The following is a 72,089-nucleotide window of genomic DNA, read 5'->3' on the forward strand; positions in this document are numbered from 1 at the left end:
ACCATCACGCCGCATAAGAGTCTGAACATGGTCCAGGGTATTATATTCCACCGGGATCTTCTTCTGCAGTCCGACGATGAATTACGCGCCAACCTCGAACGACGAGGTGTTCACTTCGTCCGGCGCGTCCATCGGGGTCCGAGGGATAATCAGGTCGCCACCGGTGCCTTCATCTTGGCCTTTGAGGGTGATGTCTTACCCGAAAAGTTTAAGGTGATGGTTTACCGTTGTGATGTGAAACCATATATCCCTCCTCCGATGCGGTGTTTTAAATGCTGGAAGTTCGGGCACATGTCATCTCGCTGTACTTCCAGCATGACGTGTCGGGATTGCGGACGTCCTTCGCATCCCGATACTCCATGTGCCCCGCCTCCTATCTGTGTTAACTGCGGAGAACACCATTCCCCCTGCTCGCCGGACTGTAGGATATTGCAGAAAGAACGGAGGATAATGGAATATAAGACCTTGGACCGGCTGACCTACCCTGAGGCTAGACGGAAATATGAGAGGCTCCATCCTGTGGCAATGCCGTCAACTTACGCCGCTGCTGCAACGACGGTTCTCCCGTCGTCACGAATCGGCTCTAAGATCGGTCAGCATCCACCGGCCCCCTTGCTTGTGGGGGGCACTTCACACCCTGTTGCTCCTGCTCCATCTTCTTCAGGAGCAACTCCTTCCCAACACTCGGGGACATCAGCTCCCCCTTCCGAGCCGGAGAAGCGTAAGACTTCTTCGGCTGCTCTCGCCAGGAAGGGATCCCTTGGGGACCTCCCTTCGCAAGTTCTGACCAGCGGAAAAGCGGACGCCCGCAAGTGGTTGAAACAACCGCCAGTCCCTGGTCGTCGGGCCTCGCGGTCGTCGTCTGTCCCTGAGACTGACCCGGTGAAGCCCATGCCGCCTGAACCGCCGAAGGCGCCGCGTGACAAGCAGACAAAGAAGAAAGTCCCCAAGACCAACGGTATTGCGGTGGCACCGATCCCACCGCTTCCTACAAGCTCTGCCTCTGAGGACGAGGTGGAGATTCTGGCGTCCGCTGAGGACCTCGCTCTTGCCGGTCCCTCGGACGCAATGGATGGCATTTGTACAGATGCTCCATCGGAGGCAGTAGGTGACCCAGTGGCGTAATCTGCCTTCCCAGTCTCGTCACGCCTTTCCCAGCCATGGACAACACCATCCTCCAGTGGAACTGCAGCGGTTTCTTCCACCATCTAGCCGAGCTCCGTCGACTTATCAGCCTTCACCCTTTCTTCTGCATTGCTCTCCAGAAAACTTGGTTTCCGGCGATGCGAACCCCCGCCCTCCGTGGCTATCGGGGTTATTACAAGAACCGAGCAGCTTATGAAAGGGTGTCTGGTGGCGTCTGCATTTATGTCCTTCACACTCTGCACAGCGAGTCTGTCCCTCTCCAGACGCCTTTAGAGGCTGTCGCTGTACGCGTGTGGACGCCACAGGCTGTTACCGTCTGCAGTCTTTACATTCCACCGGATGGTGATGTCTCGCAGCATGTCCTGGCTGCACTGGTCGCCCAATTGCCGCCACCTTTCTTGCTATTGGGCGACTTCAACGCCCATAACCCTCTGTGGGGTGCGTCAGTGGCAACAGGTCGAGGCGCCATCATTGAGCATTTCTTGTCGCAGCTCGATCTCTCGCTGTTAAATGATGGTGCCTTCACACACTTCAGTGTGGCGCATGGCACCTACTCCGCCATTGACCTTTCAATCTGTAGCCATAGCCTCTTACCGTCTGTCCAATGGAGTGTGCATGACGACCTGTGTGGTAGTGACCATTTTCCGATCTTTTTGTCACTACCACAGCGCCACTCTTCTGGGCGCCTAGCAGATGGGCTATGAATAAGGCTGACTGGGACTTGTTCTCCTCCACTGCCGCTTTTGAGCCTCTCTCTACCGATGACATTGATGCGGTGGTTCAATCGGTCACCACCGGCATCGTTACTGCCGCCGAATCTGCCATTCCCCATTCCTGTGGGTCCCCTCGGCGGAAGGCTGTGCCTTGGTGGTCGCCTGAGATCGCTGAAGCGATTAAAGATCGCCGGTGGGCGCTCCAGCGTCACAAGCGACACCCCTCCCTCGACCACCTTATCGCCTTCAAACGGCTGCGTGCGCGGGCCCGCCTCCTTATCCGCCAAGGCAAGAAGGAGTGCTGGGAGCGGTATGTGTCCACCATTGGCCTCCATGTCACTCCCTCGCAGGTCTGGGCCAAGATTCGACGCGTCTACGGCTATCGGCCACCTGTCAGCGTCCCTGCGCTCTCACTGAATGGAGCAGTTTGTACTGACTCCGACGTCATTGCAAATCGCTTAGCAGAGCATTTTGCTTTGAGTTCCGCTTCTGCGAATTACCCCCAGGCCTTCCGCTCCATTAAAGAGCGGATGGAACGTCGGAGCCTTTCGTTTCGCACCAACCACCCAGAATCTTACAATGCTCCATTCAGTGAGTGGGAATTTCGCAGTGCCCTAGCTGCTTGCCCTGATACCGCTCCTGGGCTAGATGGCATCCACTGTCAAATGCTGAAACATCTTTCAGTGGACTGCCAGCGGCGCCTTCTCGATCTTTACAACCGTCTTTGGGTCGAGGGGGAGTTTCCGTCGCAATGGCGGGAAGGCATTGTCATCCCCGTTTTGAAACCTGGGAAGACCCCTCTGGAGGTGGACAGCTACCGTCCCATTAGCCTCACCAACGTTCTTTGTAAGTTGCTTGAACGGATGGTGAGCCGGCGCTTGCATTGGGTACTGGAGTCTCGGGGCCTTCTGGCTCCGTCTCAGGGTGGGTTCCGTAAAGGCCGCTCCGCCACCGACAATCTGGTGAGCCTGGAGTCGGCCATCCGTACTGCCTTTTCCCGCCGTCAGCACCTGGTCGCTGTCTTTTTCGACATGCGGAAGGCGTACGATACGACGTGGCGTCATCACATTCTTTCTACGCTCCATGGATGGGGTCTTCGGGGTCCTCTGCCGATTTTTATCCGCAATTTTCTGTCGTGTCGTACCTTCCGCGTGCAAGTCGCGGCCTCGTATAGTTCCTCCCACGTCCAGGAGAACGGTGTGCCACAGGGCTCTGTTTTAAATGTCTGTCTGTTTTTAATAGCCATTAACGGGCTTGCTGCGGCCGTGGGAAATTCTGTCTCCGCTTCCCTGTATGCTGACGACTTCTGCCTTTATTACAGCTCTACTGGCATTGCAGCTGTTGAACGTCAGCTACAGGGCGCTATCCGTAAGGCGCAGTCTTGGGCTGTAGCGCATGGGTTTCAGTTTTCGGCAGCCAAGACCTGCGTTATGCATTTCTGCCGGTGCCGAACAGTCCATCCTGAGCCGCGGCTTTATCTTGCCGACGAACTCCTTGCTGTGGTGGAGACCCACAGGTTTTTGGGGGTGGTTTTCGATGCCCGGTTGACTTGGCTGCCTGATATCCGGCAGCTGAAACAGACGTGTTGGCGGCATCTAAACGCTCTGCGATGCTTGAGCAACACCCACTGGGGCGCCGACCGTTCTACACTGTTGCGGCTCTACCAGGCGTTAATCCAGTCCCGTCTGGATTATGGGTGCCTGGCATATGGCTCAGCATCCCCATCTGCGTTGCGGGTGCTGGACCCAACCCTCCACAGCGGGATACGCCTTGCCACTGGTGCTTTCCGCACCAGCCCTGTGGACAGCTTACTCGTGGAGGCAGGTGTCCCTCCACTGCGGTTCCGGCGCCAACGTTTGCTGGCCGCTTATGCTGCCCATGTTCTAAGCTCGCCCGGGCATCCTAACTATCGTCTCCTGTTCCCACAGTCAGTCGTCCGTCTGCCGGAACGTCGGCCCCGGTCGGGTTGTCCGATCGCCATACGCGTCAAGGAGCTTCTCTCCGGGCTTGGTCCCCCTGCGGGTTCGGGGGTTAGAATAGGCCCGCGGTATTCCTGCCTGTCGTAAGAGGCGACTAAAAGGAGTCTCAAACGTTTCGGCCTTATGTGATGGTCCCCTCTCGGGTTTGACCTCCATCTATCTAAATTATTCCGAAGAGCGAGCCAATTGGGGAAGGGCACCTTACATGGTGCACTGTATCCTTCGTGCAATTAGACCTATAGCCGTCTTTCTCGTCGTTGCACTGGTGTCCCGCTCGTTTTCGATCACTTGGGCGATTACCACGCTGCACTCTGCAGTGTTTCTTTTAACTGTGACGACGATATTGGCCATTTTTGCACCTAAGATCCAGCACGGTAGCCAGTCCGTTGTGGTGGGGTCGCCATGTACCCTCTTGGTTGTAGCCCCCTGACAACACAGGGATCGCTCTACTGATGCCTGCGCCGTTCACTCCCCACGTATGCCAAGGAGTAGATGCCCATCTCCCTGGGGCATCAGGACTCCCGGCAATGGCCATCCTGCCAGGTGGCCTTTGCTGTGGCTGGGTGGCGCCCGTGGGGAGGGCCCTTGGTCGGAGTAGGTGGCATCAGGGCGGATGACCCGCAATGAAGCGTGGTACATCATCTGTCACTGGCGGCCAGCCGTCAGCAGTCTCTCAGCGTTCGAGAGCCCATTTTAAAGGTAACGTTTATGACCCCAAATCGTTCCCCTCCCTCGCCACACCATGGGAGGAACGACAGGCATTGCGTGACACTGAGACGTATTCGCCCAGATATCTTGTCTGTACCAGAGCTGATGGGGAATCTTTTCTATCCGTGAAGCCTCAGTTCTTTGTAGAGCATTTAGAGGACAAGTTTGGGGAGGTGGAGGGCTTGTCCAAGATGCGGTCCGGATCGGTGTTGATCAAAACGGCCTCCTCCGCCCAGTCGCGGGCCTTGCTCGCTTGTACTAAGCTGGGGGATGTCTCTGTCACTATCACGCTCCATAAGAGTCTGAACATGGTCCAGGGCATTATCTTTCACAGGGATCTGCTTTTACAGTCCGACGACGAGCTGCGCGCCAACTTGGAGCGCCGAGGTGTCCATTTCGTCCGGCGCGTCCACCGGGGTCCGAGGGATCGTCAAGTTGCCACCGGTGCCTTCATCTTGGCCTTCGAGGGTGACACGTTACCTGAGAAGGTCAAGGTGATGGTGTACCGTTGTGATGTCAAGCCGTATATCCCTCCCCCGATGCGGTGCTTCAAGTGTTGGAAGTTCGGACACATGTCTTCACGCTGTGCGTCCGACCTCGTCTGTCGCGATTGCGGTCGACCTTCCCATCCTGATCATCCCTGTGCGCCGCCTCCAATCTGTGTGAACTGTGGTGCGCACCATCCGCCTTGCTCGCCAGACTGTCCGATTCTGCAGAAGGAGCGGAAGATCATGGAAATAAAGACTCTCGACCGCCTGACGTACACTGAGGCGAGGCGGAAATATGATCGGCTTCATCCGGTGCGCATGACAACTTCTTATGCCGCAACTGTCACTCCTTCTAAAATTCCCTCCGCTCAATCCAGCTCTCAGAGTCGAAGTCTCACACCTGCCCCCTTGATGGTGGGGGGCACTAAACCTCCTGTTGCTCCTGCTCCATCTACTTCAGGAGCACCACCCCCCCAACCATCAGGGACATCAGTCCCCTCTTCCAAGCCGGAGAAGCGTAAGACTTCTTCGGCTACTCTCGTAAGGAAGGGGTCCCTTGGGGACCTCCCTTCCCAAGTTCCGTCCGGTACAAAGGCCGACAGCCGCAAGTGGCTTAAACAACCGCCGGTCCCTGGTCGTAGGGACACACGGTCGTCGTCTGTCCCTGACACCGACCCAGTTGCGCCCTCCCAGCCTGCGCCACCAAAGGCACAGCGCGAGAAGCAGCACAAGAAGAAACACCCCAAGGCTACCGACATTGCGGTGGCACCCATTCCACCGCTTCCTACAAGCTCTGCGTCTGAGGATGAGGTGGAGATCCTGGCGTCCGCTGAGGACCTGGATCTCGCCAGTCCCTCGGATGCAGTACATGGCTGTTGTCCAGGTGGTGACTCCGTAGCAGCAGGGGCCCCGGAGGCGTAATCTGCCTCCCCAGTCCCTTCACGCCTTTCCCATCCATGGCTAATAACATCCTCCAGTGGAACTGCAGCGGTTTCTTCCACCATCTAGCTGAGCTCCGCCACCTTATCAGCCATCATCCTTTCCTTTGCATTGCTCTGCAGGAAACTTGGTTTCCAGCAATGCGAACCCCCGCCCTCCGTGGCTATCGGGGTTATTTTAAGAACCGGGCATCTTATGCAAGGGTGTCTGGTGGCGTCTGCATATATGTCCTGAACTCTCTTCACAGCGAGTTTGTGCCTCTACAAACAGCTTTAGAGGCTGTCGCTGTTCGGGTGTGGACGCCCCAGGCCATTACCGTCTGCAGTATTTACCTTCCACCTGATGGTACTGTCGCGCAGCATGTCCTGGCTGCTCTGATAGCACAACTGCCGCCACCTTTTTTGCTGCTGGGCGATTTCAATGCCCACAACCCTCTATGGGGTGGGACTGTCTCCGATGATCGTGGTCGGGCCGTGGAGCATATGTTGGCTCAGCTCGACCTTAGCCTCTTAAACACCGGTGCTCCCACGCATTTCAGTGTGGCCCATGGCTCGTTCTCGGCCATCGATCTCTCTATTTGCAGCCCTGGACTTGTCCCATCCCTCCACTGGAGGGTGCATCCTGACCTGTGTGGTAGTGACCATTTTCCCATCTATTTGTCACTGCCACAGTGTCATTCTTCTGGGCGCTTGCCCCGCTGGGCTCTCCACAGGGCTGACTGGCCAGCTTTTACTTCCGCTGTAACCATTGCGTCTCCCCCACAGGGTGACATTGACGAGGTGGTCCGTGTTTTAACCGCGTCCATCATTTCAGCGGCGGAGGCTACCATCCCCCGTCCCTCGGCGTAAGGCTGTCCCCTGGTGGTCGCCGGAGATTGCTGAGGCTATTCGCGACCGTAGGCGGGCTCTCCAGCGTCATAGGCGGCACCCGTCTCTGGAGACCCTCATCGCCTTTAAGAGGCTCCGTGCCTTCGCCCGTCGTCTTATTGCACGGCGTAAGCAGGAGTGCTGGGAGAGGTACGTCTCCGATGATCGTGGTCGGGCCGTGGAGCATATGTTGGCTCAGCTCGACCTTAGCCTCTTAAACACCGGTGCTCCCACGCATTTCAGTGTGGCCCATGGCTCGTTCTCGGCCATCGATCTCTCTATTTGCAGCCCTGGACTTGTCCCATCCCTCCACTGGAGGGTGCATCCTGACCTGTGTGGTAGTGACCATTTTCCCATCTATTTGTCACTGCCACAGTGTCATTCTTCTGGGCGCTTGCCCCGCTGGGCTCTCCACAGGGCTGACTGGCCAGCTTTTACTTCCGCTGTAACCATTGCGTCTCCCCCACAGGGTGACATTGACGAGGTGGTCCGTGTTTTAACCGCGTCCATCATTTCAGCGGCGGAGGCTACCATCCCCCGTCCCTCGGCGTAAGGCTGTCCCCTGGTGGTCGCCGGAGATTGCTGAGGCTATTCGCGACCGTAGGCGGGCTCTCCAGCGTCATAGGCGGCACCCGTCTCTGGAGACCCTCATCGCCTTTAAGAGGCTCCGTGCCTTCGCCCGTCGTCTTATTGCACGGCGTAAGCAGGAGTGCTGGGAGAGGTACGTCTCCTCCCTGGGCTCCCGTGTCTCGTCCTCGCACGTGTGGTCCCGGATCCGGCGGATTTATGGCTCCCAGACCCCTGTGGGTGTCCCTGGGCTCTCCTTGGACGGCGCTGTCTGCACGGACGCTGCCGCCATTGCTGAACGGCTAGCCGCGCACTTTGCTCAGAGCTCTGCGACTGCTTCCTATCCCCCCGCCTTTCGCTCTCTAAAGGAGCGAGCCGAGCGGACGCCGTTCTCATTCCACACGCGTCATTCTGAAGAATACAATGCTCCTTTTAGCGAGAGGGAATTCCTCGCTGCCCTCGCGGATTGCCCTGATACAGCACCAGGCCCAGACTGCATCCACGCGCAGATGCTGAAGCATCTCTCCACGGACTGCCAGAGACACATTCTCGCGATATTTAATCGCATTTGGAGCGAAGGCGTGTTCCCGTCGCAATGGCGAGAGGGTCTTATTGTCCCCATCGTGAAGCCCAGTGCGGACCCACTGGCGGTGGACAGCTATCGTCCCATTACCCTCACCAACGTTTTGTGCAAATTGCTCGAACGTATGGTGGGGCGGCGTTTGTGTTGGGTCCTTGAGTCGCGTGGTCTCCTCGCTCCATCCCAGGGTGGCTTCCGTCGGGGCCGGTCTGCAGTGGACAATTTGGTGCGACTGGAATCTGCTGTCCGTACGGCTTTTGCCCGACGTCAGCACCTTGTTGCTGTATTTTTCGATCTGCGGAAGGCGTATGACACCACATGGAGGCATCACATCCTCGCCACGTTGCATGGGTGGGGTCTTCGTGGTCGGCTCCCGGCTTTTCTTCAAAGCTTTTTATTGCGCCGCTCTTTCCGGGTGCAAGTCGGTGCTACCTCTAGTTCCTCTTATATACAGGAAAATTGGGTCCCGCAGGGCTCGGTGTTGAGTGTCTCGTTATTTCTAGTGGCCATTAATGGTCTGGCTGCAGCAGTGGGGTCGTCGGTGTCTCCTTCTTTGTATGCTGACGACTTCTGCATCTCATTTAGCTCCACGACTACGGGAGTCGCCGAACGCAGGTTGCAAGTCGCCGTTCGCAAGGCAGCATCATGGGCTCTGGCTCATGGTTTTCAGTTCTCTGCTGCCAAGACTCGGGTTATGCACTTCTGCAGGCGTCGGACGGTCCACCCTCATCCTGAATTTTACCTCGACGGCCACCTGCTTGACGTGGTGGACACTTGCCGCTTCTTGGGACTCGTGTTTGATGCCCGGCTCACATGGGTTCCTCATGTTACTCAGCTGAAGCAAAAATGCTGGCGGCACCTCAACGCCCTCCGCTGCCTTAACCACACGTCTTGGGGTGCAGATCGCTGCACGCTACTGCAATTGTACAGAGCCCTTGTGCAGTCCCGGCTTGATTATGGGAGCCTGGCCTATGGGTCTGCGTCACCCTCAGTGTTGAAGTTGTTAGACCCCATAAACCACTGTGGGGTCCGGCTTGCAACTGGCGCTTTTCGTACGAGCCCCGTGGATAGTTTACTGGTGGAGGCCGGGGTTCCCCTGCTGCGGTTTCGCCGCCATCGACTGCTCGCCGACTATGCTGTCCACGTGCATTGCTCGCCAGGCCATCCCAATCGTCGCCTGCTTTTCCCTGCCATGGTCCTCCATCTGCCCGAATGGCGACCTAGGTCTGGGCTTTCCGTAGCTGTCCGTGTCCAGTCCCTGCTGTCAGAACTGGGGTCATTCCCTCTTCTGCCTCCCTTCCGGGTCCATACACCTACGCCTCCCTGGTGTTTGTCCCGGCCGTCTGTCCGTCTGGATTTGGCACAGGGCCCTAAGGCCTCGGTTCCGCCTGTGGCCCTCCGTCGCCGTTTTCTTGCGCTCCTCGAATCATTTCCGGGCTGTGAGCCTGTCTACACTGATGGTTCCCTGGTTGATGGTCGCACTGCCTACGCCTTTGCTCATTCTGACCATATTGAGCAACGCTCCTTGCCGGCTGGCTGCAGTATTTTTACTGCAGAGCTGGTGGCCATCTTGCGCGCTCTTGAGCACATGCGTTTCTGCTCAGGTAGGTCCGTTGTCATCTGCAGTGACTCCCTGAGCAGCCTTCAGGCCATCGACCGCTGCTATCCCTCCTCTCCTCTGGTGTCCTCCATTCAGGAGGCTGTTTCCGTATTGCCCGTTCTGGTGGTTCAGTGGACCTGGTTTGGACGCCCGGTCATGTTGGTATCCCAGGGAACGAACGTGTAGACAGGCTGGCCAAAGGGGCGATAGACGCCCCAGCTTTGGAGATCGGCCTTACGGCTCGCGACCAGCAGCTGGTGTTGCGCCGTAAGGTACTTGGGATGTGGGCTGCTGAGTGGCGTGGCATGACAGCCCCGAATAAACTGCGGGCTGTCAAGGAGACGACCGATGTGTGGCGTTCCTCCCTGCGGGCTTCTCGCAGGGACTCGGTAGTCCTGTGTCGGCTGCGCATCGGCCATACGTACCTGACGCACGGCCATCTCTTGCGTCGGGAGGATCCCCCCTTGTGTCAGTGTGGGTCCCGGCTGACGGTCGGCCACATTTTGCTGGAGTGTCCTCGGCTGCGCACACTCCGGCAATCTTTTAATCTCTCGGGCACTTTGGCTTTGGTTTTATCTGACGATGCCTCCATGGCTGATGACGTTTTAACTTTTATCCGTGGTAGTCCTTTTTATGGTTCGATTTAGGGAGGTCCTGCGCCTTTCCCTTTCTGTGTCTTTTGTCCTCGTGTCTGGTGCTGTTCTGGTAGGCCGTGTGATGGTTGACTCTTTCCCTTTTTTGATCTCGTGGTCAGTCAACCAGTCTCCGGCCCTCTTCCTTTCTTCTGTTTCTTTCTGTCTGGTGTTCCTCTGTCCTGTTCTTGTCTGTAGTGTTCGTTGCTGCATTTGTGTTCTTTTAGCGCCTGGGGGGACGTCTCCCCCCCCTTTGGTTTTTATCTGCTTCGTAGATTTTCGGCTCGCCTGATTTTGGAATGGGGGACTGATGACCTTCGCTGTTTAGTCCCCCTTAAACATCCAACAACCACCACCACCACCTGTTCTGTATCGTCTGTGATCTCTTCTGTTCCTCGTTTTTGTTCTCTGTGGGTGTTCTATGTCTTTGGAAAAAGGGACCGATGACCATGGCAGTCTGGTCCCTTTAATCCCCCAAACCAACCAACCAACCAACCGAGAGCCCATTTTAAAGGTAACGTTTATGACCCCAAATCGTTCCCCTCCCTCGCCACACCATGGGAGGAACGACAGGCATTGCGTGACACTGAGACGTATTCGCCCAGATATCTTGTCTGTACCAGAGCTGATGGGGAATCTTTTCTATCCGTGAAGCCTCAGTTCTTTGTAGAACATTTAGAGGACAAGTTCGGTGAGGTGGAGGGCTTGTCCAAGATGCGGTCTGGATCGGTGTTGATAAAAACGGCATCCTCTGCCCAGTCACGGAGGTTGCTCAATTGTGACAAGTTGGGGGATGTTTCCGTTAGCATCACGCCGCATAAGAGTCTGAACATGGTCCAGGGTATTATATTCCACCGGGATCTTCTTCTGCAGTCCGACGATGAATTACGCGCCAACCTCGAACGACGAGGTGTTCACTTCGTCCGGCGCGTCCATCGGGGTCCGAGGGATACTCAGGTCGCCACCGGTGCCTTCATCTTGGCCTTTGAGGGTGATGTCTTACCCGAAAAGGTTAAGGTGATGGTTTACCGTTGTGATGTGAAACCATATATCCCTCCTCCGATGCGGTGTTTTAAATGCTGGAAGTTCGGGCACATGTCATCACGCTGTACTTCCAGCATGACGTGTCGGGATTGCGGGCGTCCTTCGCATCCCGATACTCCATGTGCCCCGCCTCCTATCTGTGTTAACTGCGGAGAACACCATTCCCCCTGCTCACCGGACTGTAGGATATTGCAGAAAGAACGGAAGATAATGGAATATAAGACCTTGGACCGGCTGACCTACCCCGAGGCTAGACGGAAATATGAGAGGCTCCATCCTGTGGCAATGCCGTCAACTTACGCCGCTGCTGCAACGCCGGTTCTCCCGTCATCACGAATCGGCTCTACGATCGGTCAGCATCCACCGGCCCCCTTGCTTGTGGGGGGCACTTCACACCCTGTTGCTCCTGCTCCATCTTCTCCAGGAGCAACACCCTCCCAACCATCGGGGACATCAGCTCCCCCTTCCCAGCCGGAGAAGCGTAAGACTTCTTCGGCTGCTCTCGCCAGGAAGGGATCCCTTGGGGCTCTCCCTTCACCAGTTCCGACCAGTGGAAAAGCGGACGCCCGCAAGTGGTTGAAACAACCGCCAGTCCCTGGTCGTCGGGCCTCGCGGTCGTCGTCTGTCCCTGAGACTGACCCGGTGAAGCCCATGCCGCCTGAACCGCCGAAGGCGCAGCGTGACAAGCAGACAAAGAAGAAAGTCCCCAAGACCAACGGTATTGCGGTGGCACCGATCCCACCGCTTCCTACAAGCTCTGCCTCTGAGGACGAGGTGGAGATTCTGGCGTCCGCTGAGGACCTCGCTCTTGCCGGTCCCTCGGACGCAATGGATGGCATTTGTACAGATGCTCCATCGGAGGCAGCAGGTGACCCAGTGGCGTAATCTGCCTTCCCAGTCTCGTCACGCCTTTCCCAGCCATGGACAACACCATCCTCCAGTGGAACTGCAGCGGTTTCTTCCACCATCTAGCCGAGCTCCGTCAACTTATCAGCCTTCACCCTTTCTTCTGCATTGCTCTCCAGGAAACTTGGTTTCCGGCGATGCGAACCCCCGCCCTCCGTGGCTATCGGGGTTATTACAAGAACCGAGCAGCTTATGAAAGGGTGTCTGGTGGCGTCTGCATTTATGTCCTTCACACTCTGCACAGCGAGTCTGTCCCTCTCCAGACGCCTTTAGAGGCTGTCGCTGTACGCGTGTGGACGCCACAGGCTGTTACCGTCTGCAGTCTTTACATTCCACCGGATGGTGATGTCTCGCAGCATGTCCTGGCTGCACTGGTCGCCCAATTGCCGCCACCTTTCTTGCTATTGGGCGACTTCAACGCCCATAACCCTCTGTGGGGTGCGTCAGTGGCAACAGGTCGAGGCGCCATCATTGAGCATTTCTTGTCGCAGCTCGATCTCTCGCTGTTAAATGATGGTGCCTTCACACACTTCAGTGTGGCGCATGGCACCTACTCCGCCATTGACCTTTCAATCTGTAGCCATAGCCTCTTACCGTCTGTCCAATGGAGTGTGCATGACGACCTGTGTGGTAGTGACCATTTTCCGATCTTTTTGTCACTACCACCGCGCCACTCTTCTGGGCGCCCTAGCAGATGGGCTATGAATAAGGCTGACTGGGACTTGTTCTCCTCCACTGCCGCTTTTGAGCCTCTCTCTACCGATGACATTGATGCGGTGGTTCAATCGGTCACCACCGGCATCGTTACTGCCGCCGAATCTGCCATTCCCCATTCCTGTGGGTCCCCTCGGCGGAAGGCTGTGCCTTGGTGGTCGCCTGAGATCGCTGAAGCGATTAAAGATCGCCGGCGGGCGCTCCAGCGTCACAAGCGACACCCCTCCCTCGACCACCTTACCGCCTTCAAACGGCTGCGTGCGCGGGCCCGCCTCCTTATCCGCCAAGGCAAGAAGGAGTGCTGGGAGCGGTATGTGTCCACCATTGGCCTCCATGTCGCTCCCTCGCAGGTCTGGGCCAAGATTCGACGCGTCTACGGCAATCGGCCACCTGCCAGCGTCCCTGCGCTCTCACTGAATGGAGCAGTTTGTACTGACTCCGACGTCATTGCCAATCGCTTAGCAGAGCATTTTGCTATGAGTTCCGCTTCTGCAAATTACCCCCAGGCCTTCCGCTCCATTAAAGAGCGGATGGAACGTCGGAGCCTTTCGTTTCGCACCAACCACCCAGAATCTTACAATGCTCCATTTAGTGAGTGGGAATTTCGCAGTGCCCTCGCTGCTTGCCCTGATACCGCTCCTGGGCCAGATGGCATCCACTGTCAGATGCTGAAACGCCTTTCAGTGGACTGCCAGCGGCGCCTTCTCGATCTTTACAACCGTCTTTGGGTCGAGGGGGAGTTTCCGTCGCAATGGCGGGAAGGCATTGTCATCCCCGTTTTGAAGCCTGGAAAGAACCCTCTGGAGGTGGACAGCTACCGTCCCATTAGCCTCACCAACGTTCTTTGTAAGTTGCTTGAACAGATGGTGAGCCGGCGCTTGCATTGGGTACTGGAGTCTCAGGGCCTTCTGGCTCCGTCTCAGGGTGGGTTCCGTAAAGGCCGCTCCGCCACCGACAATCTGGTGAGCCTGGAGTCGGCCATCCGTACTGCCTTTTCCCGCCGTCAGCACCTGGTCGCTGTCTTTTTCGACATGCGGAAGGCGTACGATACGACGTGGCGTCGTCACATTCTTTCTACGCTTCATGGATGGGGTCTTCGGGGTCCTCTGCCGATTTTTATCCGCAATTTTCTGTCGTGTCGTACCTTCCGCGTGCAAGTCGCGGCCTCGTATAGTTCCTCCCACGTCCAGGAGAACGGGGTGCCACAGGGCTCTGTTTTAAGTGTCTGTCTGTTTTTAATAGCCATTAACGGGCTTGCTGCGGCCGTGGGAAATTCTGTCTCCGCTTCCCTGTATGCTGACGACTTCTGCCTTTATTACAGCTCTACTGGCATTGCAGCTGTTGAACGTCAGCTACAGGGCGCTATCCGTAAGGCGCAGTCTTGGGCTGTAGCGCATGGGTTTCAGTTTTCGGCAGCCAAGACCTGCGTTATGCATTTCTGCCGGCGACGTACTGTCCACCCGGAGCCGCAGCTTTCTCTTAACGGCGAACTTCTTTCGGTGGTGGAATCGCACAGGTTTTTGGGGGTGGTTTTCGCTGCCCGGTTGACTTGGCTGCCTCATATCCGGCAGCTCAAACAGACGTGTTGGCGGCATCTCAATGCACTGCGATGTTTGAGCCACACCCGCTGGGGAGCCGACCGCTCTACCCTGTTACGGCTCTACCAGGCGTTAATCCAGTCCCGTCTGGATTATGGGTGCCTGGCATATGGCTCAGCATCCCCGTCTGCGTTGCGGGTGCTGGACCCAATTCTCCACAGCGGGATACGCCTTGCCACTGGTGCTTTCCGCACCAGCCCTGTGGACAGCTTACTCGTGGAGGCAGGTGTCCCTCCACTGCGGTTCCGACGCCAACGTTTGCTAGCCGCTTATGCTGCCCATGTTCTAAGCTCGCCCGGGCATCCTAACTATCGTCTCCTGTTCCCGCCGTCAGTCGTCCGTCTGCCGGAACGTCGGCCCCGGTCGGGTTGTCCGATCGCCATACGCGTCAAGGAGCTTCTCTGCGGGCTTGGGTTTTTCCCTGTTCCGCCTCCTTTCCAGGCGCCTCTGCGTACACCCCCGTGGTGTGTTCCTCGCCCTTGCCTTCGGCTCGACTTGGCACAGGGCTCGAAGGACTCGGTCCCTCCAGAGGCCTTCCGCCGCCGCTTTTATTCCATCCTGGCCACGTATCAGGGCTCTGGCATTGTTTACACCGACGGCTCGATGGTTGCTGGTCGAGTCGGTTATGCGCTCACTCTAGGGGAACATTTCGAACAACGTTCCTTGCCGGCTGGCTGCAGCGTTTACACTGCTGAGCTGGTCGCCATCTTTCGAGCCCTAGAGTATATCCGCTCCTGCTCAGGTGAGTCCTTCGTTATCTGTAGCGATTCCCTGAGCAGTTTACGAGCACTCGACCAGTGTTTTCCTCGTTCCCGTCTGGTGATGGCTATCCATGAGTCTCTGCATACTCTTGCGCGTTCCGGCCGCTCTGCGGTCTTCGTGTGGACCCCAGGCCATGTTGGGATCCCCGGCAACGAGAATGTTGACCGGCTGGCGAAAGAGGCGACTAGTGCACCATCTCTGGACGTTGGCCTCCCGGAGACAGTGTAAGTAGGCTGTTTATGTTTTCTCTATGTAAGTAGGCTGTTTAGGTTTTTTATTGGTAACGCCACCTCTGTATGACAATCACTGGCTGTGCTGTGGGCAGTCTGTGTCTGCTTTGCATTGTTGTAATACTCGCCATTGTAGTGTTAGGCAGCTGGCTGTGAACAGCGCGTAGCGTTGCGCAGTTGGAGGTGAGCCGCCAGCAGTGGTGGATGTGGGGAGAGAGATGGCGGAGTTTTGTAATTTTTCATGAACTGATATATTTATATATGATGATATCAAGGTAAATACATTATTTGTTCTCTACTAATATCTTTCATTTGCTAACTATCCCTATCAGTAGTTAGTGCCTTCCATAGTTTGAATCTTTTATTTAGCTGGCAGTAGTGGCGCTCGCTGTATTGCAGTAGCTTGAGCAGCGAAGATTTTTGTGAGGTAAGTGATTTGTGAAAGGTATAGTTTAATGTTAGTCAGGGCCATTCTTTTGTAGGGAATTTTGAAAGTCAGATTGCGTTGCGCTAACAAAATATTGTGTGTCAGTTTAAGCACAGTCTTGTATAATTGTTCAAAGGGGAAGTTTCATATGTCGACCCTTAGCCGAGGATACCTCACTGGAATCTTCTGATTTTTTGTTGTAGTTTGTGTAATTAGTGTAGATTTTGTTTATTGCTAGCGCGTAATTGTAGAGAAAATCTCCTTTGTAGTTGCAGTCTTTCATTGTTGTACAGTAAAACAGTTGTGGCATGCATGTAGATTTGCACCAAGTATTTCGCAGCTGCGCTTGCAGTTAACTAGATATTATTTTCAGTGCTATCTTAATGTGTTCTCTTATTTTTGATCTTCAAATTGTGTTTTTCTGTGTTGTCGTGTGAAATACTGTGACAATAATGGCGTGTGAAAAACGTAATACTAGGCTCCAAAGTAAACTGAGAAATGACAGTGAAAATGAAAGCAGTGTGTTAGCGCCACCGAGTAATGAATTAACTGATGTTCAAAGTAGTAATTTGGTAATTGCGCATAGGGAAATGGAGCGGGCGGCAAACAATGGTGTAGACAGTGAAACAGGTAGTGAACAGGGAAGCGTTATCGATCAATTGGTCGGCAACAGCTCGCCTCAGGAATCGGGAATGACAGAACACAATATTGCAAATACTGTAGATTCAGGTTTTGGATCCTCACCGTTTTCTCAAATAAGTCAAGACACATTTTCAGCTTGTCAAAATGTGAATGTTGCCGGTGCAAATGCACTGCCGAAAAGAGTAGAGGAACAGATTCCAGACACTAATGCATTGTTATTACAACTAATGCAACAAATGGAACAAAATCAGAGACAAACACAGCAAAAGCTGCAAAAGTTAGACACATTGGAACAAAATCAGAGACAAACACAGCAACAGTTAGACACAGTGGAACAAAATCTCAAAAAGTTAGACACAGTGGAACAAAATCTTAAAAAGTTAGACTCATTGGAACAAACACTTGAACAAACACGTGAAGATTTAACTACTGAGTTACATAACATTGAATCGAAATGTCAAAAAGTCTGTAATGACGTAAAAACACAAATTTGTGAGCATTTTCAACCTATTTTTTCGCGGCATGAAAATGCATTACAGAATCACGAAGCAGCCATAAAAGAACTGCAAATTATTGTTCATGAAAATCATGAGACCTTGCAAGCTAAATTTGACTCAGTTGCATCTACCGATTCGGTTACGCAACTTGCAAAAACTCAGGAAAACTTTAAGGACACAGTAGATACTCTGAAACTTGGTTCAGAAAAACACACTGAAGAAATAAGTACACTATCGGAGAAAGTAGCCGAACTTTCGGATCAGGTCACTAACTTATCTACAAAGGTAGATGATGATCTGAATGACACAAGACCCGTAGCCTTCACTGACACAGAAGAGTATGAACAAATAAGAAAATTCAAACAAAATCAGAATCAAATTAATACACAACACCAAAGAGAAATCCGGGAAGTACAAGATCAGCTGACACAGGTAATACAAGAATTACGTATTTCAGAGGACACTCGCGCCCCAATAAGGGAAGAGGGACATAGAAATACGGAACAGCCGCAAAATAATAACACAGGGCATTTCGGTAATTATGAAAGAAATTGGCAAGGTACACCGAATTTTGAGATGGAACCGCCGACACGACGTAACAATGACCGATATGCTACTCGCCGACATGATGATTTTGACTATAAGCTGTTCATTACTACACGTAAATTCAAAACATTTAAGAATTCTGGCAACGACATTCATCCACAAGCATGGCTCCATCAATTCTCTCATTGTTTTCCTCCCAACTGGTCGTTGGAACACAGATTAGAATTTATGTGTGGCTACTTGGAGAATGAACCAGCTGTAAGAATGCGATCGGTAATTCACGATTGCCACAGTGAAGGAGAGTTTTACCATGCCTTCCTCTCAGCATATTGGTCTCAAGCCACACAAGATCGTGTAAAACATGGTATCATAATGATGAAACATTTCGAACAATCTGAATTCTCCAGTCTTGTGAAATATTTTGAAGACATGTTGCAAAAGAATCAGTATCTTTCAAACCCATACAGCCCCTCAGAACTCATCCGCATTTGCTTACTCAAATTGCCTGAACATTTACGACATATTATTTTAGCAGGACGTTGCAAAGAAGACATTGAAGCATTTCAGGGACTGTTACAAGAATTAGAAATTGACACTGACAATCGCGGAACGCGAAACCAGGAACACAACAATTACAGGTCACATCCGTCGCAAATCCGCGATGAAAGAAGTAATAACTGGACACGACAAGGCTATTCTCACAACACAAATCGTGACCAAAATAGACAACGCCCGTATGACAACCGTTGGCAGAGTAGTAATAACTACAGGGAAAGATCACCTCTACGTGGTAATGACTATCACAGAGACAATCAGAGAAACAGGCAATATGGGAACCAAAATAAATATTATCAAGGGAGACAGAATAACTTTAGACGCAACGGTCCAGCGCGCAGTTACGATTCAGGGAGAAATTCTCCACCACGTGACCGACAAGAAAGAAACTATCGAATCTACCGACATGACAACAGACGATATGATCGTAATGACAGACCTGAATTGCATCAGAACTGGCGAGCTTCAAACAGAGCAGGGCCCTCTCGGCAAGGCGAATTTGTTGAAGTTAGGTCTCCTAATCCCAATAACGGCGCGCCAACAAAGAGACAGACAATGACTCGCACAGCAGGCAGCCGCTTGCGCCCGCTGGCTCCGAGAAAAATAACATAAGACGCTAACCTTGAGAAATATTCCAGTATTCTTTACCGACGTATACCGCACGATAACTGGGTTGAAGTTGAAACTCTGCGTACTAGGAAGAGTAAAGGTTTACACCACATTTCTCATGTAAAACCATTTATTGACAGATAATCTGCCTTTTAACTTTGTCTTTGCCATAAAACGTTTCACTTCACGTTACTAGTATGCTTAAGAAACTGTTAACATACAACAATGTTTGAAGTACAATATCCAGTCAAGAACCAAGAGAACTTATTTAAACAGACATGACGAATGCATTGTTATAATGAACAGACGTCACAGTGTTATTGTATTTGTACATTCTTGCTTGTTAGTTGCACGATTACGTAACGACTATCAGGCTTACATACTAAGAACCTATACCAGTACTGCTAATGAGATTTTAATGCAACATTTTGGTTTACTTGAAAGTACATTCTGGGTTTAATGTACTTTCTGTGAGACACCAGACGACACAGTAGTTAGTTTATGTGACAGCTACACGATTTTTATCACGACGCTACTAATGAGTGACAATTTACAATGTTGCTTTTGCGGTGTATCTGTTTTATATCCGCACAGTTTTTCTGACTTCTTCTGGAAAGCAAAACATGTTTTAGTAGTAACTTTTATGGTATAGCTACAAGGAGACAGGGTTTTCTGTAGCACAACAATACGTTACAGTACAGTACTTTCTTCATCACAACAATAAGCGTAATAACTACGATATCTATACGCAAAGCATTTCACTTTTGTTTATCATGAGGTAAGTACATTGACTTCTGCAGAACTTAGCTTTCGGAGGACGATAACTACGACACTTCCACAGAGATTATGTTACAAGACGCACAGTTTCGCGCTACAGTACACGCATTTGAGTGATTAACCTTATACTTAAAACACTTATTTTTAAATATTTTTTGAATTACAAAGAAAGTTTTGCGTGATACATTTCATTCCATTGCTGTAATCTGTAACACCTGAGGGTATAATTACATTAATCCTCAGGGGGGTACACGCTTACTTTGTGTACCATGTGTGTGGCAACCACAAGGAACCCTAGCTAATATGGTATTTGCTTATACAACTTTACACATCGGTACCATATTTCTCTAACACAGAATTACACAGCTATCTGATTATTTGACAGAGAAACAAACATTCTTTTTACTACATCAGTGACACATGTTTACGCAATACACAGTTGGGTAACTTCACACTTATGAAACTGTATTTTGTCTGTACTTTGAGAAACGCTCATATTTTTCGGAATCATTGTGATACTATGAGAGCTTTGAATGATGTATTTGGTATGGATTCATGATATTTAAAGTACGTTTGAGGTAGATGACATTATTTAAATGAGCAGAGAATTCTTTTTAGGCTTAGAAATTATTGGAGGAAGTTACGACGATTTTGAGATTTGACTGAAGTTTTATGATATTATTACGACGATGATGTGTATTATGTTGTTGAGGAATGTTTATTATGCTACGTATTTCTCACGATGAAATATTGAAGAAGTGTCGACGAATATGTATATGTATAATGAGGTAAGGAATAATGAGTAGTGTTTAGGGACTCTGATTTATGAAAAGGATGTTGGAAACCAAGAAACGTACTTTAAGAGTTATGAAATGTGTGACTGTATCACAATGCTGACGAATATTTTTTTTGGACACTTATATTTATAGGATTTTGTTTCTACAGATTTGCAACGCTAATTCTTGACCTGTGAAATATTTTTAAATGAGACTGCAACGGTAGCAGAATCTCCTGTCGTAAATATTTCCGTACGAAAGTTAAGTGACCACCTGCACGTAATGCGTCGCGGGCACCCAGCTGTGTCAGACGCCTGGAGAAAAAGCCATTATTGCGAGCCCTTTTCAGCGGCACAGGTAGAAAAAAAAAGGGGACGTGGGACGTGTCAAACACCTGGAGAACAAGCCATTAGGGTGTGCCTTTCATCGCTAATGCGACACCCTCGTTACTTGAAAACATATGATTACTCGCACTTTGTGCTAATTACTGAAATGCTTATGAATTGATGGGAAATATTCGTACATCTGCACACCTGATTATGACAAGCGTCTTTCTATGAGAGTTGAGAGAATTTCTACTAACTTATGAAATGTCACATGACTACTGAATGATATTTTTATGCTTTGCTTTTCATAGTTGCTTATTTCATTTGATATCTGGTTTCCAGCTGTGTTGCAGCATTGCTTTTATAAAATGAAATGCATTTGCTAATGTGAACACTTTCTGTCAACAGATCTATTAAATAATTATTTTATGATCCACATTCTTTAAAAAAGGAGCACTTGGAATGGAGAGAACAATAAGAAGGAACTAGTAACTGCATTCATAATTTTCTTTTCAAGTAATAGGTAACTTTTTGGTAGAATAACTTCTTGTGGTGCACCACTTTAATTACTTAGACATTAAGATGTGATTATACATTTGCCTTATCTGCATTGTTATCTTTAGTGTAATATTTTTTTCTGCTTGAGCTATGTCATGTTTAGGTATAAGTTACTGCTGTTTGCCAGGCATAGTGTTACTGAATTTGACTTTGTATTACTCTATTAAGCTTTTCTTGTTGCTGCACATTGGCTCATATTAGTTGTAATTTTGCATTTTTTTCTGTTAATTTAGATTTACTGCTGCTTGCTTTGCAAATTGGCGTTTTTTGTCATTGCTGTTTGTGTTAATTTGTTATGTGATGCTGCATTGCCTCGTCCCTTAGTTTAGCATCTGAGCTCAGTAGATTTAAGTTAGCTTAAGAGGGGGTAGACTATATGAGAAACTGACTATGGAGAATAGGTAAAGAATGCATTGCGAAGTTATATAAAAAGGATTTGGGCCCAAATGAGTATTGTGCAATCAGAAATAATTATTTTGAAAGAAATATGAACAGAATACAGAAAGCATGCTTGGATAAGATTTTTTTGGTGGAAACAAAGAATGAAATAACAGGAAAGATATATGAAGTTTTGGGTTGGACTGCAGTACCAAATGTTACACTGAAAACGAACCCTGTCCTTTCCTATTGGTGTTATCCCACTATGTGTTTGTGTACCCTTGAGTATTTGTTTTCTTCCTGTCTCTGTGTACTGTTTCATAGAATTTTTTTCTCTTCTAATACTAAGCTATATTCACTATGAGGAGGAATACTGTTATCCTCAAATATAAGTTGCATTAATAATATGTTATTTTCTTTGTAAAGTTGTTTACAATTCTGTTCTGTTTCAATGTTCATGTGTGAAATTAATGTTTCGAAAACTATTCTCATTATTTTATGTATGTACTTATGTCACTATTTTTGTAACACTGATGTATATGTTTATTTCTATTCTTTTGTAAAGCCTGTACTACAAATGTTATCTGTATTATTATGTTTTTAATGATGTATTTTGTACCTTTGTTATTGTATTTTTATGTTATCAAATTGTAATTGTTACCAGTTCTTCCAATTAAGTTACATTTCACTGCACACGTTTCTGTTGGTCATAGTATATGGACAATATGTGAGAAGTAGGGACTGATAGTGTTTGCATGTGTGTTAATGATTCAGCAAGGGACTGGATAACAGCATTGCTCGTTCTAAGGACAATTCCAAAAACTTTGTGAGTGCACAAGTGGTGGTTTATGGACTTGCTATATTCTCCGCAAGACTCTTCGATGGTGAATGTGCACCTGCACAATCGCAATAGATGGCTGCTGGTCATCTCTACAAGGACTACAGTGGGTCTGCACCTCTGGTGGCCCACCAATACCATTATCTCTGCAAGGACTACAGTGGGTCTGCATCTATGATGACCCACAAACGCCATTATTTCTACAAGGACTGCAGTGGGTCTGCACCTCTGGTGGCCCACCAATACCACAATCTCTACCAGGACTCCAGTGGGTCCACTCTGTGATGACCTACCTACCAATATTCTTCCAAACTTCGAATGACTCTGCTGTGGGTTTGCTCTGTTGTGGCCCATAACCTGTCAGCATGTCGAGAGTCAGCACTGTCTTTCCATTGGAAGGACAACACTACTTCTTCAAGACTGCATGGAAATCCACTACTTCCGTGTGCATTTTCTTTTACTGCTCAGACTTTGAGACAAACACTGCTATTCTCCTGTTATGTACGATTAGGACTGTCTTTAGGGACTGTGAGAAAATTTGAGCTTTTGACCAACGTTGTATCAATAAGTGTGTGCATTTTATATCATTGTTACTGTAATTGTGAAAAATTTTTGTCAAATCTGTATTGGCCAGTGCCCAACACCATTTGTAAAAATTTTTGTGGGGAGCATGGGGGCTATGTAAGTAGGCTGTTTATGTTTTCTCTATGTAAGTAGGCTGTTTAGGTTTTTTATTGGTAACGCCACCTCTGTATGACAATCACTGGCTGTGCTGTGGGCAGTCTGTGTCTGCTTTGCATTGTTGTAATACTCGCCATTGTAGTGTTAGGCAGCTGGCTGTGAACAGCGCGTAGCGTTGCGCAGTTGGAGGTGAGCCGCCAGCAGTGGTGGATGTGGGGAGAGAGATGGCGGAGTTTTGTAATTTTTCATGAACTGATATATTTATATATGATGATATCAAGGTAAATACATTATTTGTTCTCTACTAATATCTTTCATTTGCTAACTATCCCTATCAGTAGTTAGTGCCTTCCATAGTTTGAATCTTTTATTTAGCTGGCAGTAGTGGCGCTCGCTGTATTGCAGTAGCTTGAGCAGCGAAGATTTTTGTGAGGTAAGTGATTTGTGAAAGGTATAGTTTAATGTTAGTCAGGGCCATTCTTTTGTAGGGAATTTTGAAAGTCAGATTGCGTTGCGCTAACAAAATATTGTGTGTCAGTTTAAGCACAGTCTTGTATAATTGTTCAAAGGGGAAGTTTCAACAGATTTGCGAGCGTTCCTACGCCGCAAAATTCTGGACCTTTGGGACACTGAATGGCGCGCCCTGCCTTCACGCAACAAACTTCGGGCCATCAAGGGGGCTACCGGTGTGTGGCGCTCCTCCTTGCGGGTCTCTCGCAAGGAGTCTGTTGTCCTCTGCCGGCTGCGCATTGGGCACACTCGGCTTACGCACGGCCACTTATTGCGCCGTGAGGACGCGCCTCTATGTCGCTGCGGCTCCGTTTTATCCGTAGTTCATGTTTTATTGGAGTGTCCGTTTTTAGCCGCGCTCAGGCAGTCGTTCGCACTGCCTGACTCGCTCCCTGCCCTTTTAACAGATGACTCGACTATGGCTGACTTAGTTTTAGGTTTTATTCGGGCAGGGGGTTTTTATTCTTTAATCTGAGTGTTTCTGTTTTTCTCTTATTGTTTTGTGTTGATTCTGGCCTTTGGCCTCCGGTTTTAAATTGTTTTTTTAATGTGTTTCTAGTGGTTGGCTTTTCCTTTTTTATTTCTCTGGTCGGCCAACCACCGTCACACTCTGTGTGCTTTTAGTTCGTTTTGTCTGGTCTTTGTCTCAGTTTCTCTTGTTACGTGTCGTCTGTGCTCTATTCTGTCACTCGTTTTTATTCTCTGTGGGTGTTTTTTGTCTTTGGAAAAAGGGACCGATGACCCTAGCAGTCTGGTCCCTTTAAATCCCCCAAACCAACCAACCAACATAACGATCGTCCTGTATCCACAAATAGTGAGATATGACGGGATGTGTCTCTTCAACTCTATCTTGACCTGACGAACACCGTTCAAAACAGGGACTTTGAAAGACAACCACTTATCGGCAACATTGCTAATGACCTTACCATAACTGTCCAAAGCAGCGTTAATGTGTTCCGCGGGTACTTCAAACGGTAGTTCGAATATTCGAATGGTGCGGACACCAAACCCCGCATGAGACGCGAGAACCTCTCCAACATTCCCATCACAATGCTTAAACTTCAAACGACCACTACAAGAGTCAATGATTTGGTCACAGATTTCGGCAGATTTAAACTTTATATAGGCAGTGCTGCTAACTATCGATAAATGGACTCCAGGAATGTCATCAAAGGATCGTTTCAAAGCTTCCTCAATCCACGATTCTAATTCAAACGATTTTGGTCTTGCATAGTTTGAATCAAACACAAACTTCAAAGTATCCCGTCGTGTTAATTGACTCATGTTGGAATCCTACACATATTCCACACAATAACACGTTACTGTGTACAGCAAGGGCGGCACTCACCACAACAGCCAGCAGCAGCGGCGACGTAAGCACCACACGTCCGCTCACCACGGCCGCCGAGGACCGACTGTCGACTGAGCTATACCCCCTTTCACGATCTTTCTGTTCCCATATATTAAGAAAAAGTATTATACTCTGCCTGGCTAAAGACGTCTAATCAAGCAAAATATTGCGCAATCATTATCTCTCAGTTATATATTAGCGTTAAACGATATAAATATCAAAAATACTAGACACTTCGCGCCTGGAGAAAGTGCGAGTCGGCGCCTTCACCTTAATGTCAGAACGCGAAAATTGCACTAGTAGCTTTTTTCAAGCAAGTTCTGTTCGTCCGTTCTCCGTAATCGTTTGGTATCTGATTAAACTGACATACTCGCCTATGGCTTTCGTAAACGAAACTTTCATTGTGACCCTGACGTGATTTGAACACGCAACCTTCTGATCTGGAGTCAGACGCGCTACCGTTGCGCCACAGAGTCGACGCTGCTTAGGTCTTGTCATGAATAGGTTCCTCGAACACTTACTGTACCGTTCAAACCTAAGAAATAATGACAGTAGGATCCACGAGACACTCGTCCCAGATGTACTTGCTCTGGCGGGGGTGTAACTCAGTGGTAGAGTGTGTGCTTCGCATGCAGAATGTCCTGGGTTCAAATCCCAGCTCCTCCAATTTTTGTTTCTCCGTGCAGCAGTACATGAAAACTTTTGCCTATCACCATATTCTATAAAATTCAGTGTACAAGATTCTTCCCCCAAGCAAGTGGATTTCGTACAGTTCGACCTCATGGCGGGAGGACGATGACCTGCAAGACCCTGGGCTGCGATCCCCCCCCATTAAGATGTTGCTCCAAAGCCTTCGGTATGGCGTGCAGGGTGCATCTCAAACATGTATTTGCAACTCACCGCGACAATCGTCATTTGTTTTTTCGAGATACTGAAAAATGAAGGGGGCACCCGGGATTGAACCGGGGACCTCTCGATCTGCAGTCGAATGCTCTACGACTTTCTTTTTTTTACCCTGACATTAAGAGTCTCATGCTCTACCGACTGAGCTAGCTTTTTCTTTTTTTTTTTTTTTTTTTATTTTACTCAGACGTGTTATCCGTTGCGCCACATTTTTTTATTTATTTTTTATTTCTAGTTTACTTGTTCCTTTTTATATATTTTTTCCTTTTTTTATTTATTTATTTTCTTTTTTTTTTGTTCCGACGGAGCTAACTTTTTTTGTATATATATATATATATATATATATATATATATATATATATATATATATATATATATATTTAACGTCTTAACCACTTTTCGTTTCTATTTTTTTGGAAAATCAACAGACTAAAACACTCGTCTTTGCTGGTCTCTCATAGCTTCTGGAGAAAATTAGAAAAAAATGGCTCCGTTGCTAACACAAGAATTGTACCCCCTGCGGGTTCGGGGGTAAGAATAGGCCCGCGGTAGTCCTGCCTGTCGTAAGAGGCGACTAAAAGGAGTCTCAAACGTTTCGGCCTTATGTGATGGTCCCCTCTCGGGTTTGACCTCCATCTATCTAAATTCTTCCGAAGAGCGAGCCAATTGGGGAAGGGCACCTTACATGGTGCACTGTATCCTTCGTGCAATTAGACCTATAGCCGTCTTTCTCGTCGTTGCAATGGTGTCCCGCTCGTTTTCGATCTCTTGGGCGATTTCCACGCTGCACTCTGCAGTGTTTCTTTTAACTGTGACGACGACCTTGGCCATTTTTGCACCTAAGATCCAGCACGGTAGCCAGTCCGTTGTGGTGGGGTCGCCATGTACCCTCTTGGTTGTAGCCCCCTGACAACACAGGGATCGCTCTACTGATGCCTGCGCCGTTCACTCCCCACGTATGCCAAGGAGTAGATGCCCATCTCCCTGGGGCATCAGGACTCCCGGCAATGGCCATCCTGCCAGGTGGCCTTTGCTGTGGCTGGGTGGCGCCCGTGGGGAGGGCCCTTGGTCGGAGTAGGTGGCATCAGGGCGGATGACCCGCAATGAAGCGTGGTACATCTTCTCTTGCTGGCGGCCAGCCGTCAGCAGTCTCTAAGCGTTCCAAAGCTCAATTCAAGGCTAACGTGTATGACCCCAAATCGTTCCCCTCCCTGGCCACACCATGGGAGGAACGAAGGGCTATGAATGAGAGCGAAAGATACTCGCCCCGATATCTCGTCTGTACCAGATCTGACGGGGAATCTTTTATGTCCGTGAAGCCTCAGTTCTTTGTCGAGCATTTAGAGGACAAGTTTGGGGAGGTGGAGGGCTTGTCCAAGATGCGGTCCGGATCGGTGTTGATAAAAACGGCATCCTCCGCCCAGTCGCGGGCCTTGCTCGCTTGTACTAAGCTGGGGGATGTCTCTGTCACTATCACGCCCCATAAGAGTCTGAACATGGTCCAGGGCATTATCTTTCACAGGGATCTGCTTTTACAGTCCGACGACGAGCTGCGCGCCAACTTGGAGCGCCGAGGTGTCCATTTCGTCCGGCGCGTCCACCGGGGTCCGAGGGATCGTCAAGTTGCCACCGGTGCCTTCATCTTGGCCTTCGAGGGTGACACGTTACCTGAGAAGGTCAAGGTGATGGTGTACCGTTGTGATGTCAAGCCGTATATCCCTCCCCCGATGCGATGCTTCAAGTGTTGGAAGTTCGGCCACATGTCTTCCCGCTGTGCGTCCGACCTCGTCTGTCGCGATTGCGGTCGACCTTCCCATCCAGATCATCCCTGTGCGCCGCCTCCAATCTGTGTGAACTGTGGTGCGCACCATCCGCCTTGCTCGCCAGACTGTCCGATTCTGCAGAAGGAGCGGAAGATCATGGAAATAAAGACTCTCGACCGCCTGACGTACACTGAGGCGAAGCGAAAATATGATCGACTTCATCCGGTGCGCATGACAGCTTCATATGCCGCAACTGTCACTCCTTCTACAATTCCATCCGCACCAGTCAGCTCCCAGAGTCGAAGTCCCACACCTGCCCCCTTGATGGTGGGGGGCACTAAACCTCCTGTTGCTCCTGCTCCATCTACTTCAGGAGCAACACCCCCCCAACCATCGGGGACATCAGTCCCCCCTTCCCAGCCGGAGAAGCGTAAGACTTCTTCGGCTCCTCTCGTAAGGAAGGGGTCCCTTGGGGACCTTCCTTCGCACGCTCCGACCGGTTCCAAAGCCGACGGCCGCAAGTGGCTCAAACAACCGCCAGTCCCTGGTCGTCGGGACACACGGTCATCGTCTGTCCCTGAGACCGCCCCAGTTGCGCCCTCCCAGCCTGCGCCACCAAAGGCACGGCGCGAGAAGCAGCAGAAGAAGAAACTCCCCAAGGCTACCGACATTGCGGTGGCACCCATTCCACCGCTTCCTACAAGCTCTGCGTCTGAGGATGAGGTGGAGATTCTGGCGTCCGCTGAGGACATGGATCTCGCCAGTCCCTCGGATGCAGTAGATGGCTGTTTTCCAGGTGGTGACTCTGTAGCAGCAGGGGCCCCGGAGGCGTAGTCTGCCTCCCCAGTCCCTTCACGCCTTTCCCATCCATGGCTAATAACATCCTCCAGTGGAACTGCAGCGGTTTCTTCCACCATCTAGCTGAGCTCCGCCACCTTATCAGCCGTCATCCTTTCCTTTGCATTAATCTGCAGGAAACTTGGTTTCCAGCAATGCGAACCCCCGCCCTCCGTGGCTATCGGGGTTATTTTAAGAACCGGGCAACTTACGAAAGGGTGTCTGGTGGCGTCTGTATTTATGTCCTGAACTCTCTTCACAGCGAGTTTGTGCCTCTACAAACAGCTTTAGAGGCTGTCGCTGTTCGGGTGTGGACGCCCCAGGCCATTACCGTCTGCAGTATTTACCTTCCACCTGATGGTACTGTCGCGCAGCATGTCCTGGCTGCTCTGATAGCACAACTGCCGCCACCTTTTTTGCTGCTGGGCGATTTCAATGCCCACAACCCTCTATGGGGTGGGAGTGTCTCCGATGATCGTGGTCGGGCCGTGGAGCATGTGTTGGCTCAGCTCGACCTTAGCCTCTTGAACACCGGTGCTCCCACGCATTTCAGTGTGGCCCACGGCTCGTTCTCGGCCATCGATCTCTCTATTTGCAGCCCTGGACTTGTCCCATCCCTCCACTGGAGGGTGCATCCTGACCTGTGTGGTGGTGACCATTTTCCCATCTATTTGTCACTGCCACAGTGTCATTCTTCTGGGCGCTTGCCCCGCTGGGCTCTCCACAGGGCTGACTGGCCAGCTTTTACTTCCGCTGTAACCATTGCGTCTCCCCCACAGGGTGACATTGACGAGGTGGTCTGTGTTTTAACCACGTCCATCATTTCAGCGGCCGAGGCTACCATCCCCCGTTCCTCTGGCCTCCCTCGGCGGAAGGCTGTCCCCTGGTGGTCGCCGGAGATTGCTGAGGCTATTCGCGACCGTAGGCGGGCTCTCCAGCGTCATAGGCGGCACCCGTCTCTGGAGACCCTCATCGCCTTTAAGAGGCTCCGTGCCTTCGCCCGTCGACTTATTGCACGGCGTAAGCAGGAGTGCTGGGAGAGGTACGTCTCCTCCCTGGGCTCCCGTGTCTCGTCCTCGCACGTGTGGTCCCGGATCCGGCGGATTTATGGCTCCCAGACCCCTGTGGGTGTCCCTGGGCTCTCCTTGGACGGCGCTGTCTGCACGGACGCTGCCGCCATTGCTGAACGGCTAGCCGCGCACTTTGCTCAGAGCTCTGCGACTGCATCCTATCCCCCCGCCTTTCGCTCTCTAAAGGAGCGAGCCGAGCGGACGCCGTTCTCATTCCACACGCGTCATTGTGAAACATACAATGCTCCTTTCAGCGAGAGGGAACTCCTCGCTGCCCTCGCCGATTGCCCTGATACAGCACCAGGACCTGACTGCATCCACGCGCAGATGCTGAAGCATCTCTCCAGGGACTGCCAGAGACACATCCTCACCATCTTTAACCGTATTTGGAGCGAGGGCGTGTTCCCGTCGCAATGGCGAGAGGGTCTTATTGTCCCCATCGTGAAGCCCGGTGCGGACCCACTGGCGGTGGACAGCTATCGTCCCATTACCCTCACCAACGTTTTGTGCAAATTGCTCGAACGTATGGTGGGGCGGCGTTTGTGTTGGGTCCTTGAGTCGCGCGGTCTCCTCGCTCCGTCCCAGGGTGGCTTCCGTCGGGGCCGGTCTGCGGTGGACAGTTTGGTGCGGCTGGAATCTGCTGTCCGTACGGCTTTTGCCCGACGTCAGCACCTTGTTGCTGTATTTTTCGATCTGCGGAAGGCGTATGACACCACATGGAGGCATCACATCCTCGCCACGTTGCATGGGTGGGGTCTTCGTGGTCGGCTCCCGGCTTTTCTCCAAAGCTTTTTATTGCGCCGCTCTTTCCGGGTGCAAGTGGGTGCCACCTCTAGTTCCTCTTATATACAGGAAAATGGGGTCCCGCAGGGCTCGGTGTTGAGCGTCTCGTTATTTCTAGTGGCCATTAATGGTCTGGCTGCAGCAGTGGGGTCGTCGGTGTCTCCTTCTTTGTATGCCGACGACTTCTGCATCTCATTTAGCTCCACGACTACGGGAGTCGCCGAACGCAGGTTGCAAGTCGCCGTTCGCAAGGCAGCATCATGGGCTCTGGCTCATGGTTTTCAGTTCTCTGCTGCCAAGACTCGGGTTATGCACTTCTGCAGGCGTCGAACGGTCCACCCTCATCCTGACCTTTACCTCGACGGCCACCTGCTTGAAGTGGTGGACACTTGCCGCTTCTTGGGACTCGTGTTTGATGCCCGGCTCACATGGGTTCCTCATGTTACTCAGCTGAAGCAAAAATGCTGGCGGCACCTCAACGCCCTCCGCTGCCTTAGCCACACGTCTTGGGGTGCAGATCGCTGCACGCTGCTGCGGTTGTACAGAGCCCTTGTGCAGTCTCGGCTTGATTATGGGAGCCTGGCCTATGGGTCTGCATCACCCTCAGTGTTGAAGTTGTTAGACCCCATACACCACTGTGGGGTCCGGCTTGCAACTGGCGCTTTTCGTACGAGCCCCGTGGATAGTCTACTGGTGGAGGCCGGGGTTCCCCCGCTGCGGTTTCGCCGCCATCGACTGCTCGCCGATTATGCTGTCAACGTGCATTGCTCGCCAGGCCATCCCAATCGTCGCCTGCTTTTCCCTGCCATGGTCCTCCATCTGCCCGAACGGCGACCTAGGTCTGGGCTTTCCGTAGCTGTCCGTGTCCAGTCCCTGCTGTCAGAACTGGGGTCATTCCCTCTTCTGCCTCCCTTCCGGGTCCGTACACCTACGCCTCCCTGGTGTTTGTCCCGGCCGTCTGTCCGTCTGGATTTGGCACAGGGCCCTAAGGACTCGGTTCCGCCTGTGGCCCTCCGTCGCCGTTTTCTTGCGCTCCTCGACTCATTTCCGGGCTGTGAGCCTGTCTACACTGATGGTTCCCTGGTTGATGGTCGCACTGCCTACGCCTTTGCTCACTCTGACCATGTTGAGCAACGCTCCTTGCCGGCTGGCTGCAGTATTTTTACTGCAGAGCTGGTGGCCATCTTGCGCGCTCTTGAGCACATGCGTTTCTGCTCAGGTAGGTCCGTTGTCATCTGCAGTGACTCCCTGAGCAGCCTTCAGGCCATCGACCGCTGCTATCCCTCCTCTCCTCTGGTGTCCTCCATTCAGGAGGCTGTCTCCGCCATCGCCCGTTCTGGTGGTTCAGTGGTCCTGGTTTGGACGCCCGGTCATGTTGGCATCCCAGGGAATGAACGTGTAGACAGGCTGGCCAAAGGGGCGATAGACGCCCCAGCTTTGGATATCGGCCTTACGGCTCGCGACCAGCAGCTGGTGTTGCGCCGTAAGGTACTTGGGATGTGGGCTGCTGAGTGGCGTGGCATGACAGCCCGGAATAAACTACGGGCTGTCAAGGGGACGACCGATGTGTGGCGTTCCTCCCTGCGGGCTTCTCGCAGGGACTCGGTAGTCCTATGTCGGCTGCGCATCGGCCATACCTACCTGACGCACGGCCATCTGTTGCGTCAGGAGGATCCCCCCTTGTGTCGGTGTGGGTCCCGGCTGACGGTCGGCCACATTTTGCTGGAGTGTCCTCGACTGCGCACACTCCGGCAATCTTTTAATCTTCCGGGCACTTTGGCTTTGGTTTTATCCGACGATGCCTCCATGGCTGATACCGTTTTAAATTTTATCCGTGGTAGTCCGTTTTATGGTTCGATTTAGGGAGGTCCTGCGCCTTTCCCTTTCTGTGTCTCTTGTCCTTGTGTCTGTTGCTGTTCTGGTGTGCCGTGAGCTGGTTGACTCTTTCCCATTTTTGATCTCGTGGTCAGTCAACCAGTCTCCGGCCATCTTCCTTTCTTCTGTTTCTTTCTGTTTCTTTCTGTCTGGTGTTCCTATGTCCTGTTCTTGTCTGTAGTGTTTGTTGCTGGATTTGTGTGCTTTTAGCGCCTGGGGGGACGTCTCCTCCCCCTTTGGTTTTTATCTGCTTCGTCGATTTCCGGCTCGCCTGATTTTGGAATGGGGGACTGATGACCTTCGCTGTTTAGTCCCCCTTAAACATCCAACAACCACCACCACCACCACAAGAATTGTTCTCAGTTTCCGGTGTACTGGAGTGGAGTCTGTGAGTGGTGGTAGATGGGGGGTGTGGGAGGCAGGTCACGAGACAGAAGCAGTGGGGCCTCTTCGCGGCACTACTGGAGTCCCGTGGCCTGGGCCCACCCCGTTAGACTCATATATCTTACCCTATACCCATTCTATTAAATATTATTTTAAGCATATTGCCGAAAATGTTGCCATGATTGGGATAGCTGCAGGTTTTCGCGAATTCGATTTCCATAAACATCTTGAATTGCAAGGGATCGTCACCACCAAGTTGATTAAATCATAGCTGGAATAGTTGCCCAGCAACCACATAACTACGTTTCGCCGGCGGATAAAATCGCACGTCGGGTCGAGACAACATAGTTGAAGGTATGTTGGCGGGTGTAGTCCTGGTAACAACGGCTATTTTTTCTCTCAGCCAGCCCCAATTTCGTGCACGTTCTCCGCAGGTATAACGGTGCAGAACTGTATCCACCAGTTGACAGCTATGGCAGAGAGTTGTATCACTGAGTCCGATTTTATGTAGCCTCTCATTGGTGCTAATCACTTCATTGATTGCTTTGTACCATGCAGTTCGAGAGGCTGAAGTAAGGACACTGGAACTGACATTACGCCATACTATATCCCAGTTGATGCCACTGTACTTCGTAACAATTGGATTCGGTCCTTCGTGTTGACGCCAGTATGCCAATATTGCTGCAGCCGCTAAATGTCGAGAATTTAAGAGGTCTTGACCGATGTAGCTGCGTGCAAAATAATAATCTCGGATGTGTTTGAGCTTGTAACTGATGGTCTGAATGTTCAGCGGGGGGTAAAGATTTTGCGGCCTGACGGCAGTGAATAATTGCGCCGTAATGCCCGAAGGGTAATTGTTAATGATAGAGACCGTCCTTGTAACATAGAGAGCTGCTGCCTTTTCCCTGATGTCGACTAAGCCCATCCCTCCGTTTAGGGGGTGGAGTGTTGTAGTTTTGGCAGATACGCGAAAAATTTCCCCGCGCCAAATAAAATTTGTTATCTTTGACATATTATTTCTAGCAATTACTGCAGGGAGCGGCAGAAGCTGCGCCATGTAATACGCCTTTGATAAAATACAGGCGTTGATAAGTTGAATACGATCAAATTGGTTGAGGCTGCGATGGTAATTATCAATTAGGGCACCATTTATTTTACGTGCTACATCCCGCCAGTTAGCCGCTATCATCTTTAGAGAGGACGCCGTCAACATGATCTCCAGAGCCTTGTGTACTCTGACTTGTGTAGCATAATCAACACGCAAATGCTGGAGGCCACAGAGGTTCAGAAATTTGCTTTTTTGTTCATTTAACTGCGCCCCTTACGCCAGACAGTATTTCCGAAGTTCAGCCGCTAATACGGTGACATCATCGACATTGCGAATCACCACACCCACATCGTCGGCATAGGCTCCGATTACACTTTTTACCCCAGAAATTGTAATCCCAGTGAGTTTCGTCTGCAACTGTTGTAACAGAGGTTCAAGGGAGAGTACAAAAAGCAACATGGAGAAGGGGCTCCCTTGTGGAACCCCTCTGTTGATTGGTATTGGTCACGTCAGTTGTGAGTTGACAGAAAGTTTTGCCTTGATTCCCACGGCCACGTTTTTAATCATGTCAATCGTGTTCCGAGTGAAACCCAGTCTTTGCATAGTCTCGAGGAGGTACGCGTGATTTACGAGATCAAAAACTTTAAAAAAATCGAGAAAGATCAGCCCACATTTCATGTTACTAGCGTTCGTTAAAGCAATGACATCTCGGTAAAAAGCAGCCGTTTGCAGAATTGTTCATCTAAAGGCACATGTCTGCTGGTGGCCAATGATTTTAGCAGTGAGTGGCATGAGTCTCACGGTAATTGCGCGAGCCACGATCTTATAATCAGAGTTTAATAACGATATTGGTCGGAAATTGGTGATAGTTTTAGGGAGAAGCACAATTTTACATTCCTTAAAGACGGGTGGGGACAGACGTTCCTTGCAAGACTTCGTTCGTGACTTGAGTAATTTTGTCCCCGATGATGTGCCAATAGTGCTTGTAAAATTCAACTGGTAAGCCACCAGGGCCAGGGGATTTCTTAAGTGGCGAACTGCAGACGACCTCCAAAACATCTGTATTACTGAAGGCTAACGAGATGGAGTCATTTTCGTCCCTTGTGACGGTAGATGAAATGGCGCTAAACAGTCCATCATAGCAGTCGTTGTGTAGAGCGGCCGATGCGTAGGTGTTGACAAAATAGTCGTGCAGAGCTTTGACAATCTCTCGGTGAGTGTCAATCGTTCTTCCATCCTCGAGTTTCAGGGCATCAATAAAAGTCCGCCTCCTGTTCTTTGTATGTTTGACGAGGTGGTACAGAGCGGCTGCTTCATCATCTCTGACCGACGTCACTTCAGATTTTATCTTAAGGCCGTCCAGTTGCATCCTCTTCTGACTGATTAATTTTGCTTTTATTTTCCGAATGTCGTCGGTTCTGGTGGTCGTCGCGTCTGCACGATCGTACAGGTCCCGTAAGATTGTGTAATAAAATTCCATCGTCTTTTTTATCTCCGCCACCCTTTCAATCCCGAAGTACATGATGACATTTCGCAGTTTCGGCTTTGCCTGCAGAGTCCACCACTCTATAGTGCTACGAAATTTGTTAGTAGCGCGCAAGCACTGCTCCCAAGCTCGACGCACCCCCTCCTCCAGCTCAACATCCGTTAACAAAGACACATTCAGGTTCCATTGACTTTTATACCATCGTGTGGGTTGTGGAAGTAATTTCAGGCACGCGATGACACCACTGTGATCGGAGAAACTGGCGGGGATCGTCTCTACTTTTAATAAATCATTCTCGAAAACGTCGGAAACATAAATCCTGTCGATTCTGCTACAGGAATTCGCGACGATGTGAGTGAAGCGTACCAACGTCGGGTACCGAATTTCCCACACATCTTTAAGTTTGTGGTCGGTCACGAGGCGCTTCAAATCAGACGAATAATTAAAATTTGGGGACTGATCTTTCCGGGATAAGACACAATTAAAATCACCACCAATGATAAGGCGTCGGGGATTTTTCCTAAATAAATAGAGTATATGTTCCCGAAAAAAAGTAGCTCGTTCTGCTGTAAAGGTATTGCCAGAAGGTGCGTACAAGTTGATGATGGTGACGCCGTAAACGGTGATCCCCACCCCTCTACCCGATTCCAATTTGTCAATCTCAGTAACTGGAATCCCTTCTCTAATTAAGATTGCGGTCCCCACGGTCGTTTCCGGGGAAAAATTCGTAATTCCGACAAACCCAGGAAGAGTAAATTGTGGCATGGACTCCTCCTGCAAAAGTGCTATATCAGTTCCTGACTCATACAGATATTGTTTTAATGCATTCAGTTTCACTTCAGATCTGATTTTATTAATATTGAGGGTCGTGATCGTATAGGCCTGTGACATAATAACTGGACGTCTGAGAGAAAGAGGGATCAACTACCTTCAATTGTCCACATCTCCATGCCATTCCATCTTAGTAGCGGCCGCGGAATTCGTGTCTGGAACGTCATTGAGCTGTTCTCTTGCGGCTTTGTTTTTACTTTTTTTCCGGACAGCATTAACATTGGGCGGCACTCGGATCCTGTGACGGACACTGTGTAGCACCGCTGCAGTCGGAGACGTGGGAGGTGTAACGCCGGAAATGCATATCCTCCTATTTCCATCTATGGTACTATAAATTTTTTCCTTGTTTTGTTACCTCAATATATGACATTTCTGTGTCTTTATATATTGTAATTGTTTTACTATTTGTATATATATGCATTTATGTCGATGTATAATTGGTTTGTTTTGTGAATATTACTTGCATTTATACGCTGGGTCTGGCCTAGGGAAAACTATACTATCGAACGAATACATCGATAGGTCGTGTGGAGAACGAAAGTGTTTAGGATCTTTGGTAGTGTTAACTCTGACGCGTGGAGCGCGGGCAGAGCAGTGGGAGTCTGGCTGGGGTGGTGCAGTGGAGCAGGTGTGTTGTGTGAAACTCCTGCGAGTTGCCGCGCTTTCGTGGTTTGGCAGCATGTAATTGCGATCGACTTGCGATGATAGTTTCTGACATGGTGTCGCGGACGGGAAGCATTAGCTGGCGCACATCAAGAGCCCGTTTCGTCTGGTGACCGTGTCGAGAAGAAGGCGCGCCAACATCCAGCTTCTGCAACAGCGACGGCCGACAGTGAGTGACTGTCGCCACCTCCTCGATCGACGGCTTCAAACCTTCAATCAACCAACAAGGAAGACTGGAAGCACGTCAAGTTTTAGAACTGTACGGCAGACCTCAGCTTTTCAAATTGTTCCATTTGCCTCGCAAAATTACAGCAACTTAGCATGAACCTTTGTTGCTCATTGTCCCAATTGCATTACCAAGCAGGGTCCCTTCCTTTTCCGAAATCAACCCGAGTGTCGTTGAAATTCGGATGCCAGCATTAAAGTACAATCATTCCATTTCACTGCTTTAATTTCAAAGTTCAGTTTAAGTATTCATAGCTGGCTACAATATTTAGATTACGCAAGCACAAATTAAGAGTGCGAGTTTAGTTACCGTATTTTAGCTTACCTGTGACTGCAGCTCAGCTTGGTACGTACTAAATTTTACTATTGTTAATTGTTCAGAATCATTTAATTCAAGTTCAAAGCTAAATCTCTTATTTCTAAATTGCGTAGATTCAAGTAGCTTTTGAAATGATTGTTGAGGTAGTCCAAGACTAACCGTATTTTACTGAATTTCGATGTGCTTAAGAAAGAAAGCTTCTTATTAATTTCAGTCACTAAATTAACTTTCCGTTTTCCGGTTTTATTAATTCTTTTGCTAAATTAAGTCAGAGTGCAGCGAAAGTTATTACTTCTGACAAACTTTCAGTTTTCACACTACACGTGTCAACCTTCAGTTGCCACGCTTCTAGTGCTAATTATATGTGTAATTACCTTTCTTTTTCAGTTACTATAGTAATTGTCCTTAGGACTGGCGACCGCAATTTCCCCCAAATCTCAAATATCTAATTACCGCTAGTTAATTGTTAACGTAAGGGCCGCACATTTACTTTACCCCTTTCAAAATTAATTTCCACCAGTTTCATTTGCATTTTTCCTTTCATTTAGATGTAACCCTTTCCTCCCTCTTTACCGACAGATTAACTTCGGTGACGATTGCTTTTCCCAAATTTCCATTAGGTACACGCGGTTTAATTTTTCACTGTCATTAAGGTCGATAAGTGAGGGGGAGGTTACAGAGGGTCTTGGGGGATGTCAAGCTTCTCTCCTGACAAATCTTGCGTCGGGAGCGGATGCGCCGAACCCCCTGGCGAGCGATCAGCTGAGCCACCACTTTCACTATCAGCTTGTTTGGCAACACTCGCTGCCCGAAACTGTTTGTTGTCACTGACAGTCCCGGGCTGCTGTGTTTCTATACCGTCGCGGAGTTGTTGACATTCGTGTTGTTCTGAGGCCAGGGCCGGAGCGGCTGCCACGCGTTGTGTACCGTCCGCGCTTGGAGATATTGTTTGTATACCATCGCAGCGAGCCTCGATGTGTGTACTTCCAGCAGACACGTGCGCCACACCTACTTGTTGACCTTCCTGAGTGTGCTGTTGCGGAAGTTCTGAGACATGAGCCTGTGGTAACTGAACGGCATCTACGGAAGTATCGGCGCTTGAAATTGCGGTAGAACAATCGTCCACAGTCGCTGCACCGGTTATAACTTTTGCGTCCGAAGCGGTTCCCCGGACGTCCGGTTCCGCGGTCTCGGGCGTACTGAATGTGTCATCATCAGAGTCACGGCTTTCACAAGTTCGACGCCTCTTATTAGTCGTGGCATCGACTTTCGCCGGTGACTTAGCACCATTATCTCTCCTAACCAGAGCCGGAAATTCTTCAGGGCGAATTTCTTTTAGCTCTCCCGAAGGTACGTCAGAACTAGGGACCTCACGCTCTATCATAGGTTTATCCGCCACTACATCTGCCAACGTAGGCCGTTTACGCTGCTGCAGCGAATTCTGTAGCACAAACATTCGCGTGGGACAGTCCTGACGCAAGTGACCACTTTCATTACAGATATGGCATGTGGGAGGTTGGCCACTGTAAGTAACGTGAGCCCTATAGTCACAAACGGTAATATGGGAGGCAATATTCTGCTTTATATGCATTTCTACAGATCGGACGCCACTGTAACATTGTAACCTGTGCTGGTTCGACCACCGTTCGTTTCGAATCTGCTTGATATCCCCGAATTTAGACAGAACCTCCTTCAGATAACAATTTTCTACTTCAGGGGTAAGTGAAAGATACGCACATTGGTATACTCTACGTCGGCATTGGAAATGAGCACAGTACTTACAGACTCGTCCCGGTGCCGAAAAACAGCTCTCCCTCCGTGTGTCGTTATAATCTTTTCCAGTAACACAGGATTCAGCAATTTTACAAAGAAACAATATTGCTCGGTATCATAATAGGCAGTGTGCACTTGATCAGAGGTAATCCCAATAACATCCACAATCCAATCATGTATTTCCAAGGAACTAGGCTGCACATAACGGGTAGACTTGTCGAAATCAAAACGGAGTGTACACTTTCCCGGAAATAACCTGGACATTGCAAACTATAGCTAGCGGTTGAACCGCTAGAATAACACAAGAACGAAAATCAAACTTGAGACCAATATACACAAAATCAGAACACTTCACGGGCAAAGAGAAAGTTAAGTAGTAATCACGACTTGTAAACACGTGTCGGAGCGGAGCACTTAATACGTCCGATTAGCACCGTGTCTCAGGCGCGACTGCGACTGAGCTATACCCCCTTTCACGATCTTTCTGTTCCCATAACTTAAGGAAAAATATTATACTCTGCCTGGCTAAAGACGTCTAATCGAGCAAAAATTGCGTAATCATTATCTCTCAGTTATATATTAGCGTTAAACGATATAAATATCAAAAATACTAGACACTTCGCGCCTGGAGAAGTGCGAGTCGGCGCCTTCACCTTAATGTCAGAACGCGAAAATTGCACTAGTAGCTTTTTTCAAGCAAGTTCTGTTCATCCGTTCTCCGTAATCGTTTGGTATCTGATTAAACTGACATACTCGCCTATGGCGATCGTAAACGAAAATTTCATTGTGAGCCCAACGTGATTTGAACACGCAACCTTCTGATCTGGAGTCAGACGCGCTACCGTTGGGCCACGGAGTCGACGCTGCTTAGGTCTTGTCATGAATAGGTTCCTCGAACACTTACTGTACCGTTCAAACCTAAGAAATAATGACAGTAGGATCCACGAGACACTCGTCCCAGATGTACTTGCTCTGGCGGGGGTGTAACTCAGTGGTAGAGTGTCTGCTTCGCATGCGGAAAGTCCTGGGTTCAAATCCCAGCTCCTCCAATTTTTGTTTCTCCGTGCAGCAGTACATGAAAACTTTTGCCTATCACCATATTCTATAAAATTCAGTGTACAAGATTCTTCCCCCAAGCAAGTGGATTTCGTACAGTTCGACCTCATGGCGGGAGGACGATGACCTGCAAGACCCTGGGCTGCGATCCCCCCCCCCCCCCCCTATTAAAATGTTGCTCCAAAGCCTTCGGTATGGCGTGCAGGGTGCATCTCAAACATGTATTTGCAACTCACCGCGACAATCGTCATTTGTTTTTTCGAGATACTGAAAAATGAAGGGGGCACCCGGGATTGAACCGGGGACCTCTCGATCTGCAGTCGAATGCTCTACGACTTCTCCATGAATGCCTTCCTTGGCGAGCTTCTTCAGCTATAGTCAAAAGAAATCAAAGTTTCCAGATTTATTGGCGTCGTACAACAGTACACAAAAGGAATTCTATTTCATCCGGATTACAAGTAGTACATTGCTTCGTCTTCTTTGTAATATAAGTGCAACGAAAAATAGAGAACTTTCTCAAATCCAAGAAGAAAAAAAAATATCTCTTCCCTCAAAAACAAATAATGAGGAATAAGAAAGAAAAGAAAACCTCAGGTTCTTCATGCGCCATAGACGAAATGCTAACGAAAATAGTATTCAGTGTTGACTTGTACGTGGGAACTTCACCGTGGAAATGTTGACAGTAATCGCGGAGTTACTTTAGAATCACGCAATTCCCTGTTTCTCAAACAGTATTGCTAACATATTCCCAAAATCCCTCTTAATGTGCGGGAACTGGTTTCTTCGCCAATATGCCGTGTCCATATAAGCAGTAAAGAGAGTAATATTGTCTTCTCCGTGTTTAGTTATGACGTAAGTGACAAAATGTCCCAGTATCCACATAACAGTATTGTTTTTCGTTTTGGTGTAATACCGTGTATCAGGCCACAGGAGGATATCAGTTGTATAAAGACTTTCAGTGCTACGTGTGAGCATCGCCAATCGTTTCCGCACCCAATGCCAGTTGAGCTGATGCCCGTAGCAAGTAAACCTGTTGTAACCTCTCCACCGAAATTTAAAAAACAGAAATAATAAATGAATGGGAGCCAAGAAGCAATATCGTCCCCACAGAAATATTTAAATAAAAAAATATAATAATAAATGGGAGCCAAGTGTAACCTCCCGCAATGAAATTTACTGACAATGACAATTAAACAAAAATTAGCAATCTGACCCAACTATAAGTTCCTCACAAAAAAATGAAAGTCCATTCAGTGATAAGAAAATCTCAGTGATAATGAAAATTCAATTAAACCGAAATATCGGTCTTTGGCCCTTGTGCAAAAATCAGAATTAATTTCTTACCTCATTGAAACTGCTTGTCAAATTTCTGCTCTTATTGTTAGCCACGGCTTGGAGGAACTGCATTGCAAATAATATTTTTTTTTTTTTAAATTTAACTGAAACTTTTCTTTAAGCGAAATAAAGGAAATCGTAATAAAAATGATTTTTTTGTTAAAAATTGCTTTGAAATCAAAATTATTATTGGGGCATTTGTTGGAAATTAATTACAATAAATAAACTTTACACTACCTGATGATTACCTTAATTAACAATATACCTCATTCAGCATCTTGACCAGAATGCCATGTCGACGCTCGCCGACTGCGTCCCGCTCGCGACCGTGACAGAACTAGACCACTACTGCCGACAGACTACATCACACAACTGCACTGGGCTGCTACTACTGACCGACTGCTCTGCGTGACGACTACTAGCGTACTGCTCGCAACACTCGCGCGGTCATGCGCAGACTAACCACGATAATAGGCTCTTTGGTCAAAGATTTTAACGTGCCTCACCATCGCTGCTACGTTACATACGTGTTTCACTGTGCCCCAGAGTGTCAACTAATCCACATTTGAGGCAGGTGTCAGTAGCACTTAAGCCAATGCGGTTGAGTTTTTCGTTGGTTGGAATAAGATTGTGGACAACTTTATACCAGGCGGAAAGCACATCGGAGGAATGAATTTTTAGAGTAATATTGGTCCACACTGCCGTCCAGACGATTCTTGGGTAGTGCATTTCAATTGTATTTGGAGCTTCGTACTTCTGCCACTGAGCAATTAAGAACACTGTCGTGAGACAAGGACTTGTGAAAACACTGTTACCTAAGTAACTCATTTCGAGGTAATAAACACCGACATGTTGCAATTGAAAGTTGAGTTTCCCGATGTCAATTGGCGGTTTCATACATTTAGGGCAAACAATGCGAAACAGCTTCGATGTGATAGTATGGGGCATCGTGGTAATTATCACAGTTGTTCGTTTTATATAGAGTGCTGTCGCCTTTCGACGGATATCATTGAGTTGCAGGCCCCCAGCTTGCACTGACTTAGACAGTGTGGTATAGGTTAACTTAAAAATATGACCGAGCCACACAAACCTGCTGGACAAACGCATGATCTTATGGGCTTGCATTTTGGGAAGAGGGAACACCTGAGCGACATAATAAGCTTTACAGAGTACGTATGTATTCAAAATCCTGATCTTCTGGAGGATATTTGTCGATCGCCAGGTGTTTTCCACTATAGCTCCCTGTATTCGATTGGCAGTAAGTTTCCAGTTTTTAGCTGCCATACGTAAGGGACACCTATCGATGATGATTCCCAGAGCAACATGTTGTTCGACTATCTGTGCCCACGGTATAGCAAGAGATTCGAAGCCCCGTAAGCTTAGAACCTTACATTTACCCTCACTGAGTTTCGCTCCAGACGCAGTGCTGTAAGTATCAATCTCAGCCCGCAATTGGGCCACTTCAGACTCATGACGTAGGATAACAGCAACATCATCGGCGTAAGCCCTCACAGTAAGATTGCTCCCCAAGACAGAAAGGCCAGTTAACGTGATACACAATCTCTTCAGAAATGGCTCGAGCGACAAAACAAAGAGCGACATCGACAAAGGACTGCCTTGCGGGACACCTCGTCGTATACTAACAGCTTGTGTCAGCTGACCGTTAACGGTGATCCTAGCAGTAATGCCTGTTGTCATATTCCGAATGACTGCCACAGCTCGTTCTTCGACTCCAATTCGTTGCAGGATGCGTTCTAAATAGTGATGAGTAACGCGGTCAAAAGCTTTGCAAAAGTCAAGAAAGAGGAAAGCACATTTGATGTTGGTTACGGCCGCTACTGAAATAACGTCTCTGTACTCCGCAACCGGAGTCATAATGGATCTCCCTGGAAGGCAAGACTGATGTGAGTGAATAACTTTCCCAAGGATGGGGGTCATTCTGCTATTAATCGCTCGGGCAATCGTTTTATAATCAAAGTTCAATAATGTGATTGGACGGAGATTATCAACTCGCTTGTGACCAGTTCTCTTCGGGACTAAAACAATTCTACCCACTTTGAAGTCGGCAGGAAGAGGACCACCACTCATGACTTCATTAACAATTTCAGTAAAAGTACCACCAAGGACATTCCAGAATTTGATATAAAATTCCTTGGGCAAACCATCAGGACCAGGCGATTTAAAGGAAGGCGACTTGGAGATCAAGGCTAAAACTTCCTCGGGAGTGAAATCCGATAAAAAGTCGACATTTTCAGCAGGAGTAATCGCCCTATCCAAATCATTGACCACTGCACTGACAGCAGGTTCATTGACAATCTCACTGGAGTACAGTCGTTGGAAATGTTGGTGAATTTCACTAATAATGGCCGCTTGAGTAGAGAGTAATTCCCCATTATCTCTTTCCAAAACATCAATGAATGCCCGGCGGCGGCGTGATAAATGCTTGAATAAATGGTACATAGATGTCATTTCGTCGGCTAAAACAGATTTAGGTTTGGATTTAACTTTCAGACCTTCCAATTGTTGACGCTTCAAGCTGACAAGTTTAGCCTTGACACGTTGAATTGATGGAAAGTTAGTGTTGGTCACAGTGGATGAATCATACAGTTGTCGCAGCACAGTGTAGTAAAACTCAAAGGTCTCCTTGCAGGCGCGTGCTTTCTGAGCACTATAATAAATGAGACTTTTTCGAAGCTTTGGTTTCGCAACAGTGGTCCACCACATCGCTTTAGTCGGATAAAAAGTGATGGAACGCAAACAAGTGTCCCACACATGCCTGATAACGTCAAATAATTCAGCGTCCGCCAGATGCGATATGTTTAACATCCACGGGGAACGAAATAATTTGGTAGGCTGTCGATTTAAGTGAACTGTTGCCGTAACAGCGCAATGGTCGGTAAAACTAGCCGGGATTACGTCAACCGCTAGGAGTCTGTCACTGATACAGTCCGATAGATAAATTCTATCCAGACGGCTGCATGAAGTAACGGTGAAAAAAGTGAATTTAACTAAAGTAGGATACTTCAGTTCCCAAGCATCTTTCATCTTAATATTCTTAACGAGCTGGTGCAGTTCTTTACAGTAGTTAAAATTAGGGGACTGATCGTTTTTACGTAGAACACAGTTGAAGTCACCTCCTATTATCAGGTTTTGAGGACTTCGCCTCAACAGATACGTAACATCCTCCTTATAAAAACGTGACCGTTCGAATTTGTTGCTGTTGCCTGACGGGGCATATAAGTTAACAAGGGTTACATCAAAAATTTTACAGCTCTCTCCTCGACCGGAATCTAAAAACTCGATCTCCCCAACTGGAATACCTTCCCGTATTAAAAGTGCGGTACCTGTACTTTCCTCAGGAGCAACGTTTGATATGGTTTTAAAACCAGAGATGAAGAGATTGAAAACAGTAACTTCCTGCAACAACACAATATCAGCGTCAGATTCGTATAGAAACTGCTGTAGGGCCGCAATTTTGAGATCAGATCGAATCTTATTGATGTTCAGGGAGACGAATTTGTACGCTTGTGCCATTATAACAGTGAGGTACGTAAAGGGTCACTAAACAACACTGGTCGCATTACAATGTCATAGAAACTTCGGAATGGGCTGCATTGTCGGGAGGATCACGAACAGTCACTTGGGTGTCGTTGGGTTTGTTTTTCTTCCGTACTGCGTTGACGTTCGGTTGAACTTTGGTCCTACTACGTGCTCTGCTAGGGAACACATCGGCAGACGGAGGTGTGGGAGGGTCCTGAGTGACTTCGCAATCCATAACGTGATGTGACGCCTCAGCCATCTGATCTGCAGAAAGAACTGACTCAGAAGGTGGCCGGCACTCAATTTCCTCCTTAAGACAAGTTTGTTTGTTGTCACTAGCACGAATTTCGTGTTTGTTTGTAGACGGACTTTGACTTCCTTCAGTTTGTACACAAGTACTGCCTTCCTCGTTATGCTTATCGGAAGCACGCGCTTGTTGTGATTCGGCCTGTGGTGACGTCGCGACTTCAGGGGGCACCCGGGATTGAACCGTGGACCTCTCGATCTGCAGTCGAATGCTCTACGACCTTTTTTTTTTTCTGGGTCTCCTTCCTCCCCTTCAACCCATCCTTTACGCTCGCCAAGTGTTGCCTTCTCGGCCCGGCTTCTCCGCCTTTAAGAATGAATGTAACTAGATGATGTGGAAACGCGCTTCTTCTGAACGACGAACGAAGTATGCCCCTTCTGTTGCCTTTGTTTGCAACATGGCTTGAATAAAAATAAATGTAAATTCCATTGAGAAGGCAGTCTCATAATTGTTGTGGAAATGTAACTGCATCTGTAAATTTCGTTCTCCGTGCGTGGAAAAACGGAAAGAAGCAAACTCATTATTCCTGATAAGTATAATTTCCTTTTTCAGAAGGTAATGGATTAAAATAGGCTTCTTCTGCTTGATGTTACACTTAATTAACATAAATGTGTCTTCTTGTGAAAAGAAAAGGAAAGAAAGACAGAAACTAAATAAATGGTGTATACCAGGTTCATCGCTGTGTTTCCCCGAAACCAAAGTAATAGAGACACATACGCTTAATTGGTCTATACTGATGATGTTCTCTGACTACTTTCTGTTGGAAATCCTCCTCCTGCTACGTGAAGTACAAACTTTAACCAAAAATCATTCGTCTAATATACGAAATGCTTGGATGTGCAATGTAAATGACGCATTTTTGTTGGTTACAGGATTGTTTTAGTTAAAAAGTTTGCGTAATTTTCTTTGTATTTTTTAGTACACGTCAACTTGTGGTGCTCGGTTGTAAGGTATACCCAGAAGTCCTCCCTATTGCTTGATTCTTTTGTTAGGACGTAATGCATCGTTTGGTCTTTCAACCAGTTAATTGCATTTCGTTTTGTTTTAGGGTAAGGTATACCGTCAGGGTTTAAAAATTCAGCAGTCGTAACGGCATTGGGCGTAGTTCTGCTGACGCTCGCTATCTTTTGTCTTATGTAGAGCCATATTTCTTTTACCCTGTCACACAGCAATCTATGCACTTCGGTATCTGGTATTTTACATAATGGACACAGCGGTGACTCGCCTAATCGAATAGAGTGAAGTTCAGAGTTCGTCGTAATTTTTCTGTTTACAGCAAAATACCAGGTCGATTTGACATACGTTGGCAAGTTCCGGCAGTGAATATTTTCCCATATTGTTTCCCAGTTATAACAAGGATACTTTTGTTCTACGTCGTTTCTGGGTTTGTCTTTCATCACGTTATTATAAAGTTCTTTTACTTTCATGATGTCTTTCCCAGGAATCCTTGCCTGTATATAGCTGTATTCTACGAAAAAGTATTTCAAGTGGTATAGTCGGTTGGGTATGTGTTGGACATTTATAGGTGCACTGACATCAGCAGAAGCTATTTCGTTTAACAAATGTGCAGCAAGGGTACCACTTGGCTCTTTCCATTGTTTGTATGTGGTAGCAAGGTATAAGGCTTGCGCTTTTTTGCTGACATCGGTAAGATTTAACCCACCACATTTCGTAGGGAGCATCAGAATGTCATATTTGACTTTGAAAATACGTCCGCGGCTCACAAAGTGTCCTAGTGCAGATGCGATGCTTTTCAACAAAGTCGCAGGTGGTGGCAGAACTTGTGCTACATAATTAACTGTGGATGTGATGTATACATTTGCCACTGTTACTTTTTGAAGTTCATCGAGTTTCCTAATACTATGTGCTTGTACAGAGGCGCGTATGCTGTTAAGTAATTTTCGATAATTCGCAGCAATAGTGTGCTTGATATTTCTTTTAAAATCTATGCCGAGACATTTCATGGTTACAAGCTCGCGTAGCAGATCCTGCGTTTGCGTTCCAATTCCACGGCCGATGTTGAAAATCCCCGACTTTGTTCTATTAAGTTTTGCACCAGATGCCTGTTCATATTTTCTTACTATTCGTAGTGCGCTCTGTACTTCAGCGCCATTCACGACTAGGAAGCCAACATCATCAGCGTATGCCTTGCACACGATCTTTTCTCCATGTATTTGTAGCCCTTGTAGATGTTTCATAAGGGAGGCAAGCAGGGGCTCGATGGCGATGGCGAAGAGTGCCATTGACATTGGACACCCTTGCCTAATGGAGCTGGTGACGTCAATCGGGCGGCTAATGTGTCCATTGATAACAAATCTGGCTGAGTTGTTTGCCCCCCTGCGGGTTCGGGGGTAAGAATAGGCCCGCGGTATTCCTGCCTGTCGTAAGAGGCGACTAAAAGGAGTCTCAAACGTTTCGGCCTTATGTGATGGTCCCCTCTTGGGTTTGACCTCCATCTATCCAAATTATTCCGAAGAGCGAGCCAATTGGGGAAGGGCACCTTACATGGTGCACTGTATCCTTCGTGCAATTAGACCTATTGCCGTCTTTCTCGTCGTTGCGATGGTGTCCCGCTCGTTTTCGATCTCATGGGCGATTACCACGCTGCACTCTGCGGTGTTTCTTTTAACTGTGACGACGACCTTGGCCATTTTTGCACCTAAGATCCAGCACGGTAGCCAGTCCGTTGTGGTGGGGTCGCCATGTACCCTCTTGGTTGTAGCCCCCTGACAACACAGGGATCGCTCTACTGATGCCTGCGCCGTTCACTCCCCACGTATGCCAAGGAGTAGATGCCCATCTCCCTGGGGCATCGGGACTCCCGGCAATGGCCATCCTGCCAGGTGGCCTTTGCTGTGGCTGGGTGGCGCCCGTGGGGAGGGCCCTTGGTCGGAGTAGGTGGCATCAGGGCGGATGACCCGCAATGAAGCGTGGTACTTCATCTGTCGCTGGCGGCCAGCCGTCAGCAGTCTCTAAGCGTTCGAGAGCCCATTTTAAAGGTAACGTTTATGACCCCAAATCGTTCCCCTCCCTCGCCACACCATGGGAGGAACGACAGGCATTGCGTGACACTGAGACGTATTCGCCCAGATATCTTGTCTGTACCAGAGCTGATGGGGAATCTTTTCTATCCGTGAAGCCTCAGTTCTTTGTAGAGCATTTAGAGGACAAGTTTGGGGAGGTGGAGGGCTTGTCCAAGATGCGGTCCGGATCGGTGTTGATCAAAACGGCATCCTCCGCCCAGTCGCGGGCCTTGCTCGCTTGTACTAAGCTGGGGGATGTCTCTGTCACTATCACGCCCCATAAGAGTCTGAACATGGTCCAGGGCATTATCTTTCACAGGGATCTGCTTTTACAGTCCGACGACGAGCTGCGCGCCAACTTGGAGCGCCGAGGTGTCCATTTCGTCCGGCGCGTCCACCGGGGTCCGAGGGATCGTCAAGTTGCCACCGGTGCCTTCATCTTGGCCTTCGAGGGTGACACGTTACCTGAGAAGGTCAAGGTGATGGTGTACCGTTGTGATGTCAAGCCGTATATCCCTCCCCCGATGCGGTGCTTCAAGTGTTGGAAGTTCGGACACATGTCTTCACGCTGTGCGTCCGACCTCGTCTGTCGCGATTGCGGTCGACCTTCCCATCCTGATCATCCCTGTGCGCCGCCTCCAATCTGTGTGAACTGTGGTGCGCACCATCCGCCTTGCTCGCCAGACTGTCCGATTCTGCAGAAGGAGCGGAAGATCATGGAAATAAAGACTCTCGACCGCCTGACGTACACTGAGGCGAGGCGGAAATATGATCGGCTTCATCCGGTGCGCATGACAACTTCTTATGCCGCAACTGTCACTCCTTCTAAAATTCCCTCCGCTCAATCCAGCTCTCAGAGTCGAAGTCTCACACCTGCCCCCTTGATGGTGGGGGGCACTAAACCTCCTGTTGCTCCTGCTCCATCTACTTCAGGAGCACCACCCCCCCAACCATCAGGGACATCAGTCCCCTCTTCCAAGCCGGAGAAGCGTAAGACTTCTTCGGCTACTCTCGTAAGGAAGGGGTCCCTTGGGGACCTCCCTTCCCAAGTTCCGTCCGGTACAAAGGCCGACAGCCGCAAGTGGCTTAAACAACCGCCGGTCCCTGGTCGTAGGGACACACGGTCGTCGTCTGTCCCTGACACCGACCCAGTTGCGCCCTCCCAGCCTGCGCCACCAAAGGCACAGCGCGAGAAGCAGCAGAAGAAGAAACTCCCCAAGGCTACCGACATTGCGGTGGCACCCATTCCACCGCTTCCTACAAGCTCTGCGTCTGAGGATGAGGTGGAAATCCTGGCGTCCGCTGAGGACCTGGATCTCGCCAGTCCCTCGGATGCAGTAGATGGCAGTTGTCCAGGTGGTGACTCCGTAGCAGCAGGGGCCCCGGAGGCGTAATCTGCCTCCCCAGTCCCTTCACGCCTTTCCCATCCATGGCTACTAACATCCTCCAGTGGAACTGCAGCGGTTTCTTCCACCATCTAGCTGAGCTCCGCCACCTTATCAGCCGTCATCCTTTCCTTTGCATTGCTCTGCAGGAAACTTGGTTTCCAGCAATGCGAACCCCCGCCCTCCATGGCTATCGGGGTTATTTTAAGAACCGGGCAGCTTATGCAAGGGTGTCTGGTGGCGTCTGCATATATGTCCTGAACTCTCTTCACAGCGAGTTTGTGCCTCTACAAACAGCTTTAGAGGCTGTCGCTGTTCGGGTGTGGACGCCCCAGGCCATTACCGTCTGCAGTATTTACCTTCCCCCTGATGGTACTGTCGCGCAGCATGTCCTGGCTGCTCTGATAGCACAACTGCCGCCACCTTTTTTGCTGCTGGGCGATTTCAATGCCCACAACCCTCTATGGGGTGGGACTGTCTCCGATGATCGTGGTCGGGCCGTGGAGCATGTGTTGGGTCAGCTCGACCTTAGCCTCTTAAACACCGGTGCTCCCACGCATTTCAGTGTGGCCCATGGCTCGTTCTCGGCCATCGATCTCTCTATTTGCAGCCCTGGACTTGTCCCATCCCTCCACTGGAGGGTGCATCCTGACCTGTGTGGTAGTGACCATTTTCCCATCTATTTGTCACTGCCACAGTGTCATTCTTCTGGGCGCTTGCCCCGCTGGGCTTTCCACAGGGCTGACTGGCCAGCTTTTACTTCCGCTGTAACCATTGCGTCTCCCCCACAGGGTGACATTGACGAGGTGGTCCGTGTTTTAACCACGTCCATCGTTTCAGCGGCCGAGGCTACCATCCCCCATTCCTCTGGCCTCCCTCGGCGGAAGGCTGTCCCCTGGTGGTCGCCGGAGATTGCTGAGGCTATTCGCGACCGTAGGCGGGCTCTCCAGCGTCATAGGCGGCACCCGTCTCTGGAGACCCTCATCGCCTTTAAGAGGCTCCGTGCCTTCGCCCGTCGACTTATTGCACGGCGTAAGCAGGAGTGCTGGGAGAGGTACGTCTCCTCCCTGGGCTCCCGTGTCTCGTCCTCGCACGTGTGGTCCCGTATCCGGCGGATTTATGGCTCCCAGACCCCTGTGGGTGTCCCTGGGCTCTCCTTGGACGGCGCTGTCTGCACGGACGCTGCCGCCATTGCTGAACGGCTAGCCGCGCACTTTGCTCAGAGCTCTGCGACTGCATCCTATCCCCCCGCCTTTCGCTCTCTAAAGGAGCGAGCCGAGCGGACGCCGTTCTCCTTCCACACGCGTCATTATGAAACATACAATGCTCCTTTCAGCGAGAGGGAACTCCTCGCTGCCCTCGCCGATTGCCCTGATACAGCACCAGGACCGGACTGCATCCATGCGCAGATGCTGAAGCATTTCTCCAGGGACTGCCAGACACACATCCTCGCCATCTTTACCCGCATTTGGAACGAGGGCGTGTTCCCGTCGCAATGGCGAGAGGGTCTTATTGTCCCCATCGTGAAGCCCGGTGCGGACCCACTGGCGGTGGACAGCTATCGTCCCATTACCCTCACCAACGTTTTGTGCAAATTGCTCGAACGTATGGTGGGGCGGCGTTTGTGTTGGGTCCTTGAGTCGCGCGGTCTCCTCGCTCCATCCCAGGGTGGCTTCCGTCGGGGCCGGTCTGCAGTGGACAATTTGGTGCGGCTGGAATCTGCTGTCCGTACGGCTTTTGCCCGACGTCAGCACCTTGTTGCTGTATTTTTCGATCTGCGGAAGGCGTATGACACCACATGGAGGCATCACATCCTCGCCACGTTGCATGGGTGGGGTCTTCGTGGTCGGCTCCCGGCTTTTCTTCAAAGCTTTTTATTGCGCCGCTCTTTCCGGGTGCAAGTCGGTGCCACCTCTAGTTCCTCTTATATACAGGAAAATGGGGTCCCGCAGGGCTCGGTGTTGAGCGTCTCGTTATTTCTAGTGGCCATTAATGGTCTGGCTGCAGCAGTGGGGTCGTCGGTGTCTCCTTCTTTGTATGCCGACGACTTCTGCATCTCATTTAGCTCCACGACTACGGGAGTCGCCGAACGCAGGTTGCAAGTCGCCGTTCGCAAGGCAGCATCATGGGCTCTGGCTCATGGTTTTCAGTTCTCTGCTGCCAAGACTCGGGTTATGCACTTCTGCAGGCGTCGGACGGTCCACCCTCATCCTGAACTTTACCTCGACGGCCACCTGCTTGACGTGGTGGACACTTGCCGCTTCTTGGGACTCGTGTTTGATGCCCGGCTCACATGGGTTCCTCATGTTACTCAGCTGAAGCAAAAATGCTGGCGGCACCTCAACGCCCTCCGCTGCCTTAGCCACACGTCTTGGGGTGCAGATCGCTGCGCGCTACTGCAATTGTACAGAGCCCTTGTGCAGTCCCGGCTTGATTATGGGAGCCTGGCCTATGGGTCTGCGTCACCCTCAGTGTTGAAGTTGTTAGACCCCATACACCACTGTGGGGTCCGGCTTGCAACTGGCGCTTTTCGTACGAGCCCCGTGGATAGTTTACTGGTGGAGGCCGGGGTTCCCCCGCTGCGGTTTCGCCGCCATCGACTGCTCGCCGACTATGCTGTCCACGTGCATTGCTCGCCAGGCCATCCCAATCGTCGCCTGCTTTTCCCTGCCATGGTCCTCCATCTGCCCGAACGGCGACCTAGGTCTGGGCTTTCCGTCGCTGTCCGAGTTCAGTCCCTGCTGTCGGACTTGGGTTCATTCCCTCTTCCGCCTCCCTTCCGGGTCCATGCACCTACGCCTCCCTGGTGTTTGTCCCGGCCGTCCGTCCGTCTGGACTTGGCACAGGGACCCAAGGACTCGGTTCCGCCTGTGGCCCTCCGTCGCCGATTTCTTGCTCTCCTCGCCTCATTTTCGGACTGTGAGACTGTCTACACTGATGGTTCCCTGGTTGATGGTCGCACTGCCTACGCCTTTGCTCACTCTGACCATGTTGAGCAACGCTCCTTGCCGGCTGGCTGCAGTATTTTTACTGCAGAGCTGGTGGCCATCTTGCGCGCTCTTGAGCACATGCGTTTCTGCTCAGGTAGGTCCGTTGTCATCTGCAGTGACTCCCTGAGCAGCCTTCAGGCCATCGACCGCTGCTATCCCTCCTCTCCTCTGGTGTCCTCCATTCAGGAGGCTGTTTCCGCCATTGCCCGTTCTGGTGGTTCAGTGGTCCTGGTTTGGACGCCCGGTCATGTTGGCATCCCAGGGAACGAACGTGTAGACAGGCTGGCCAAAGGGGCGATAGACGCCCCAGCTTTGGAGATCGGCCTTACGGCTCGCGACCAGCAGCTGGTGTTGCGCCGTAAAGTGCTTGGGATGTGGGCTGCTGAGTGGCGTGGCATGACAGCCCCGCATAAACTGCGGGCTGTCAAGGAGACGACCGATGTGTGGCGTTCCTCCCTGCGGGCTTCTCGCAGGGACTCGGTAGTCCTGTGTCGGCTGCGCATCGGCCATACGTACCTGACGCACGGCCATCTCTTGCGTCAGGAGGATCCCCCCTTGTGTCAGTGTGGGTCCCGGCTGACGGTCGGCCACATTTTGCTGGAGTGTCCTCGACTGCGCACACTCCGGCAATCTTTTAATCTCCCGGGCACTTTGGCTTTGGTTTTATCTGACGATGCCTCCATGGCTGATGACGTTTTAAATTTTATCCGTGGTAGTCCTTTTTATGGTTCGATTTAGGGAGGTCCTGCGCCTTTCCCTTTCTGTGTCTTTTGTCCTCGTGTCTGTTGCTGTTCTGGTGGGCCGTGGGATGGTTGGCTCTTTCCCTTTTTTGATCTCGTGGTCAGTCAACCAGTCTCCGGCCCTCTTCCTTTCTTCTGTTTCTTTCTGTCTGGTGTTCCTCTGTCCTGTTCTTGTCTGTAGTGTTCGTCGCTGCATTTGTGTTCTTTTAGCGCCTGGGGGGACGTCTCCTCCCCTTTGGTTTTTATCTGCTCCGTAGATTTCCGGCTCGCCTGATTTTGGAATGGGGGACTGATGACCTTCGCTGTTTAGTCCCCCTTAAACATCCAACAACCACCACCACCTGATCCGGCGGATTTATGGCTCCCAGACCCCTGTGGGTGTCCCTGGGCTCTCCTTGGACGGCGCTGTCTGCACGGACGCTGCCGCCATTGCTGAACGGCTAGCCGCGAACTTTGCTCAGAGCTCTGCGACTGCTTCCTATCCCCCCGCCTTTCGCTCTCTAAAGGAGCGAGCCGAGCGGACGCCGTTCTCATTCCACACGCGTCATTATGAAACTTACAATGCTCCTTTCAGCGAGGGGGAACTCCTCGCTGCCCTCGCCGATTGCCCTGATACAGCACCAGGACCGGACTGCATCCACGTGCAGATGCTGAAGCATCTCTCCAGGGCCTGCCAGAGACACATCCTCACCATCTTTAATCGCATTTGGAGTGAGGGCCTGTTCCCGTCGCAATGGCGAGAGGGTCTTATTGTCCCCATCGTGAAGCCCGGTGCGGACCCACTGGCGGTGGACAGCTATCGTCCCATTACCCTCACCAACGTTTTGTGCAAATTGCTCGAACGTATGGTGGGGCGGCGTTTGTGTTGGGTCCTTGAGTCGCGCGGTCTCCTCGCTCCATCTCAGGGTGGCTTCCGTCGGGGCCGGTCTGCAGTGGACAATTTGGTGCGGCTGGAATCTGCTGTCCGTACGGCTTTTGCCCGACGTCAGCACCTTGTTGCTGTATTTTTCGATCTGCGGAAGGCGTATGACACCACATGGAGGCATCACATCCTCGCCACGTTGCATGGGTGGGGTCTTCGTGGTCGGCTCCCGGCTTTTCTTCAAAGCTTTTTATTGCGCCGCTCTTTCCGGGTGCAAGTCGGTGCCACCTCTAGTTCCTCTTATATACAGGAAAATGGGGTCCCGCAGGGCTCGGTGTTGAGCGTCTCGTTATTTCTAGTGGCCATTAATGGTCTGGCTGCAGCAGTGGGGTCGTCGGTGTCTCCTTCTTTGTATGCCGACGACTTCTGCATCTCATTTAGCTCCACGACTACTGGAGTCGCCGAACGCAGGTTGCAAGTCGCCGTTCGCAAGGCAGCATCATGGGCTCTGGCTCATGGTTTTCAGTTCTCTGCTGCCAAGACTCGGGTTATGCACTTCTGCAGGCGTCGGACGGTCCACCCTCATCCTGACCTTTACCTCGACGGCCACCTGCTTGAAGTGGTGGACACTTGCCGCTTCTTGGGACTCGTGTTTGATGCCCGGCTCACATGGGTTCCTCATGTTATTCAGCTGAAGCAAAAATGCTGGCGGCACCTCAACGCCCTCCGCTGCCTTAGCCACACGTCTTGGGGTGCAGATCGCTGCATGCTACTGCAATTGTACAGAGCTCTTGTGCAGTCCCGGCTTGATTATGGGAGCCTGGCCTATGGGTCTGCGTCCCCCTCAGTGTTGAAGTTGTTAGACCCCATACATCACTGTGGGGTTCGGCTTGCTACTGGCGCTTTTCGCACCAGCCCCGTGGATAGTCTACTGGTGGAGGCCGGGGTTCCCCCGCTGCGGATTCGCCGCCATCGTCTGCTCGCCGACTATGCTGTCCACGTACATTGCTCGCCAGGCCATCCCAATCGTCGCCTGCTTTTCCCTGCCTTGGTCCACCACCTGCCCGAACGGCGCCCTCGGTCTGGGCTTTCCGTAGCTGTCCGTGTCCAGTCCCTGCTGTCAGAACTGGGGTCATTCCCTCTTCTGCCTCCCTTCCGGGTCCGTACACCTACGCCTCCCTGGTGTTTGTCGCGGCCGTCCGTCCGTCTGGATTTGGCACAGGGACCTAAGGACTCGGTTCCGCCTGTGGCCCTCCGTCGCCGTTTTCTTGCGCTCCTCGACTCATTTCCGGGCTGTGAGCCTGTCTACACTGATGGTTCCCTGGTTGATGGTCGCACTGCCTACGCTTTTGCTCACGCTGCCCATGTTGAGCAACGCTCCTTGCCGGCTGGCTGCAGTATTTTTACTGCAGAGCTGGTGGCCATCTTGCGAGCTCTTGAGCATATGCGTTCCTGCTCAGATGCGTCCGTCGTCATCTGCAGTGACTCCCTGAGCAGCCTTCAGGCCATCGACCGCTGCTATCCCTCCTCTCCTCTGGGGTCCTCCATCCAGGAGGCTGTTTCCGACATTGCCCGTTCTGGTCGCTCGGTGGTCTTGGTTTGGACGCCCGGTCATGTTGGCATCCCTGGGAAGGAACGTGTAGACAGGCTGGCCAAAGGGGCGATCGACGCCCCGGCTTTGGAGATCGGCCTTACGGCTCGCGACCAGCAGCTGGTGTTGCGCCATCAGCTGATTGGGATGTGGGCTGCTGAATGGCGTGGCATGACAGCCCTGAATAAACTGCGGGCTGTCAAGGAGACGACCGATGTGTGGCGTTCCTCCCTGCGGGCTTCTCGCAGGGACTCGGTAGTCCTGTGTCGGCTGCGCATCGGCCATACATACCTGACGCACGGCCATCTGTTGCGTCAGGAGGATCCCCCCTTGTGTCGGTGTGGGTCCCGGCTGACGGTCGGCCACATTTTGCTGGAGTGTCCTCGACTGCGCACACTCCGGCAATCTTTTAATCTCCCGGGCACTTTGGCTTTGGTTTTATCCGACGATGCCTCCATGGCTGATACCGTTTTAAATTTTATCCGTGGTAGTCCGTTTTATGGTTCGATTTAGGGAGGTCCTGCGCCTTTCCCTTTCTGTGTCTATTGTCCTTGTGTCTGTTGCTTTTCTGGTGTGCCGTGAGATGGTTGACTCTTTCCCATTTTTGATCTCGTGGTCAGTCAACCAGTCTCCGGCCATCTTTCTTTCTTCTGTTTCTTTCTGTCTGGTGTTCCTCTGTCCTGTTCTTGTCTGTAGTGTTTGTTGCTGAATTTGTGTGCTTTTAGCGCCTGGGGGGACGTCTCCTCCCCATTTGGTTTTTATCTGCTCTGTAGATTTTCGGCTCGCCTGATTTTGGAATGGGGGACTGATGACCTTCGCTGTTTAGTCCCCCTTAAACATACCAACAACCAACCAACCAACCAACCACTAACCTAACCAACAACCCAACCTATTTCCTTCGCTTTTTGTCGGAGTGTGGGAGCTGTCTCCTCTGCACCTTTGCGCGCCAGCCGGCGTTTCTTATTTTTCTTCGGATAATTGCCTCTCGACGGACTTTCTTCAGTATCCAAGTTAGTGTCGCTTTCCTGCAAGGTGTGTCGGTCTTCAGCTTCCGGTGGATCTGCTGCCTCTACAATTGCAGGTGCCTGTGTCGGTGGAACTTCAACTGTTTTCGTAGATTGGTGGGACTCTTGTAGGTCGTCAGCTATGACGGCACTGACGTCCATCGGAATTTCAGTGTTTGGAGAATTTGTATTTTCACACGATTCAGGGGCTGAGGAGACAGTCGGCCGTGCACGTCACACGGCGACGTATGTTCCAGGCAGTGTTGTCATCGCCGGTGGCCTGGCGGCCTCGCCGGCCGGCAGCTGTGCAACGCGCCGTTGTATACATTCTGCGCGAACGTGCCCAGGCTTGTTACAGGCTGCGCAGGTTCGCGGTTGGTCGTCATAAATTACAATCCCTCTATATCCGCAGACATTGATGTATGACGGGATCTGCTTTTGTAACTCTACACGAAGCTGCCGTACGCCATTTAGTACTGGGAATTAATGCGCGCTTGACCATTTCTCGGCAAAGTTGCTGAGCACTTTTCCGAAGGGTGAAATTACAGCATTAATTTGGTCTGTTGTAATCTCAAAAGGTAACTCGAAGATTCGAATTGTGCGAATGCCAAAACCAGCATGTGCAACGGTGACTTCACCAACGTTTCCATCTGAGTGCTAAAATTTCATGACACCTCCGGAAGCCGGCCGAAGTGGCCGTGCGGTTAAAGGCGCTGCAGTCTGGAACCGCAAGACCGCTACGGTCGCAGGTTCGAATGCTGCCTCGGGCATGAATGTTTGTGATGTCCTTAGGTTAGTTAGGTTTAAATAGTTCTAAGTTCTAGGGGACTAATGACCTCAGCAGTTGAGTCCCATAGTGCTCAGAGCCATTTGAACCATTTTTGACACCTCCGGAAGACTCAACTATTTTCTCGCACAACGCGGAACTACGCATTTTAACAAACACGACACAAGCTACAATCGACAGGTGGATCCCAATTACATCATTATAGGAGATCTTCACATCTTCTTCTAACCAATTTTCTACTTCAAACGACTTGGGTCTGGCATATCGAGGATCAAAGATAAGTTTCAACTTATCTTTTCGACTTGGTTGAGCCATCACCGCATGCTACTCATTATTTCTCGAAGCGTTCTATAAACAGAGTTTTAAGCCGCAGCAAGCGCAAGACATACCACGCGGAAGCGCAGACGGCGCAGCGCACACCACACTACTTCCACGCCGTCCGCCGGCGAACTGACGACTGAGCTATACCCCCTTTCACGATCTTTCTATTCCCATAACTTAAGGAAAAATGTTATACTCTGCCTGGCTAAAGACGTCTAATCGAGCAAAATATTGCGTAATCATTATCTCTCAGTTATACAGGGTGATTCAAAAAGAATACCACAACTTTAGGAATTTAAAACTCTGCAACGACAAAAGGCAGAGCTGAGCACTATCTGTCGGCGAATTAAGGGAGCTATAAAGTTTCATTTAGTTGTACATTTGTTCGCTTGAGGCGCTGTTGACTAGGCGTCAGCGTCAGTTGATGCTAAGATGGCGACCGCTCAACAGAAAGCTTTTTGTGTTATTGAGTACGGCAGAAGTGAATCGACGACAGTTGTTCAGCGTGCATTTAGAACGAAGTGTGGTGTTAAACCTCCTGATAGGTGGTGTATTAAACGTTGGTATAAACAGGTTACAGAGAATGGGTGTTTGTGCAAAGGGAAAAGTTCTGGACGGCCGAGAACGAGTGATGAAAATGTAGCACGCATCCAGCAAGCATTTGTTCGCAGCCCAGGAAAATCGACTCGCAGAGCTAGCAGAGAGCTGCAAATTCCACAATCAACTGTATGGAGAGTCCTAAGAAAAGGTTAGTTATGAAACCTTATCGTCTGAAATTGGTTCAAGCACTGTCTGCAGCTGATAAGATGAAAAGAATCGATTTCTGTGATTTTATCCTTGCTCAAATGGAAACAGATGAATCTTTCACTTCAAAGATTGTGTTTAGTGATGAAGCAACTTTCCACACTAACGGGAAAGCCAACCGTCACAATGTCTGTATATGGGGCACTGAGAATCCGCGGGAAATAACTCAGTATGAACGTGACTCGCCTAAGGTGAACGTTTTCTGTGCCATTTCAGCCAATAAAGTTTTTGGTCCCTTTTTCTTCGAAGGTGCTACTGTAACTGGACTTTTTTTTTTCTCTGCTGCTACTCTTTGTAATAACCCGCCATCTTTATACATAAGACGGGTCCTTTCTAGCCAATGGGCTGGTCTCTTAGCCGACACACAGAGCGCTACAACCATACTCTGTGTGTCGTTGCCCGTGTCCCACCAACGTGGAGGTGGACCACTATGCCCTCTTTCTAAGTATAGATTGCAGCCATAAATACTTATTACAAAATAAATATACATAGATTTAACAAATTATAATTCTAAAGTTTAAAGTTAGTGTAAGTTAAGATGTTGTATGAAATTAAGTTGTGGTTAAAGATTATGTCTTAAACATGCAAGAGTATATTGATAAAATTTTGTATAAGTTAACTATACATACAGTTACTGTTCATTTGTCAAGAATGCAGACTTTCAATTGAGACAGACTTATTTTGTGTTCATATTAATTTGCTTCTTCTATATGACCAATCAAACTTTACCAATATTTGATTATAGGAATATAAAACTTAGGATTAAAGAGATCATATGTAGCTTGTTGTTTTACATGCATTTAACACGTTAAAACCTTACCTATCTAGGATGTGATAACATAAAACTTGCCATTGACATAAATATTAACATTTAAATTGTTGTCAGTCACTAGCTTACATTTCTCAAAAACAAGTTAAAAGCTTAAAATATTACTACTACGTAAATTCGTAAAACTTACAGTTAGTCAGTCATAAAACTTGCAATTAGTACATCATATCTGTAGTTTCTATTTATGCCGTCAGAGCATTATAACTTTACAATCCTTGGTATGCACATCGTGTCAGCTCTCATCCGTGCTGTCTCCCTCTGTTTCCTCGCTTTCACTGTCGTCCTGGAGTGTCTGTCGTTGCTGTGGCCGAATCTGCGCAGGTAGGCGTTGTCTGTCTCTTCTGTACTCTTCCTTAAGGGCTCTCGAGACTCTGTCTGCCATTTCACTGATTAGCTTCCATTTATCAGGGTCCCGCAGCGCTTGCTTCACATCGTCTTGTAGCAGTTGTAATGCCTCACCAGGTTCATGTCTATTGCACTGGAGAACAACATGCTCTGGTGTACCCACGTGTCCGCATATGCAATTGGCATCTCTGTCCCGATGTATACGATTAAAGTACGTTGGGTACGGTCCGTGACCCGTAAGGAAGTGCATCATGCCTACGCCTGGATCAGCATGTCTCATTTTCAGGCGCTCTTCAATATTAGGAAAAAACTCATATACGCGCCTGCTCTTTTCACTGGTGTCCCACTGCCTTTGCCACTCCATCAGTCTCCATCGCTTTAAGTCGTATCTGGTTGGGACATCCTCGTCAGTTATCTCCTGAACTTTGTGATTCTGCCCTCGTCTCAGCCAATACGCTGCTGCTCTGTACCTTATTGTTATATCTATAGGATACGTGCCAAGCACTACACACAGAGCTTCAGTAGATGTTGTTCCAAAAGCGCCAGATAGCCGCAGGAGTACATTCCTCTGACCACTTCTGGCGGCTGTCACATATGTCGATAGACGTAATCTGTGTGCCCATGTGCTAGAGGCAAAACTCACTATCGACTCATATATTGCATAGTAATACGTCTTAATCATTCTTAGTGCCATCCTATACTCTGCGGTATTTACTCTGGCGAGTTTATGTAGAATAGCTACTGCCTTGTCGGTCGTCAGCTTTATATGCTGCATAAATGATAGTCTTTCGTCTAGCTGGACTCCAAGGTATCTAGTTACCTTCTTCCTGGCAATGTTATTATTACCCAATCTTATCACTGGATTCCGCTGTAAGTTTCCTTTCATCAACATATATGACGTCTTTGCTGGGGCTATTGTTAACTTATATTTCTGGCACCAATTGTTCATTTCAAGCAGGGTGTCATTTGCCTTGGTTTCCAATTCGGCTCTTGAGTTCGCCGTGACTAAAACTGTTAGATCGTCAGCATAGCCCACGATTCCTTCTGTATTGACACTTTCTTCCATGAGACTGAGAAGTGGCTCAATTGTGATATCCCAGAATAGGGGCCCTAGGATCGATCCTTGTGGGCATCCTTTTGTTATCTTTTTAACTGCCTTCCTGTTACCTTCTTCCCATTGGACGACCCTATCTCGGCAGTAATCTTTCAAGCTGTGGTACAGGGTTCCCGGGAGCTGCAGCTCTCTTAACCGCAAGAATAATCCAGGCTACCACATGTTGTCAAATGCTCCTTGTATATCTATCGATATTGCTACTGCATATTTCCTGTCAGTATCATTAATAATTCGAAGCACTTGATTGATGGCGTCATCTATTGACTTATTCTTGCGAAAACCATACTGATGCTCACTGAGCCCCTGAAGCTCTCTGTAGGCTTGCAGACGATCACATAATAGTCTTTCTTGAACTTTCGCCAAGGTGTTTAATAAACATATAGGCCTGTATGACCTCGGATTTGTAGGGTCTTTATCGGCTGCCTTTTTTATTATCACCGTATTTGCTGTTTTCCACGAAGCCGGTATTTTCCCTTCTAATAATGCATCGTTTAGAACCTTTGTCAAGAAAGGCGTTATCTGTACTGCTACTTGGTGTAATGTCTCCGGATATATACTGTCTGGGCCCGGTGCTTTCCGACTTTTCATACTGAGAATTGCCCTTTGTACTTCTTCATTCGCGAAAGGGGGAGTTACTGCTTCTGTCAGATAGACATCATTAAAACATCGTCGCATATTCGCGTGTTCTAGGTTATCTGACGTCAAGTCATCGTCTGGTAAAAGTTTAAAAAGCAGATATTCGGCAGTGCTCCTCCATCCTCTCGTCATGTTCCCATTTTCTTGTTTCAGTGTAGACAGTATGGTGGGCGATTTAATCTTCTCCGTCAAAAGCTTATATGGCGTGCCCCAAATATTTTGTCCCAATGCTGTTTCCTTGCGGCGATTAATTTTTCTTTATATTTTGCCTTCGCATCACGATAGTCAGCCAGTCTGATTTCTTTATCTTGTGCGGTGATCGCCTTTTGATAAAATTTGCGTTTCTTCCTACTATCTTTTCGAAGTAGGGATAATTCATTTGTCCATGGCGTTCGTGTTTTGGGCCTGCAGTTGTGCTTTGGAATGCTTTCTTCCTGTGCCCTCACTAACAGTTGCGTGAGGACGTGAATTCTGTAGTCCACACTATCACGTTTTGAAGCAAGATCAGCTGATTCTACTATTTGTCTCAGTTTAAGCTAGTTTGCTCTCTTCGGATTGAACTGCTTTCCTTCTCGATTTCTTGTCTCTAGAGTGCCATGTAACTCTATCACTACCCCATTATGGTCACTATGTACAAGCCCTGGTCGCACTTCCCACCTATGGCAGTGTGGTAAGGCTTTGTCGTTTACTATCTATCTCGCTCTGTGACCTACCATTGTCGAACGTTGGTGGTTCTCCCTCTTTGTTTAGAACGTATAGGTTGTGCTCAGCGAGGATTTCATTGATGATTCTTCCTCTATCATCTGTAGTGTTTGCATGCCAAACGGTTGACTTTGCGTTAATATCAGCTGCGATGAGCAATTTTCCTCCTCTTGCATATTCGGCCACTATCTTAATCCAATCTGCATATGGTTCTATGTCATGGGAATATTTGGCGTACAAGGATGCTATTATCCACGTATCATTTCCTCTTTTCAGTTCTACTGTTGTTGCATGAGTATTACTTAACTGAGTAATTTTAGTAATAGTTATATCTGCTGGTTTTACAACCAATGCTGCCATCGGTGGTGTATCTCCTGTTATCACTCTACTATTACTTGGGATACATATCAATTTGCCATTTCTTGAGTACGGTTCCTGCAAACATGCTATATCAATTCGTGTCTCCTCCATTGCCTTAGGAAGCTCGTTACTCACCATGATGCTATTCTTCATATTTAACTGTAGTATCCTCATTTTATTTACGTTTCCTTCTCTATTCATATTGGATTTTAGCAATCAGTCTGTCGTGCAGCATCTTGTATGTTGGGCAGTCTGAGCTTCCTCCTTTGTTACAAACTTTGTTTCTTCTTTTACACGGAATGCATCCTATTGGAGGTTCCCTTGACAAGCAATCAACTTTTTTATGTCCCTTCTTCCCACACTTGGCACAGGTTATTTGTTCATCATCACAGTACTTAGTTGTGTGGCCTAGCCCACAGCATTTAAAACATTTACTTACTGCATCGTAGTCCTCAATATACAGTGCCAAAAAATTTATAAAGACTCGTTGTTGATTAAAAAGAATTGTTCTTATCTTTGGTGTAACTTCCAGCACTATGCTAGTTGTGCTCCTCCCCTTCTGCCCTGCTTTAAATTTGATCTTCACCCCTTCAGAAAATTATTCTTCGCTAATATTTCCTTCCATGTTTAGTTTATAAAGCTGTAATAAAAATTCACTCTCCGTAACTGTAGTTGGGACACCTTGAGTTATAAGTAATGGTCTTCGTTTTTTAGTTTCTTCACACCTAATATGTTGTATCGTTCCTGCCCTTGCCTGTAACTTTTTACAGTCTTCTTCGGATGCCGTTTCAACTATCACCACTGTCGGTGTGGTTCTTATAGCCATAATTTTCAATTTTTCTTGTTGAGGATCTATTTCTCTCGTCAATGCGTCCCGAACATCTTTGGTGTTTTGATTGTTTGTAGGTCTAAAAAATAGTGTTGTAGCCTGCTTTTCCTTGGCTTTTTCCATCTTCGCAACCGATTTACGTTGTTTTGGGTTACCTACTGCAACCACAGATGCGAAAGTCTGTGTCGTTTTTATCCCAACGCCTTGAAGGTGGCTGTTTTCCTCTCGTGCTTTTCGCAATTCATCCTCTAGATTTTGTATTTTCTGTTTTGCATCTGGTATCGTTTCGCGCAGCAGTTTATCCACCTGTTGTCTCAACCTGTCATTTTCCTCTTTTAACATATTTATTTGGCCTGTTGGAGGGCCTCGGTGGACTGCGAATCCTGTAGTGCTCTAGTTGTAGTGAGCACTTCTACTCGTTGTCGAAGTCGGGTATTTTCTGTATTAACACATCTATCTCTCCTTCTAGTCTCGATTGTGTCAGTACTAATGCCCAGATTCTATTTCTCACGAGTTGGGAAACGTTGGTGGAAACCTTCTTACTTTTCAATTCGGCCGCAAAATCACTAAGTATTTCTTCTACTGCGGTAATTTTCTCGGCGTTTGATGCACTTTTCGGTGTATCAAAAGTTGCCATTTTGTTTCCATGTGCTTCTTCACTCTTTTTCGATCTACATGGTGGTGTACCTTGCTTTTTTACATCTTGTCCGTGTAGAGAGCCGCTCCGTTGGTGCCTCTTTACGTCCACTGTCCCGTAGATCTGCGCACGTTCAATACGCGCGCCTAGTGCGATTTCTCCCGCGTAAATTTCCTCGTGTCCAGTAACGACACGTTGCGAGTTGTTATCAGTACGTCTTCAATTAAAATACTCTCCCTCCATGTCGGTTTGGTCACTCAATAAAATATTTCTGCCAAGATGACGTTGTTATGATTCCAGCAAATCAACTTGCACACTAGAAACCGACCAATCAAAACTGGACTACAGTATCTGGAGATGTTAGAGAATTGGCTGTTCCCTCAGCTCGAACAAGAAGCACAACAATTCATATTTCAGCAGGATGGAGCGCCAACACATTGGCACTTATCTGTCGGTAACTACCTGAACGTCAACTACCCGAGGCGATGGATCGGCCGCAAGGCAGCCCGTGACAGAGCACTTCATCACTGGCCTCCAAGAAGCCCTGATCTTACCCCCTGCGATTTTTTCTTATGGGGGTGTGTTAAGGATATGGTGTTTCGGCCACCTCTCCCAACCCACCATTGATGATTTGAAACGAGAAATAACAGCAGCTATCCAAACTGTTACGCCTGATATGCTACAGAGAGTGTGGAACGAGTTGGAGTATCGGGTTGATATTGCTCGTGTGTCTGGAGGGGGCCATATTGAACATCTCTGAACTTGTTTTTGAGTGAAAAAAAACCTTTTTCAATACTCTTTGTAATGATGTATAACAGAAGGTTATATTATGTTTCTTTCATTAAATACACATTTTTAAAGTTGTGGTATTCTTTTTGAATCACCCTGTATATTAGCGTCAAACGATATAAATATCAAAAATACTAGACACTTGGCGTCTGGAGAAAGTGCGAGTCGGCGCCTTCACCTTAATGTCAGAATGCGAAAATTGCACTAGTAGCTTTTTTCAAGCAAGTTCTGTTCGTCCGTTCTCTGCAATCGTTTGGTATTTAATTAAACTGACATACTCGCCTATGGCTTTCGTAAACGAAAATTTCATTGTGACCCCGACGTGATTTGAACACGCAACCTCTGATCTGGAGTCAGACGCGCTACCGTTGCGCCACGCAGTCGAAGCTGCTCAGGTGTTGTCATGAATAGGTTCCTCGAACACTTACTGTACCGTTCAAACCTAAGAAATAATAACAGTAGGATACACGAGACACTCGTCCCAGATGTACTTGCTCTGGCGGGGGTCTAACTCAGTGGTAGAGTATCTGCTTCGCATGCAGAAAGTCCTGGGTTCAAATCCCAGCGCGTCCGATTTTTGTTTCTCCGTGCAGCAGTACATGAAAACTTTTGCCTATCACCATATTCTATAAAATTCAGTGTACAAGATTCTTCCCCCAAGCAAGTGGATTTCGTACAGTTCGACCTCATGGCGGGAGGACGATGACCTGCAAGACCCTGGGCTGCGATCCCCCCCATTGAAATGTTGCTCCAAAGCCTTCGGTATGGCGTGCGGAGTGCATCTCAAACATGTATTTGCAACTCACCGCGACAATCGTCATTTGTTTTTTCGAGATACTGAAAAATGAAGGGGGCACCCGGGATTGAACCGGGGACCTCTCGATCTGCAGTCGAATGCTCTACGACTTATTTTATTTTATTTTTTTTTATTTTTAAGGACTCGAACCCACAATCCTCGGTTTAGGAGACCGATGCCTTATCCATTTCTTTTTTTTTTATAACGTCTGCGTAACACACAGAAGGTCCCCGGTTCGTTTGCGGGCGGAAACACGTTTTCGTCGCACTCAGCAAGACACTTGCTACGATCTCTACTGTGAGCATTTCAGTCAACTTCAAACGTTCCACCAGCAGGGTGCACATGGCTCAAATGAAACATAAAACTGTTTCAGAACTGGTTGTCGGATTTAGCGCTGACTTGGAGGCCTGGAAACGCGCTTAACAGCCGCCGCCATTCGATTTGCTACCACACCGTCGTACAAAACGCAAGGGCTCGTCCAGGATTTGAACCCGGGACCTCCTGCACCCGAAGCAGGAATCATACCCCCTTTTTTTTCTTTTTACCAACGCCTTAGACCGCTTTTTTTTCTTTAAACCCGGGCCTCCTGGGAGAAAGCCAGGTATCCTAGCCACTTTTTCTTTTTCATACCATTGTAAATGACCCAGGGCAGCTCGGTGGAGGCGCGTTGGGCAGGGGTCGAATCCCGAGGCCTGGCCATGACGTCTCCTCCTTCTTGCACTGAAGCACAGTGGCACCAATACGTAGTAATTATCCTTGGCTCGGAGTCGTATGATACTTATATGTGGACACGGGGCTTATGATGCGTTGTCTATCCAAACAGGTAAAAGCTTGGCAGGAAGGCAAAATAACTAAGAGCTAGCGAGAATGTCTTCCCTATGATGAAGTGAGATCAGTATGCCCCTATACCGGTGCCATTAATGCATCTGGCGCAGGAGCGATCAATAGAAGTGGAAACTTAACCAATCCCCTGCTTTTCGAAAACAATACTAAGCATATTCGCAAAGTCCCTCTTAAGATGTGGGAAAGATTGTTGCGTCCAGTACTCATGTAGCATGTAACCAATAAACGAAATAAAATCGGAAATACCATCACCATCAACCACTGCAAAAATGTAATGGCCAAGAAGCCACATAATGGTGTTGTTCTTTGTCCGGGGATAAAAAACCGTGTCCGGCCAGCAGAGAATATCAGTTGTAAATGCCGATTCCGAGCTCCTGGTGAGTAACGCCAATTGTCAGCGCAGCCAGTACCACATGCGAAGACGGTCAGCGCAGGTAAATCGGTGTGGGAGTGTATCAACACAACCACACGTTTGACAAAGCGGAGAGACACACAAACCTATACGAATCAGCTGATTAACTACCTTATACCATAGGGAGGCAACAGTTGCAGAATGAACGGGTAAGCTAATATTCGTCCATATGTTACGCCAATTAAAACGGGGATATTGCAAAACAATCGGGATGGAAGAAGAAGACCTGTGCCATTTGTCAAGCAGTGTTCGCGTAGTAAAAACAGGACGACGATGTAAGTGGAGATCCAGATAACTAATCTCAATGTAGAAGTCCCGAACATGCCGTAGCGCATTTAGAGACCCTACGTTAATAGGCGGTGACAAGCTCGCAGGACGAACGACATGGAATAATCGCGAAGTAACAGTCGGGGACTCAGAAAATAAAAGATGGAGGGTGCGCTTAACATAAAGGGCCGCAGCCTTGACACGGACATCGGTGAACGACAAGCCGCCCTCAAGACGCGGCTTCGTAAGAACATCACAACGTAATTTAAAAATGTGCCCCCGCCAAATATATCTGTTAATAAGCTGGACCATTTTTGCACCCTGCATTCGGGGAAGCGGAAACAACTGAGCAACGTAATAGACTTTGCATAAAACATAAGTGTCTAATACACGCTTTTTTTTTTTGCAGCAGCGTTATCGAACGCCATGAGTGTTCGAATAAAACACCTTGAAGCTTGGAAATGGCCACTTGCCAATTTTTCGCAGCCATACGAAGAGGACACCGTTCAAGATAGATACCTAAATGTGTATGGTGTTCAACAGCCGTAACCCACGGAACAACCACATGTTCAAAGCCCCGCAAATCCAGGAGTTTGCTTTTACGGGGGTTGAGACGAGAACCTGAGGCCGCAGCAAATTTATCTAGTTCCATGTTCAACCAAATCATCAGCATAAGCTGTTGCTGTCTGGGTAACCCCAGAGATTGTAAGACCACGAAGTGTCGAGTTGAGACGAGAGAGGAGTGGTTGAAGGGAGAGAGCATAAAGGGTCATGGATAAAGGGCTACCGTGCGGGACGCCACGTTTAATATCAATGACCTTCGTTAACTGGCCATTAATGTCAATGTTAGCAGAAATACCAGTCGTCATATTCTTAAGTACCAGCAGCGCCTTTTCATTAAAACCGAGTCGGCGCAGCAGAAGCTCTAAAAACGAATGGGACACACGATCAAAAGCCTTACTAAAATCAACAAATAAAAGCGCACAGGAAATATTGGTGACAGCGACAATCGACACAATATCTCGATACCCCGCCAGAGGTGTCAAGATGGAGCGCCCCGGAAAGCAGCTTTGACAAGGAGTTATCACAGGTGTAAGCAAGAGGGATAGACGTGCATTAACAGCCCTAGCAGCCGTCTTATAATCAAAATTTAAAAGGGTTAAAGCACGAAAGTCACTAGCTGTCTTCAAATCAGCAGATTTTGGTAGCAGGACAACCGTACCTCTCTTGAAATCGGCTGGAATTGTGCCACCATTCAAAATTTCATTTACTATATCCGTAAAAACAGGCCCTATAATAGTCCAAAAGCGAACAAAAAACTCCTTAGGAAGGCCATCCGGACCAGGAGATTTGTGAGATGGTGAACAAGCAATGAAAGCTGAAATTTCGTCTGCAGTAAAAGGAGCTAAAAATTCCGTATTATGGTCCTCTGTTAAAACTGATGGGATAGCAGTTAAAATCTCGTCATTATCAACCGGATCAGAATCAGCCACAGCATGTAAGGTCTCATAGTAGCAGGTAAGTTCATGGGTTATCTGATTCTGTAAGGTAAGCCGGTGACCATCAGCTGCCATAAGGCCGTCAATCAATATACGTCGACGGTTCTTTTGGTGACGAAACAGATGGTACATAGAAGTCATTTCATGTGCTAAGGTGGACGGTGGTTTAGATGTAAGCTTCAATCCTTCCATCTGAAGTCGTTTAATACTAAGGAGCTTGGCTTTAATTTTCCGAATCTCAGAAAGGTGGGCGCATGTCATTCTAGAAGGATCATAAAGTTAGCGAAGCACCGAATAATAATACTCAAAAGTCAGTTTCAGATCTCGCGCTCTATTATAACTGTAGGACATTAAAGTGCGACGTAGTTTTGGCTTCGCACAGTGGATCCACCAGTGAAGCTTAGACGGATAGTATCGCAGAGAACGTAAACACATGTCCCACGCCGTCTGTATTAGAGGTTCGATGTCAGGGTCATCGAGCAAGGAGACATTTAATTTCCACAGCGGCCGATAAAGTTTAAGAGGCTGACGCTCCAAATTAATTATAACCGCAAGGGCACAATGATCCGTAAAACTGGCTGGAATAACATCTACATTTAAAACAGAAACACTAAGGGGATCAGAAATATACAATCGGTCAAGTCGACTACTTGAGGTGGCAGTAAAAAATGTAAATTTATCTAAAGTGGGGTGTTTAACCTCCCACGCATCGCACAGTCGTAGTTGACGTACAAGAGAATGTAGCTCGAAACAATAATTAAAATGAGGGGATTGGTCCTTAGCTTGTAATACACAATTAGAATCACCCCCCAATATCAAAGTCGCAGGATTTTTGCGTAAAAGATAAATCAGATCCTCTTTATAAAAACGAGACCTTTCCTGCCGTTTGCTGGAACCAGAGGGGGCGTAAATATTAACCAAGGTTGTGTCAAATAACCGACAACCAATACCTCTTCCCGAGTCTAAGAGCTCAATTTCGGTAACGGGGATACCGTCACGAATTAGTAAGGCAGTACCTGTGGAAAACTCAGGCGCAAAATTTATAATAGTGCGAAATCCAGGAACAAACAGGTGTGCAACGGAGACTTCCTGCAGGAAAACAACATCAGCTGCAGAGTCATAAATAAACTGTTGCAGAGACGCTAACTTCAGAGCAGATTGAATGCTATTTATATTTAAGGTAATAAACGTGTACGCCTGCAACATCAACCAAAAAAGGGAAAATGAACCCTAATTACACCACATTAGAAGCAACTACATCCATATCATTAACATCAGACATGGCAGACGTTGATTGCCCGGAATCAACGGAATCAGAGTCATCCTTTGCATGCTTGTGTTTTTTCCGCACCGCGTGAAGATTGGGGGGCACTTTCACCCGACGGCGTATCTGATGCACACCAGATTCAAGAGCAGGTGGAGTGGGGGGTTCGAGATCAGGCACGTCAACCAAGGCATCCGAAGGATTAGCAGGGCAAGAGGAATCAGAAGAAGGAGCCAGCAAGGGGAAAACTGCATCAGGAACATCGGCACCGGCATCAGAAGGTGTAGGTATTGGAAGTGTAGGAGGTGGAGAGATAGGTTTGGAATCCGCTGAAGCGGAGCGCGCAGTTCTAGGAGCGATTTTCCAACAAACAGCTGGCTGCACCGAAGTGTCGTCAACATGTTGTGATGCCTGTGTCGGTGGGGGGGGATGTCAACACCACCTCGACCGTATGTTGGGGCTCTTGCGCCGACGGCGTGGCAGCAAGTTTGACGTCATCAGCCAAAGCAGGAGACACAGCGGGAACAGAATCCGAAACAGGCATGGGAGATTCCGGAATTCTCTCGTCAGATTCGCAAACCGGCTGCGAAACAGCAGCTTCGTCATCAGTGCTACCGGTATCACTAGCACGACGGCGTTTGTTATTGGAAACAGACGGGATCGGTGTAGGAGCAGCCGATACATCTGGGCGAGTGGGTAATGGGGGGAAAACCTGCATCAGAGGAGGGTGTCACCCGTTGCGAAGAATCTACTGCAGGAGGCTGACAGGAAACAGTGGAGGAAGCTGCTGGCACAAGATCGGCAACCGTTAATTTGCGGCGATGTGCTAGCCCATTTTTAAGCACAAACATCCGCTTTGGGCAATTAGCACGAACATGACCATTTTCGTTACATAGAAAACACGTACCAACTTGCCCCTCATAAGTAAGATGAACACGATAACCACATACAACCAGATGGGACGGTATATTCGACTTAATATTAGAGGTGTACATGTCCCGCTTTTAACCCGCCCATGCTTGCCCGGTGGCCAGGCGGGCAGGCCGCCGCTCGTTGTCAACAGAACGGGCAGGCTGCTTCACTCCCAGCCAAGCCAAGCAGAGCCCAACCCGGGCAGGCTGCGGGAAACTTGCTTGCCTGCCCATATTACTGCTGAGCTGCGCTACGCAGCCGTTTAGTCTGCGCGCTTCATTGTCGTATTATGAACATTAATCAAAAGTTTTTATTTTACCTGAGCACCAAAAGACAAACCCCAACATTATATATATATGTATTAATTTCAGGTAAAAAAAATATTGGTTTTATTTGTATATTCTTCCTTTACGCGTATATTTCGGGCTTCTTATCTATATAAATAAAAATTAATTGCCAAATGTGTTGATAAGCGTAAAACTCGAGAACGCCTGGACCAGTTCGGCTAAATTCTTTTGCTGTGTTCGTAATTCTCAGGACAAGGTTTTTATGAAATAAAATTTTTCGAAAATCGACCGAAAAATTGGAAAATTTGACAAAAACTGAAAGTGCGTTTTCATTGTGTCCGTGTGTTTGTATTGCATACAATCTTGATGAAATTTTGCACACTATACCTTGAAACCAAGAGGAAGGTCACAGTCTACATAAAATTTCATATGGTGCATGGCAGAGGTTCCTTTACATAACGGAACTCGACAAATTGTACGTATTTATTTCGATCTTGATGAAATTTGGCACACTTGATATTCAAAGCAGGATGAAGGGCGCTGCCTACTTAAAATTCTGAATGGTGCATGGCGGAGGGTACTTTACGTACACACTTCTACAGCAACCTACAATTTTATTCCGATCTTGAAGAAATTTTGCACTCTTGACCATCAAGTGGAACATCACTGTCTACATAATATTTCAGACAGTACATTGAAGAGAGTACCTTACAAAAGATTTTGACATCGTTTGCGGGTTACCATGAAAGTTCACTATGTACGCATGTTTCCATGGAGAAGGTTTTTGAATATTTACATGTGCATGTATATGTATATGTATATATATATATCTATATATGTTTATGTATATATATGTATATGTATATAAATGTATATGTATATGCGTATATATATGTATATGTATATGCGTATATATATGT

The 72,089-nt window shown here is 48.9% G+C and overlaps 4 non-coding genes across 4 annotated transcripts; 2 read left to right on the plus strand and 2 right to left on the minus strand.

Moving 5' to 3' along the window:
* Positions 1-25,347: 25,347 nt before the first annotated feature.
* On the minus strand, positions 25,348-25,419 carry Trnaw-cca (transfer RNA tryptophan (anticodon CCA)). Its single transcript has one exon. It is a non-coding gene; the product is annotated as a tRNA-Trp (tRNA).
* A 118-nt stretch (positions 25,420-25,537) lies between these two features.
* Trnaa-cgc (transfer RNA alanine (anticodon CGC)) lies at positions 25,538-25,609 on the plus strand. The gene has a single exon. It is a non-coding gene; the product is annotated as a tRNA-Ala (tRNA).
* Positions 25,610-39,880: 14,271 nt separating this feature from the next.
* Trnaa-cgc (transfer RNA alanine (anticodon CGC)) lies at positions 39,881-39,952 on the plus strand. Its single transcript has one exon. It is a non-coding gene; the product is annotated as a tRNA-Ala (tRNA).
* A 25,249-nt stretch (positions 39,953-65,201) lies between these two features.
* On the minus strand, positions 65,202-65,272 carry Trnaw-cca (transfer RNA tryptophan (anticodon CCA)). The gene has a single exon. It is a non-coding gene; the product is annotated as a tRNA-Trp (tRNA).
* Between the last annotated feature and the right edge of the window lie 6,817 nt (positions 65,273-72,089).

The sequence above is a fragment of the Schistocerca serialis genome, chromosome 4 (assembly GCF_023864345.2).
Source record: "Schistocerca serialis cubense isolate TAMUIC-IGC-003099 chromosome 4, iqSchSeri2.2, whole genome shotgun sequence".
Taxonomy (NCBI): Eukaryota; Metazoa; Arthropoda; class Insecta; order Orthoptera; family Acrididae; genus Schistocerca; species Schistocerca serialis.